This window comes from Helicoverpa zea, chromosome 2 (assembly GCF_022581195.2).
Source record: "Helicoverpa zea isolate HzStark_Cry1AcR chromosome 2, ilHelZeax1.1, whole genome shotgun sequence".
Classification (NCBI taxonomy): Eukaryota; Metazoa; Arthropoda; class Insecta; order Lepidoptera; family Noctuidae; genus Helicoverpa; species Helicoverpa zea.
Genome location: NC_061453.1, coordinates 11,715,495 through 11,778,254, shown reverse-complemented (window position 1 = coordinate 11,778,254; position 62,760 = coordinate 11,715,495). Strand labels below are relative to the sequence as shown.

At 36.9% G+C, this 62,760-nt stretch overlaps 2 protein-coding genes across 2 annotated transcripts; one reads left to right on the top strand and one right to left on the bottom strand.

Annotated features, from left to right (window-relative positions):
* Window positions 1-2,060: 2,060 nt before the first annotated feature.
* LOC124645094 lies at window positions 2,061-3,626 on the bottom strand. The gene is made up of 2 exons (XM_047184837.1): window positions 2,727-3,626; window positions 2,061-2,114 (listed from the first exon to the last, which is right to left on the bottom strand). The coding sequence occupies exons 1-2, from the start codon at window positions 3,624-3,626 to the stop codon at window positions 2,061-2,063; spliced, it is 954 nt and encodes a 317-aa protein (XP_047040793.1).
* Window positions 3,627-6,675: 3,049 nt separating this feature from the next.
* LOC124642638 (acetylcholinesterase-like) lies at window positions 6,676-49,776 on the top strand. The gene is made up of 5 exons (XM_047181177.1): window positions 6,676-6,852; window positions 34,037-34,144; window positions 45,767-47,579; window positions 47,782-47,957; window positions 49,469-49,776. The coding sequence occupies exons 3-5, from the start codon at window positions 45,799-45,801 to the stop codon at window positions 49,597-49,599; spliced, it is 2,088 nt and encodes a 695-aa protein (XP_047037133.1). The 5' UTR covers window positions 6,676-6,852; window positions 34,037-34,144; window positions 45,767-45,798; the 3' UTR covers window positions 49,600-49,776.
* Window positions 49,777-62,760: the final 12,984 nt, after the last annotated feature.

The window sequence follows — 62,760 nt, the reverse complement described above, 5'->3', positions numbered from 1 at the left end:
AGTTTTAGGAAGTATCAATTAATTTGAAAATGAAGATGTCTTGGTTTTATTCACGAGAACTGATTCGCGCACCCAGATAAAAAGTAGCCTTCATCGACAAATAGGCTATCTATTCCTGAACGCGGTCAAGCAATTAAAAAACAAACAACAACAAACTTAATACTATAAGTCATCATCCTCCGAGCCTTTTCCCAATCATGTTGGGGTCGGCTTCCAGTCTAACCGGATTCAGCTGAGTACCAGTGCTTTACAAGAAGCGACTGCCTATCTGACCTCCTCAACCCAGTTACCCGGGCAACCCGATACCCCTTGGTTAGACTGGTGTCAGACTTACTGGCTTCTGACTACCCGTAACGACTGCCAAGGATGTTCAATGACAGCCGGGACCTACAGTTTAACGTGCCATCCGAAACACAGTCCATGGTGTCTAAGATATACTTAGAAAGTACATACAAACTTAGAAAAGTTGCATTGGTACTTGCCTGACCTGGGATCGAACCCGCGCCCTCATACTTGAGAGGTTGGTTCTTTACCCACTAGGCCACCACGACTTCAAAAACTTAATACTATAAGTAAAGACAATTAAAAAATGGTGTCTTGAATATAATCACCAGCCACACTACTAACAGTACTCCTTCCGTATCTTCTGGGAAGGTACACTCGCAGCCACGAGTGTTCGCTGAAATATACATTTCCACGAACACTACTGACCGCCTTCTTTTTTATACGGCACACGATAGCAGGCTACCCGATCTGTATGTCGTGGTTCTTTCAAAGACAAAAAACACAGAAAAAATAGTTTTTTAATAGTCGAGCTTTAAACTCTTAAGTATGTAAGTAAATTGCAACCTGATATGTATGCTCGTCATTTTTAGTTGCATGTTTTAAAAAAAGAGTATTGTTTACATATTTTAGATTGATTATAGTTTTTGTCTGGAAAACTTGTATTTGAGTGTAAAGAAAATTGAGATAAAAATAAAGAAATTAGTTAATTTATTGTTTGTTTGTCGTAAACTCCAGAAACCTCGTAAACTACAGAACCGATTTGAAAAACTATTTCACTATTGGGAGGCTGCACTATCCACACATAACATAGGCTATTTCACTATTGGGAGGCTGCACTATCCACACATAACATAGGCTATTTCACTATTGGGAGGCTGCACTATCCACACATAACATAGGCTATTTCACTATTGGGAGGCTGCACTACCCACACATAACATAGGCTATTTCACTATTGGGAGGCTGCACTATCCACACATAACATAGGCTATTTCACTATTGGGAGGCTGCACTATCCACACATAACATAGGCTATTTCACTATTGGGAGGCTGCACTATCCACACATAACATAGGCTATTTGGCCCGAGCAAGAAAAGTGTTTTCCACGAGACAACCACAAGAAAGAGCTAGTAAAGGAAGTATTCTTTAGCTATTTTGTAAACAGAGATAGTTAAAACAACAAAAAAAATAATATCCACACTAAACTATTCTTCTACCCGTGAACCGAGTAACACGGTGTCCCTGCCACTAGTTCTAAGAATTATATATTTATCAGCTGGTAAATTGAGCTAACATTTCTGTTAGTAAGTACTGGATGTGCGGCCGACGCGCGGCTGTGTCCCAACTGTGGCGCACGTGTGACTTGTCGTGTGTGGATTTATTGTAATGTGCAAGTAGTGGTAGCTATTTCACCCATAGAGTAAGATTGATTATCGAAATCAGAATTAGAGTGTTTTGTTTATACATTGATATTTTGAAAATATGGCCTCAAATAATGTTTCCTTTAATGACCTCACATAACAGAGTAAGGAAGAAGAAAACATGCTGTGGCGACCCCAAATGAATTGAGATGACATGAATTCAGAATTTTCATGTTCATATATTAATAGAATTTTTTCTGGAGATTCAGGAGGCCTCATTTTGGCAGAGGAGGCATAATTATGTTTGAAAATTAGCATGAATAACGTAGTTAAGCAATTTCGTTGAAATATTAAGCGTGTATTATTCCAAAACAGTACACTTTTTAGAATGCTTAAGAAACCCTTAAACATATCAATCGACAGTGGTTTTTCTATTGATATGTTTTAGGGCTTCTAGTGAGTTTATCTATAAAAGATGTATTCTTTACTCTCATTTGTTATGACTATTCCAATACCCCTAAATAAGCAACTGAAATTCCATATGATCGTACATTAGGGGCACACATCGCCACAGTGCTAACGTGTCCGAAGCACTCACTGTGACGCGGCGCTCCCAGCGTTTGCAAATTATGCATGTGCCACAGCCTGACCGCTTCAATTGAAACATAATTGAGCTTCGTATTCAAATCAAATCAAATCAAATCATCTTTATTATCAGGCATCACAGGCCCATAGATAAATACCTTAAAGACTAACATACATATTATATTGTACAAACATTGTTAGTATATAAAAAACTTAAATCTATATTAGTAACACTTCACTACGCACTATGTCACTCCGTGCGGTTCTGTGGCACTTGCCCGCGGAAGCGACGGAACACCACGCCCTGTGGCCAGAAGTTCTCGTCCAACACGAGGTGCAGGAAGCACGTCGGCACTCGCACCACGAACGCCTTGAAGTTGGCGTTATGGCTCGACTCCAGCAGCTGCACTCTCGGGGCGTACCTTAGCTTCTGGCGCACGTACTCCGCGATGTCCTCCGCCTTAGTGGTGTAGGGTAGGCGGGAGATGTACACCGGGGTGTTCGGCTTAGCAGCACAGATTATTGTGTTCGGCTCCACAGGAGCCTTGCCACAGCGGTTCTTGTTGGCTCGCTGACGGCGCTTCCTCCTTTGCACCATCACGAACCCATCATCATCAGCCCGATCCGGTCCCTTTACGGGCATGGGCTTCATTTTTGCACCAATTGTGCTTCCGGCGACGCTGGCATACTCTCGATGAACACCATTAGGTTTCGCCGAGGCTGCAGAAACGAGCAGCTGATCGAGCGGTCGAGCGGCGGCGAGCGGAGGAGCCGCAGGGACGGGATCGGGGCAGCGGGGCGCACGAGGCGCGCACTGTGCCGACTCAGCATTCGGCGGTGACAGCGGCGATGGCGACAAAACTGCTGACGCGAAACTTGCACCCGATACATCGAGGCACGCTCCGCGCCGCGTGTTAACGTTGCACGATGCATCCACAGGTGACCTAGTTACCGTTACCGATTTACGCAACTCGTTAACTTCGCTGCGCAAACTGGCGACGGTATTTTGAGATGCATCCAGCTGCTTCTGCACATCCGCTAAGCTAGCCTTAAGAAAGACTATGTCTTTCAGCAGGCACGTAACGTCGACGTGGTCAATTGTCACGGGAGGGAGCTTGCTCAGGTCCTTCGCCACAAACGTCGGCACGTCGTCAGGGTGGGTCTCTTTAAGTAGCGTGATGATGTCTTGTATACTCTTCTTTGTCCCGTCACGCCGGCGGGACACCATCTGGTCGCTCTTGTTGAGCGACCAGTACAGCAGCTGCTTTGCAGCAGCGACGTCATCCTCGCTGAAATTCGACGCGCAGATCTGGACAGCGGACACCTCCTCCATCACGTCCAGCTTCTGCTGCAGGAACGCCAGCAGCTCATTCGCCACAAGTTGTTCACTCATGGCGACTATAATCTCTAGCAACGGCTCGCGCCGCGCTTATACCTAATACTTTTATAAAATATAAAGCTTGTGGCACATTATAGCAGCACCGCAACAGCACGGCTGCAGCACGGCGTAGCCTCGAATTAAGACTACGGCTAGCTGCCAGCGCGCCAACCACGCGCTGTCCGCTCGCCGTCGGCGCGCCGTCCGCTCGCCGTCGGCGCGCCGACCGCGCGCCGGCCGCGAGGTGTAAGCTTGCTGTCACCGCAAACTCAATATTATTTTAAGACGATTATGATTGATGTTATGATTGAACACGACGTAATGATGTTGTTTCGCTGCCGGCTCGGAGTCGGCGCGCAATTAGCACGCCGTCGGCGCGCTGTACGCATGAGGACCGCTCGCTTGCAGCACGCGGGCGGCGAGTCGAGTTGTGTGGAAGCGGCAAGCACGCTGACTGCTCGCCGTTGGCTTTTTCATATTGACATTACGAAATATATTATAATATACACGATTTAATGCTCTAAATTGAATGACAACTTAAATGCTGGTGTGGAGCCGTGCTGTTGCGGTGCCGCTATAATGTGCCATAACCTCTAGCTTTCGCCCGCGATTTCACCCGCGTCCCGTAGCCGGATGGTGACAAAAACCTCTTCCGGGTCTAAGTTACCTCTCCTCTAATTTTCAGCTAAATCTGTCAAGCCGTTTTCATGTTATGTCGTGACAACGGACAGCGGGTTTCATCCTACTTATATTATAAATCCTATCCTATCCTTCCTATATATTATAAATTTGAAAGTTTGTGAGAATGTATGGATGTATGTTTGTTATTCAATCACGCAAAAACGGCTGGACCGATTTGATTGAAATTTGGTATGTAGATAGGCGATACCCTGGATTAACACATAAGCTACTTTTTATCAACACACCACACGGGCGAAGCCGCTGGCGGAAGCTAGTTTTTATATATATAGATTAGACGCGTAAGCAACACGACTGCATCGAATCGCTGCTAGTACGAGACTGAATTATATTACCTCTTGTCTTTAATTTAAGCGTTGGTATGGGTATAATCAAGTAATGGTTGTGTTTATAGTTAATGATTGGAGTTAAGTTGTACCATATTTTGCTAGTTAGTGGTGGCGAGCTCATAGGTAAGTAAAACGTATGGGTTGATTGTTAAACAACACTTGGTGTGGTAGGTCCGTGGATAGGTGACTATCTTCTCATGATTCTTTACCACCATGGGAGCAAGGGGTATCAGGTTTCCCAGGTAACTAGGTTGAGGAGGTCAGGTAGGCAATTGTTCCTTGGTTTGCTAAGACTGGAAGCCGACCCTAATAATGTTGGAAACAATTCGGAAAATCCTAGGCAGTTGACCAAACATTTCTTACACAATCAAATTCGTACATACAACTTCAAAATATGTAGGTGAAGCAAATACACCCTTTGAAATCGAGCATCATTTGGTAACAGCTATACACGAAAAGCCAGCAAAAAAGAGCGTAGTACAAAAAAAAAGCTTTGAAAAAACCAGTCGGTTCCCTACGGACCGCTAGTGGGCGTAGTGTTATAGGAATTTATTCAAAGTAAATAAAAAAATCACTGTGTGACGTATGTATGTGCTGCAGGCTTTCCATGCATTGGAATGAATGTTTTGTGTGTGAATATAGCGATCGTGTTTTATTAATAATTTTTGAATAGTGCTATGAATATAAAGTGTTTTTTTATAAGCTTAATTTGTCTTGCGACATTAGTGCTAAAAGTAATGTTTTGAAGTGATAGATTAGCTGAAGATTTTTGTTTAAAAATACTCAATTATTCTGAAGCGTAGCTAAAAAAAATATCTTTCTTTATATATTTTTCATAGCTCAAGGGATTTTCGACTAAGTAACCAACCATATTATTATATAAACTACTAAAGCTATAACAAGTACATACAATTTTAAGCACTTATTTACGTACTTATTTGCCCTTTGGCGTGTTTTAATTAGAAAAAATCTGTCTCCGAAATCTCCCAAAATCATGAATGTATTGCCAAAACCAGAGTAACTCGGGGTCCAGTGCTAGCATCCTTCGCTTGTCTTTTTTTACCTTTCCTTAATGCCCGAATAAATATCGACCGCAGATAAGGCTACCTTTATATATTTAACTAATTTATGCGTAGCCATGTTTTCAAAATAAAATGCCCTTGGTTGTATCGGACTGATCTTATTAAAGGGTTGCTGCTTGAAAAATAGGTCAATTTTGGTTTTGTGGCAAAGGAATAAAATTAAGAAATTTTATTTATTTAATTTGTGTGGAAGCTAGCTTTTTCCTAACAATGGGTTGTAGCTAAGGCATCGTCACAGTACGTTGTAGCATTTATTTCATCATCTGCCTAGCCTTTTCCCAACTATGATGGGGGTAAGTTTCCATACTAAACAGATGCCAGTGTTTTACATAGAGCGACTGTCTATTTGCCCTACTCAACCCAATTACCCGGGCAACCCGTAAGACTGATCGTCAGACTTTCTGTAGCAATCCAATAGTTTGAGCGATAATATCAGTGTTGTAGTCGCTCTCGCTTGTACTAGTGTACCGGCTTTATCGTACAAATGCGTATCTCTACGCTGAGACACACCCTCTTTCTACAAACTTAGCTATAGTACGAGCAATTCCTTTTGCACTATCATGCATTTTAATTGATTACCGATACGAGACATATGTGGCTACCTACAGGCCAGCCCAACACAAAGCCCGCCACTGTCCACGTAAGCCCCAATAACGTGTACGTACCTATCATTGTCCCCGATCTATGCAATCATGAAACTTAAATCCAAAATCTATAACGCTAGACTTACTATCTGGGCGGAAAATTTATTTGATAACCATTATACTTCGAGCTGATAACATCGCTTAGATACGTATGTATCATACGTTGCGCGTTTGTGATGGTACAATGTGAGCTTCTGGTACACAAAGCGCGCAATGGAGAGGTGACTTGGAGGTTATCCCGCGAGAAGTTTGCATGTGTGTGTGAAGCAGGGTAGGCCCACAGATCGGGCCCACAATGCACGTTGTTTATCCGCTAGGGCGCGGGGGCGCGGCGCGGGGCGCGGGCGGCGGGGCTCCCGGCCGGGCCCAGTCAGTGAGTTGCCAGCGCTCGCAGCAGCCGCACGAGCCCGCGAGTGCATCAGTGCCCTTACACTACAAACACTGACACTCCGACCTTCAATCCGTGGGAACGAGACATCTATATCAGGTAAGGTGCTTTTTTTCAAAAAGGGATTTGTTCCGCATTTTTTTCTGATTTTTCATCGACCTGATTTGATAAAATCTAGATAAAAGTTATATAATATTAACTAATTACCGACGAGATCGTATCGACATCCCATCCGAGCTGAACCGCGGCAACCGTCGAAAAATTGTAATTAGTCGCTACGCGGCTACGTTCCCGTAGCGGCGTAGCACTGGCGTAGAAAACAATGCGTTTGGGATCCTGCGAATTTTGCTACGATGTTTAATTTCGCGGAAGTGGTATTGTTACGAGAAAAATAGGGTTTCTGCTTCGTACATCGGGGTTTGATATATTTTATTTTTCACGGTCAAGCCAAGGACTTTTGTTGGGGGGTGGCTGATGTTGTATGGGATGAACTGGGTGTCACAGTGCGCGGTTATCCCACGGCCCGGCGTTTGTGCGAGCGCTGTCGTTTTGCCATAATTGTCCTGAAAGCCTCGACCTTGTTCCGTGAGCGCACCATGAGTTCTTTGTTTCCGCAGACTGTTTTTATATTGCGTACAGTCATTTGTTTTTATTGCATACTTTAGAATGTTATACAGCGATTTATTCACTCTTATCTTCGATTTACGTATGGATCTGTATCACATAACTTTTTTTCAAATTATATTGTTCTGGAAGGTCTCAATTATATGAATATCAGCTGATTTGGAATCGTCACGGCCGCTACAGTCGTAGGGGAAGGGTTCCTGTAGTGATGGGTAACCAATCGTTTGACAAACCAGGAACACGCTGTATATTGGCCAATTATTAACCAATGATAGTTGCCAGGTGTCGTGTGATTGCTATATATTATGATCTTGGGTCTTGTGGGAACAAGGTTGATTTTCAGTATGATGCTTCTTAATGTTATTATATTTATCATTTATTTACTTTAAGACGATTTATTTATATAAAGAGAGATTTATTAACTCTATACGACAATGTACCTTAATGTTAAAAAAGAACGTAAAATAATACATTAAAAATCTCAACTTCAAGATTTCTTCACAAATCCGAATTTGTGGCCAACATCAAAAGACAATCATTCGTATTCTTCTTCATACATTCGTATTTATTTCGTTCGATACTTCATACATTCCGATGTATGGTCCATCTACATACATCAAATGCATTTTTATTGAAATAATTTATTCCCAAATTATCTATTTATCCACACTAATATTTCCAACAAAATTAATCTAATTTATTACGTTCCACGTTCCATTATACGAATGAAGTCTGGCATAATCTTCGATGGGAGGTATAAAAGAAATTAATATATATGAGTAAAGTTACCTTTCCATCACTCAGGCTGTCAGCGGCCGTGTTATTGAAATATCGGATTCTTGGGATATACGGCCTTGAGACGTACAAACAATATGCTTGATAGTACATTATTATGTGGTTTTAGCAAACTACTGGTGACTAGGCAAAGTTATCCAAGGAATATTCTCACTTATAAATGCGAGTTTTTAAGAATGTATTTCGGTATACGTTTGTTATAATTGTATGATAAAATCACTGGATAGATCTTTATGATTTTTTGCACATTTATCAAAATAACATATGGGCTACATTTCATCCATGTTCGGGATTTAGTTCCCTCGGAACGCGAGAATGAGATAGAGGTTTTTAAGATAAAAGCTAGAATCACTGTTAGTTCAAGCTCAAAAAGAACAAAACGTTCGGCCGTGTTTTGGAAAGTACGCTTAACTGGTGGGTCCCGGCTGTCACATGAACATTCTTTGACAGTCGTTACGGATATTCCAGTCTTACAAGGTGACAACCAGTCTTATCAAGGGTTTATCGGCTTGCTTGGGTTTTGAGGAAGTCAGAGAGGCAGTCACTCCATGTAAAATAACTGGTACTCAGCTACTTCCGGTTAGGCTGAAAGCCGACCCCCGACATAATTGGGAAAGATTGGGTAGACAGAAGAAGTTATATCAAGATTATTAGTAGTCTCAATTTGTAACTGGTTGCTTGTAGACATGGATGCAAGGATGCCAGTCATAAATGCTAGCAGTAATACTTCGGATGCGTGTGTTTATAACGCTTTCTAGACCAATAATAGGCAAAAAAGTACGCTAACTAGAAACCCAGACAGTATTAAATACATACAGAATAACTATGAAGTCTGGCTCTTCCCAAAAAAATCCACATAAAAATCGTTCCAGAATTTTCTGTTATTTTAACGGTAGATTTTTTTCGAAAATTCCATTTGTATTAAAAGGCTCAGAGCGCTAAGACTCCTTACGCGGGTTGCTTGTCCGGTACGTGACCGAAATACACTGGTAGCCACGAAATGAGGCACGGAATTCTTGTTTAGGATTTTCCGGCTTCATAGCTAAATAGTGTTTATTGTATTGATTGGTAGTTCTTTTGTTTTAATGGCTGTTGAACACTGCGGGTGATAAGTACTTAACTGCGGGAATTATAAGGATATTAGATGGTCCCTGTAATTCCATCTCCGTGCCGATGGAAACTACACACACTTGTTAAAAATAACCTATGTTCTTTCTCAGGCTGTAGCTAGACTATCTTTGTCTTATACATTTGAATTGGTTCATTAGTTTTAGCGTGAAAGCGCTACCGACAGGCAGAGTTATTTTCGCATTTGAGCATCTCGATACCTCTTGGTAGGTGGTCAGGCTTTAAGGCTTCCGACTACTCGTAGCGACTCTAAAAGATGTTTGAATGACCGTCGGAAAACAGCATTTTAACGTCCTACCTTAACACTCACATTAAACACCTACTTTAAACATTTTCATCCCCAATTTACTGCCATTTACATCTCATCACACGCTCCTTCACTAAAATTCCTTCACAACTCCATAGCCTAAGGTTTGACCTTGAAATACAGTACGAAAACATCATAATGATAATTTATTTAGTCCCTACGTCGGCTCATTACCGGTCGCCGTGACATTTGTTTCACTGCCAACCAAATATTTGCAAGCAACCGCTATTACCGATGTTAGTTCTCCTGACTTATGCTTTTTGCTGTTTTATCAGCAAAGACCGAGTTGTGTGGATAGGCTGGCTACTAGTTCGTGGGGTTTTGAGGTCTGTAATGAAGGTAGATAGTTATAATAATAGGAGTTTAAACACTAATAAAACCTGTGTATTCGCAATCTTAGGAAAATAATGTAGGATTAAAAACATCTTTCGTAAATGTTGTATACTAGCTTCTGACAGTTTTTTCACCCGCGCCCCGTGGTAACTTGGCGCACCGGATGAAAAGTATTTTTCAGGGTGTAATAATAATATTATAGTACCCGTTTTCCTACATCACTTTCTTCACCTGCACTATGTTCAAATATCTCTACTTTTGCATTTCCCATGCAAGATCCTCGCTATTCACACTAGATCGATACCAAAGTAACGTACATTTTATATAAAATTGCACTAACAGCATACTACATGCCACTATCTTCACAGAAATTCTCTCTTTCCCCACATTCATCCATTCCTTTATACAGCAGTCGATGTGTTTGACCTTCTTGAAGGGCGACTGCTGAGGAACTTGCACGATATACACTAGCGTAATAGAAGAACTATATTATAAAGTAAACTTACGAGATATAAGATTGATGGAGTGAACGAGTACTGTTATTGTTAAATGTATACGAATTTAAAGTTTGGCAAGAACGTAAGAACGGGCTTTTTTTACATATTGTGATTATTTTAAGATATTTAGACAGTTAAATACTTCAGTCATACTTCTAGTATCTATGACTTTTTAAATACTTATTTGTCGAATGTGGATGCACAAAATACATATATAACAAGTGGCAAAGGGCAAGCCATTTTTGTAAAATTGATCGAAAAACTGCTGATTATATTCAATGTAATTAAACACTTACGTTGGTAACAAATTTGACCAATGTTATAGTTAAATGGTGCAGAAAGGTCTTAAACTCCATTCATAACTCGCTGTTTTGGGCCCACCTTGAACAGACACACTACTGTACTATCGCAGTACTTTTTAAGTACCTCCAGAACAGAGATTCCCAGAAAGGCTTAAACTTTACAATGTATAGTGATTTCAGTATACATTTGCAAGTCAGACCTTGAACCCCGAGCCCACGCTTTGGCTTTATTTTGGTGACCACCCACGCATCGTCAGCTGATTGCTACGTGATAATAAACTTTATTATTCATTTGACCCACTTTTGTGCTGCTTTTTACTATGGCCTACGATGTTATGATAAGAAGGTTACTTGGTTGTGCCGTATTTCTTGGTGTTGCTGGTCGATTTTTTTGTCTGTGGTGAGAATCAGGAATATTATGAAAGGGAAAGTAAACTTTTTTCTCTTTGCTTTCCTGCCGAACTGATGGAGGTGTCATGGAGATAGGTGGTACTCCGGAGATGATGACAGGCTACTTTTTACCTGGGTTTGTAGATTTCTCGGGACACAGCTAAGGTGACTTGAAAAATCTTGTGAACCCTAATAAGTATATTATTTTCTTGAATTACTGTTACATGTAAAAAAAATATTAAGAGAATGATGACCATTTATTAGGTTTACAATGTTCAACAAACATATTTTTCTTATCTCCTAATTGTGAAGATATTTACAAACAATACACAATAATATAATATCATATATCTCATTATTGAGTTATCGCAGTAAATGTTATAATAGTAACAAAAACAGTATAAACAAACAATAACAAAACGAAAAAACATTTCCTTCGACACAGAGAAAATTACCCGTTGTCGTGTTACAGTTTTTTATTCCCATACGTCGTAGTCGTGCTAATTAAAACGACGTCGACCAATCACAGCGTTGCGTTTGAAACTGATACACCAATTAGCGGAGCGCTGACGGAAAACTGAGAAGAGCGTAATGAAAACGTATTTGTTTACGTTTTGTTTATTATGGATTTCGTTTAGGGATTGCTTCGGGCGATGTCTTGAGTTCGTTCTTTTAATGTAGATAATGAGCTATTGTTTTGTTTTTGTTTATTTTTTTTTGTTATAGGTAACTGCTAGCTTTTCCCCGCGGTTTTATCTGTATCTCGAGGTAACCACTTCCTACACTTGGATAAAAAGCCTCTGTTTAAGTTCTTTCGTAGGCTCTAAATAGATTATCTGTGTAACATTTAAAATTGTCCAGTAGTTTTGGCGTAAACATGACTAGAAAGACAGAGTTATTTTCGCGTTCCTATGTACCGTACCTATACAAATGTTTAGTAATAGACAGTCTAGTACATAGGCAACTTTTTATCCAGGTGAGGAAAGTAGTACTATCGAGACGTGGGTGAAACCAGGTGCAGAAGTTAGTTTGTATATAAAGAATCGTCACACTTAGCACAAATTGACCTTTAATTTCCTAGTCGTGTAAAGTATCGGTACTTAAGTCTGCGCGGTTCTGTCTGGCATTGAAGGAGTTCAACATTGTTTCCACGAAAACTCGTCTGATTGCCGCGTAACTTACACAGATATAAAGTTTATGGAAGCGGCTCCGGAGCGCCCTGCCTTGAGTAGTGTAGTGTGTGATTTGAAAAAATCTTTTGATGATCTAAACGAAAATGGACATTTAAGAGCCACCAAAAATCTAATATTTAATCTAATATTTGGTGCTATGCAGGCGCTACTATTTTTGTGCGATAGAGTTTGTGGCACGCAAACTGTCTATAAGGAGAACAAAAAGTCCCTTAAACTTCTGCTATGGAAAATCCGAAGAAAATACAGTGATTGCGTGATAATACGGTAGCTATCAATTGCCACCAATATCATAATTTTATAAAATACTGCCCCATTAATGTACGAAAGTGTACCCGTCTTCTTCCATCAATGTCTTTACCTACTCAGATTTAAAACAGCGGCCGCTTCCAGCAACAGTACATCGATGGCCACTCTTTCTTCAACTATACTTGACCTTCCGATTTCGTGATTCGCGACGATATATCATCTGTTTGTGGGTAGATAGTCCTGCCAACATTTATTACGCTTTCTTTCTTTCTTTCTTGCGATATTTGAACTGTGTCGAGGTCTGAATTCGGTTTAATGCTGTTTGGGTCTTCTAAATTCTATGGTATTTGGATTTTTTAGGGCGGTTGTAGATTTTAAATTAAGACAAGGCGAGCTTGATGTATTTTATTTATTTTGCCCATAGTTGCGCATGTTTCATAGTAAGTAACACATGATACATCCGGATTATTTCAGAAAACAAATAAAGTACAAAATATAAAATCTTTTTAGTTTTAGAAATTATCTAGATTTTGTAGACCAATCGCCAGATTTCATAAAGATATTTTCATTCACGTTTACTGAGTCATAGATTGAGTGTCCCATAGTTACGGCAGAAGACATCCTTAGCTTGGGTACTTCGCCATCGAGTCTATTCTTGAGCTCGAACTAGTTACTTCCCGGAGGAAGGAAATACTCAGTCAAAAGTTACCGTAGGACACCGCACACTCACTTACGTACTTTAACTAGTAGACCACCTTTTTTAATACAACTTTTACTCATGATGACCACGTGCTACTTACCAAAAACAAGCATAATCTTCTACTAGTGATGTAAATATTAGGCGACTAGCAGTAGACTCGCTAGGGCTGTGTCGCAGCTCCGTGTCGCAGCCCGCCGCACTGCGGTACACACGGCCCGTGTCCGGACACCACCAGCCGAACCGGAGACTACGATTATGTTTAACTTTTTAATTTTTTTTTGTGTTGATATAACAGTCTATTTTTGAAGACAAGATTGAGAATAAAAATATTTTTATGAAAGTACAATTAAAAAATTTGGGATAATTTAATCGCATCAAACAAGGTGACTTAAAATTACAAGACATAAAAAAACAAACCCCCAAAACAAGCTTTAAATTATCTAACAATCAACGGTTTCAAGCTTTAAATTGTGTTACATCTAACGGTTACAAAATAAACCAAATAGACTGATTTATTTGGTTTATTTACTAACATTTTAATGTTTATTTACTAACATAAAATTTTAACATTTTAATGTATCAAAAAGGATACATACAAAAAATCCTGCAGCGTCATCCCTCGAAAATATCGATTTAAAAAAGGTTTTATCACATTAAGGGCTATACGTTATTCCCTGACACACTGATCCAGCGACCTTGAACGAAACGGGACCGTTCCCAACACACCGAAGGGATTTATAATTTTTAATTTAGATTTAATAAGTGACGCGTTACTTTTTTGTTTTCAATTTTGCGCGCGAATTTAAATAATGGATGCCTGACGTGCCACAGCTTGGTATTTTTGAATTTCGAACAGGAATTTGAAAGTGACAGTTGTTTTTTTATTTGGCTCTGAATACTCATTGAAAGAGGTTTGATTAATAATACATAATAATTACAGTTCCGTACTCCGTAGAACGATTCTTGTTTGAATAATTTGATTAATGGTTTAGTATAAAAGGGTGGGCTTTCAATTGTCATTCATAAATGCCGATTGAATAAATGAGTTTTCATTACAAATATTCAAGTGTGTAAATCTAAATTGAATTTATATGGATATGAGTCAAAATCACATAACAGTACTTAGCCTAGATAAACTTATCAAGCGGTAGTCAGTTTCGCCATACGTAAGGGATGAATTGACAACACGACACAGTTTCTAGTGGCACTGCTATTGCCCTAATTGACACTTGCCTGAGTTTCTTACAGATTGGCTGTTTTGACCAGAGAAAAGGCAGAATTTCAATGTCGAAGAATTATTATCATCGCTAGCTAGGTATATTCATTAAAATACAGGTCCAAGCGACTTAACCCTAGGTGGTCTCTTGAACCCACTTTACCCTCTTTGGGCAAAAGACGGCTGTTTGAACGCAGTTACGAGAGTGTTAAGGGTCTATTCACTTCGCCCAATGATGCCAACAAACAGGGTGTTAATATAATGATACCTATTAAAATTGCCTATTTTCATGTTGTTTTGGTAATAGAGCTTAAGAAACGTATCAAAATTATCTCTCTCTTTAAAGATTTTAAAGAAACAAGGTTTTCAGGTTTTTTTGAGGAATGAAAATTAATCGAAAAGGATATATGTTTTATTTTGTTTTTTCCCTTTAAACGCAATACGCGTAGGCAGAAGGTAGAATTCCAATTAAGTCTTTATTACAAAACATAAACATAATAAGATGATTATGAAATTAAAGTAGAGGGTGTTATTTCGTGTATTTGAGCTTAAAGTGGTAATTAAACTTTATTGTTGTGGATCCTCACCTTGTTATAGGCTTAATTGCTTCGAATAATGTATACGCTGTATTTGAAATAGAAATATTTGAGTTTGTTCCTCATTTTCTTCCTAATTTTTTTTTGTCAAAATTCATTAAAATATTTGCGAATATAACATTTTCATAAATTGTACTAGGCAAAAAAAAACATCTTTACGTTGGAGAAGAGAAAAAAATATAGTTTCTAGATGAGTTTCAAAAGCCAAACGTCTTACTTCGGAATTACGAAGTTATGTGGCGTGAACTTTGAGTTTTCTTCAGTGATATGACAGTAGCTTAAAAGCCAACTGGAACAGAACCTTCCGCGCTGCAAGTTTCAACTCTCATTCGCTTCAGATATATGTATCTTTAAATTCGTATTAGACCTTCTAACCTTTGGCATCTTCTTTATTTGTCAACGGAAGAAAATTATTACGCTTATCACCAGCACTCGCAGAAAAACGAGGTGGTAACGAACGTGAGCCTTGCACTCACTAAAAACTCCTCCTTCTAACTCCCACTTTCACGTCATGAGGAGTCACAAGAACTGCTATGCATGACTTTCACGACCTCTCAAGCGGTGTAAACTTTTTGCAGACCAACCCGCCAACCTTTGGCCAATCTCACCGCCAGCATTTTGGCCAACACACATGACAGTGGTCAAATTGAAATACTTATCAACAATCAAAATTAAAAGCGTGTCCTATTTAAAACAAACTATTAAGTTAATTAAGTCATAAAGCTCAGTTATCATGCCGCCTAATGATCGATGTAACGATTTCTTTAGGTTTAATAACTGTTTTCCGTGTTACAACGATATTAATAATAACCTCGTTTTAGAGGAATTTTCATTACTTTTCGTATTTATTTAGGGTAGTCGTGAGTGATATTAATTTGATACCTGAGACTTTGTATTGTATTATATTATTGATAAAGAATGATATAATTGGTCTATGTTTATAAATATAACTAGGCATAGTTTCCACTCATCCTTATTTTCAACTCGCCCGATGTATATCGGTTAATCCGTTTCGTAGATTCGATGTGAAAGCTTGTTAGATAGATACTTTTATTTTTGCATTTGTAATGTTATATTTAGGAAAAAATTAGGAAGGCATTGATCCCAAAAAAGTATTTTTATTACTCCATACTTACTTGCTACTAAATGCTTGGGAGTAGGCTAGGTAGATTATGAATACTTGTTAACAGCTATGATCATATTTCAGAACATAACAAAAGTTGTTGATGTAATATAAAATCATTTGGATACTATAATGTTTTCCAAATATTTTCACCAGCTAAACATTTACGCATATTCCGTTCTTTTCTAATATAAATAATCGGAAGCGAGTTTTTTGCTTGGGCAAACAGACGGGCGCGGTCCAAGTACAGGGCCGTGTGTTTATCTATTAATGGGCCGGCCTTGGCTTTTTATTTAACTTTCACATTAAATAAACATACTGAACTTCACGCTTTTTTTCTGTGGTGGTCGTGTAGACAAGACAAAATAAGTAAAATATTGCAGTAATTATTACTAAAGACTGCTTATTTGCAAACTCTTAGCTGGCTGATAATGAAGAGCTCATATGGACACACTCAAGAGACATTTAATTTTACAAGCCGTTCCTTAGGGCAGAATTTCTATGAGATTCTATCACTAAGGAGTGACTTAAGTAATCATTAAATGTCTCTGAGTGCGGGGGACAGTCAGTAGTAGTCTAGTAGTACCAATTCAACCCATACCAAAGCCCAATTCGCGTAATATTGACTACCCTAGCTCTATGCGATCGCCAAGCTGTGGTACTCTTGAGTTCATACCCCCACCAGATCGGCGAGCCTCCTTTCGTATGCCTCCCCATCTTCAGTTTGGCAGCCCCCTGGCAGTCACCTGAGCTATGTATGTCATCGAAATAATACCAGCCAACAAAGTTGCTGCTGTCATCTAACTAAAGTGTAGGTATGTATCGATTACTGATACAAGTAAAGTCATAACTACTTTTAAAACTTTTTTATGTAGGTGGGTACTTCGTTAAAAAGGCGTTTCTTTCGTCAAAAAGTTGAAGTTTTACGTCAATAAGGTAAATAATTAAATATCAGAACTTTTTTATGGCAGTTGGTCACCAGGACTAGATAAAGGAGGTGAACTGGTACTGTAGAGTAGTTAAGACTTTTTAGTCCATAGTCAACAAAGGTTTCCGAAAGGAACATGGCGGGTTTTAGTCAGTAAGAGTCTGACACTCCCTCACGCTGCACCCACAGCGGGATCGATCATTTGATGATTTCCTACCAAATGAAAATGAGATAAATCTGAAAGTCTCATGTGTCTGTAATTACACGGCCTTAAAGTAGGACAGACCAGCATTACTTTGTAGCAGATATGAGAATGGTCCCAGATGGGTTGAGTGTGAAATTGATCTGCATCAGACAGAATTGACTATTCAGCTACAACTGTAGTGCCTACTGTGAAAGAAGGACACAAGTGTGAAAAAATATATCCTGCAAAGCCAACCATAATTTAAACTTTGTACTGAACAAAAGTTGATAAAGTACAGTTGGTGTAGGACGCACTTTTAAAGTTTCTGTCCTTAATAAAATATAGGAGGTATAGCAATCGCTTAGTCTTGATCTACCTAGGTACAGGAGACTTAATATTTACCATTTTGTAGACGTTTTTTTCAAAGTATGTTTTGGATAAATCGCGACAAAATAGCATCAAACAAAATCAGTCCACTCCACAAAATATAAAGCGCAATGAATAAAATTGTGTTCACAGTCAACAACGTGTTTTTTAAAAACTATCACTGAACAAATAACGAGATTTTCCATTTTAACTGAAAATAAAAGCATGTGAAAATGTGAGCAAAAGCAACATAGTACATACTTTTAAATGTGTGTGTAATAGTGATGTGCACTAACGATATCGATATGTGAGTGTGTGTGTGTGTGAAGTGTGAGTGTGTGAGTAAGAGTGAACAGGATTGTCAGTAAACATTCCGGAACGCAAGTTTGATTTGAAAAGTTTTGTGGGGTCGTGTATGTGTCTATGGTAGGTATGTTTGTGTGTATGTCTCTATTGGATATCGACATAGTTGCCACATATAGCTACATATATACATACATACATTATGGAATTCGCTCACTGATATTTTTATATTGCTATTCTCACGGTTTTATCCGTGTCTCGAGGGAAGTTTTTCCTGTACACGGATAAAATATAGGCTATGTCGTCTGGGGATAGTGTAGCTTCTCAAAACTGTTTTCAGTTATGTCTGTCTGTGGTTCCGACGCAAATAAAAAATATCCTATTCATAATGTTTAGATTTGCCATAGATTTTGAAGGCAACCGCGAAAACCAGAAAAAACTGGTTGAAACTGGTATCGTCACTAATTTCATGAACGATCATTATCGTCATCCTCCATTCTACTAGAACAATAATCCAACTAGAAAAAACTCCACCCCTCTAATGTAAGTCTATTTTTCTTTCATAGTATTCAGATAGAATCAACATGAAGATAAAATATTCAGCAGTATATTCCCTTCTCTCTAGTAAAATGTTCTTCGAGTCGGAATTCTTTCGGTCCGTTACACCGGTCAACGGTTTTGCGAACTTTTGTGTAAGTGTGTTATGTATGTGTGTGTGTGTGTGTAAGTGTAGTATGTCGATAGGTATTTATAATGTGCGCTTTTTGGTGAACTATTTATTTGTTTGGGATGAAGTTTTATTTTCTTTTAAGTAAATAACAAATCTGAATTAAATTAGCTATTCGACTTCGCGTGCTATTTTAAATGTTACCAAAAGTGTACTTCTTCAACGCACTTAGTCTGTATTTTTGAGGTCTCTGGTCACTTTCAACTTGCAGACTTAGAAACACTGTCATTTTTTGGTTGTAGGACCAATGATTATGTTTCAAAATGTTTTATGTGTTTGTGTGGTCTAGTGATGGGTGGGGTAGCTAAGTAGCCTGACAGATTTGACAATTTCGATGCACGCTCCCCAAAATGTAACCCAAAACTCTTTGCCCTTTTGAAAAAACTTGTAATGTCAATACTTACACACATCTGTGGTATATATATATAGCTATACATGTATAAATGTATAAAAGTGATGGATGTGTGACGTACAAGTAACTAACGAGCCCAATCTGAAAGAAGCACGTGCGCTCACGGAAACTGGCAAAATGTGACGCTCGGCACAATTATACTGTTGGATTATATGGTCATTATAAAAATGAAGTCATTGTATACATGAAGTAGAGCGTAGTGATATATTATTGTTTTATTGCAACTGAGAAATTAAATTTGCAATGGGTCGTCTTTTCTTTCAATTTAAAAACAATGGATTGCTTTGGTATTTATTCATTACAGCTGTACATTTTCTTGTAAGCTAAAATACCACCGGTTCCTCTTGTCAGTTGAAAAAGTAAGGTGCGGTTACAAAAGGCGAATCTACGCTGAAAAACATACCTACTTAAAATAAAAAGTGCGAAGTTTGCATGAAATTATTACTTAAAATATTATGCAAAGCAATCTCTCATTGTTTATCTTCTCAAAGATTCTATATAACCTTCTAAGTACCTATTCCCACATTTAGGCTACAGTCACAATAGAAAGGCACAGAAATAAGTTAAGTTCCTGTACAACCATGCACATATTACACAACCCACATCCACATTGCAATAATTCGTCAAAACCACACGGCGTTCGGTACAGTCACACTCAGCACTCAGTAATATGAACAGTCATAAAGATGTCAATTGTAAACGGATGTCAGCGTGTTGGGGCTATGATTGCGATGTCAATTCGGGAGAACACTCGTGTAACTTACAATTATGTTGTGGACTGGTTGCAGCCGGTTTTTGCCGGTTATGGTCTCTTCTGGGTTTGTGAATTCCTTATAACTTCCGTATAGGATCGCTGCTTAGCCTGTATTGGAGGATACAAAGTAGTAGTTCCGGAAATGGCTGCCTGCAATTTTCATTTTTACGGTTAGATTTTCATACAGTTAGCTCAATGGGTAAGTAGTAGGTCTAAGGACCGTGAAGTCATTGATGTTAAATAACTTAGATACTAGTTAGAGGAACAAACATCTCTTAACTTTCTCGTTTAGATTATTGTTCAGCACAAATAAAACAAAACTTCAATAAATCATTTATCATGTACCATCTTACAAATATCAATGAAATGTATGGCAACATCAGTATTCACAGTACAATAAATCTTTATTACTTAATGCTCGTACGCATCCGATCCGGTCATATTGCTTGGGAATATTTTGTATTATTGATATGAATGATCTTCATTTTACAAGACTAAGTATGCAAGTAGGTACCAAGATAGTATTGATGAAATGATGTTTTTGGAAAACAGAAAACAATATTAAAATTAATTTAAAATAAAGTAGTTTCATGATAAAAGTAAAAAAAAACGATGTAACCAGAAATTGATAATTCTTTGTATGATTATATATTATATTAATAACTTTGTTAATTTCTATGAGCGATGAATAGTATATGTTATAATATAATTATCCTACTTACAAAACGTAAATACGATAGTCGAAACCAAACAAGAAAAAACAATAATTACCTAGTAAAAAAGTGCCACCAAAGAGCTCTAAGAACCCCCACACTTCTACATTCCCACGAATATTAACACACACACACACACACATACGTAGACAATGCCCCTAGCAAACACTACTGCAGTAGATCAATTCCGTTTTATAGTTATTACGTCAAATGCAAGAAGTAATCGGGTCAGTGATTCCAGTTGGCAACAAGCCACAGCACATGCATTTTGCAAACATCTGCCAATATGTTTGCCTTCTGCAAAATAAGTCTTACAAATATTATGTACGGAACCACATTTCGTGAGCTTAGGTAAGGTTATCATGAATGCCAATAGTGGAAATATTCAGTTATTTGGCTTGTTTATTTGTAGATATTACTGTTTATATTTAATGAAATGGAAGGCAAGGAACATGTTTTTAGTATAGAAATACGTTTGGTTTTAGGTGAGCGGGCCATATTTTTCATAACAGGCGAAAGATTTATGTAATTTGCATTTTTACAGAGAAATATTTTTGACATGCGTTGTGAATAAAATGACTATGCTATGACAATAAGATTTTGAATAAAGATTTTGTCACTGTGATAAACATTACTCTTTTAATTCTTAAAGCCGTGTTAATTACAGAGCAAGTCACAAACACTCGTAATTCACTTTATGACAATCATAAAACTAATCAAATCTTACAACCCGAGAAACACAAATCCGCAGACACTGCACCGGCTTAACAATTAACACTACTTAAAATAATTTATATCTAACCTTGCCCAAAATCTATGTCTGAAAATAACCTAGTTTGCGAGGCCATACTTGAACCGTACAAGTTAAATTTTATTAGCCAGTTATAATGCAGTATACAATGAATTCGGGCTTATCTGCAGTTGCGGGTAGCGTGTGGAATTTCAAATCTAAGGTCAGAAGTCACAGTGATGCATTGGGTAGAACTTAGTATCGTGCCCGAGTTTCGAACGAAAGTTTTGTTAGACGATGCGATGTTGTTTATGAGACCTTCGCTTGTTTTTGATTGGCGAAGTTTTTGTGGGATAGGTTTGTTGTACAAATTAAGCTGTTTAGTTAGTAAATGAGTGTGTTGAAGTAGATTGAAGAAATGGTGGATAGATGGCCTGAAAGATGATCGATTTAGAAGGGAGTGAATGTTAGTACAATGGGGGCTGACATGGAATGGAAGTGGTAAGCATATCGCACCTACCCGAAATAATATTGAGAACAGGACAAGAAGATTAACAAGTGGATAAGTATAAAGAATAATATTGTTGCTGTATGCTTAATAAGTATCTTTAAAGAATTTATCAAGAAGACTATTTAAATATTCTGCACTGTTTCTCGTCTGTATATTGGGTTTGTATTTTTGCATTATAAATGCAAAGTTGTTATATTGTAGTACATACGACTGCCCAATAAAGGTCTTACTATTTTTCCATTTAAAAGTCATAATTTTCAAGGGTTTCGTAAAACGTAAAGGTGCTTGAAAGGTCTGCTGGTGATTAGTCTTTGATAACATCTTGAAGTTGATGGAAGATCTTATGTGAACTTTGACGTTTTGCAAAGACCATATCTGACGTAACTGCAACCGTTTTAGCACCATGTAACTTATACAGGTAATAGTAAAATACGACATGTACCTAATGGCCTATTTTATTAGTTTGCTATTATTGAAAAAGGGGACTGCTAATAAACGAAGAGGTTTTTAGTAGTGAGTTCTTCATTAAAAAAATATTAATTTTACATACAAACGACAGTCTCTTGTTATTCGTACCATAAAGGCTCCGAAACTATTGCACAGATTTCAAAAATTCTTTCACCGTAGGTAAGCTACACCATTTCCGAGTACACATTACCTTCCATTTATTCTTTCTTTACATTCCGAACATAGACTACATTTTATCCCGTTACGGACAGTAGTTCCACGGTAGGCGAAAACCACGTTCGGAAGCTGGTTTTTCATAATGTAGGTTGTTGTTTTCAAAACGGTTACACAACCATAACTCTTAACATTAACTTTTTCTAAAAAAGGTATCTAGATCTACATACTTAACAAGCCTACAGCCGTAATGAAAACTTCTGCCAAGGCAGTTTATCACGCAGAACATCTGTAGACGTGGCCAGACACATGTTAACAAAATGCATGTATGGCGACCTGCCAGGGAATCACTGACCCGATTACTTCTCATTGCATTTGACATAACGGCTCGTAAATGGTTTATGTTTACCGTTAGGATCGATGTCCCCCTCAAAATACATATAGAGAGTTGCTACCTAATTGCTACCAGCTACCATCAGTTGGCACCTCGTAGTTTTAGAGTCAATCAGCATCTAAAGGTGACGGCTATTCTGATATCAGGATGGCTGTCTCTTTTTCCAGTGTAAAGAAACGGCGCAAAAGTATTGAGTTCTTTTCACCTAGAGTTGCTTCCTCATTGCTACCTTCCAAATTTAAATTTTGGAACACATCAACTTCAAGGATAATAAGATAATGGCTGTTTTGTATCTAAATGACAACTTGCTTATTTATTCTTCAAGGCGCAAAGACTCAAAACATGTGTAGACTAGGCCAGACACATGTTAACAAAATACATGTATGGCGGCCTGCCAGGGAATCACTGACCCGATTACTTCTCATTGCATTTGACGTAATACCTCGTAAACGGAATTGATCTACTGCAGTGTTTGTATTGGGGCGCATAGGTATGTTAAGGTGGTGTGATTTTCATTAGTTTATTTTTATTGTCTTTATAATATTACTGGTTATGAAACAGCGCGCCATTAATGCCATAATGCACTTGTCGGGGCCCATAGATGCTCTAATCAAGTCCTATACGCTGTTGGTCTAATGCAACTTTTCCTAACAACATTGTGGACTCTACAAAAATCTCAAAAATTCAAAATTCTCGTTTGTTACAAAATCCCATCAATTTGAATAAACCCTTAAAATCTTGAATATGCGGTATTCCTAAATTTAGAGTATCTAAGCTTAACAATGAATAAAATATAAATCAAACAGATATCTAGTGCGATTCTTCTTAAAATGGATTGAATGTGGATTAAAAATTGACAAACATCAATTTACTTTTTTTATAAAAAAAAAATCTACACTGCCTCACTACACGTCTTCCCCTTCTCTCCACGCACTAAAGGTCACCCAGTTCAATAGGCTGTCTAAACCCTCATCCTAATTTACTGTTTCATTACCACGGTAGCCCAGCTTTTGCCCACAAATCATGCCCACTAAGCCCACGGTATCTGCCCAGCAATTAAGGTACAAGTCTTGCGACGCGCGGAGAATATTAATTTTAAATTGCCCAAGTTTCTCCAAAGTATAAGATGTTCGGCTATTTTGATTACTTTCGCGTTCTTTTAAAAAGTTTTCTTCTGGGATTTGGCAATGTTATGGTTTGTAGGGTGTGAGTTGAGGGTTTTATGGTGGAATGGATTTTTAAGAGACGTGTTTATTTTTCAGGTTATTTGTTACTCTCGTTGATAAATAAATACTTGATGATAAAATATTGAAATGTTTACATTTCTAATATTCAATTTTCATAATGAATAGCATTATGAAAATTGAATATTAGACGGTAGAAATCACTCAGACAGTTCCTTAAAAAACTAAACATCACGCATTCGAATAAGACACTGAAAAATCCATCGAACTATTATTTAATTAGAATTAGATTATTGGGCTTATTCTAAAAACTTCGTAAAGTGCTGAAAACTCACACTTACATGTGAGAATATAATAACAATTATTAAAAACTTTCGATGAGTAACATCAAACCAAAACAATAAACTTTGAAAACACTATTTTCCTAATACAACATTATTTCCACACTGTCTACGATGAAATCCAAATGATTTTCAACTTTACGACACGAAGAATTGGGTTTTATTTTAGTTGGCAGAATGTAGTATAAATTGGTATTACCAAATTGGTAGTTACGTCCAAATGAAAGGTCACGCAAGCCCGATAGGTGCGATTTATAAATTATGAACAATTCTTTCACGTTAATATGAGTAATTCACAGCTTTTTTATTGCCACGAAATTACTTGATAATTAATAGTTCGTATTATTAATGGCTTCTGACAGGTGTTGTTTTCTTTATTTCCGATTTAATTGCTATTTTTAAAGAAGTTTCTTGGTTCCTGAAAGTAGAGGTCGTTTCCATGACAGGTGACTATGGTCATTTTTGACGATGCAGTCTGTTAATAGCAATAGTTAGGTATCTATTCAAAAACAGTAACAAAAAAAGTCGTATGATTAGTTAGATTTTTATAACATAATCTTGAAGAGTATTTAAAGCCATTTTCTAAAAAAACGAATTCGAAATAGCTAATTTCGTTTTGTTGTTGTCGAAAACACACAGTTCGTTTTAGAAAATTATTGCACCAAAATAACACAAACTTCTGCAAACCGCGGTTAAAAATTGCATGAAAGAATTTAATTCCTAAAATAGCTGTGTTCTAAATATAAGCTGCATTGCTTTAGATTTTCCGTCCAGTCTTTAAGTTCAATGGGTCAAAAGGCGAGCCACATACGCTTTGCATCGCACTGGGTAAAACCTTTGTGGAGCCAATTTCCGTAGTCCGACAGCCCGACGTATCTATTGCAGCCAGTACTATTGTCTATTGTCTGGAACTTACTACAGTTTAAACTTCGAACGTTAACTGATGGTCTCTGTCTGATGAATTGATTGGTTGTTGCGATTGGTTTGAATTTAGAACTAGAATTTATTATAAAAAGTTGTTTTTACTGTTCGTATTTTATAAAAGCGTTCGTGATTATAAAGTCGTAAATGTAGAAACAAAACGGGCCTCCATTTTTTGACAACGATTAAAAATAAATAAGAACGATAATAATTTATAGTAATTCTTTACATCGTTATATGTACCGTATGTCTTTAAATGATTCCTCGGATATTTAAATAAAGAAAAAATATAGTACCATTGTGAAAAAAAGCAAGCCAAAAGTCGACTGGTTCCCTTTAAAGTCCATTCTTAAGAGAATTTGAACAGAGTTAGTTTCGTGCTCAATTAACTCGCCACGTGTTTTTGGGTCTGACCCACTTTAGTTTCAGGTACTAATTTGATTTTTATTTAATCACGTTGCAATATTTGGAACGGAATTCTAAATCTTATCTTAATAGCTTGGCGTTCTCACGTATAAGTTTATAGTAGTTTTCATGTTTTTTGTAAGAATTATTTGCTAATATAAATTAACTGCCTGTTTGTTCAGGCTTCTACGCCAAAACTACACAATCAATTTAAATGACATTTGGTGCTTAGATAGCCTGAGAAAGGACATGAGCTACTTTTTACCCGGATGCGGGAAGTGGTTCTGCAATGACGTAGGTGACACCGCGGAGGACCGCTTTTAATGGAAAAAGTAGGCAAACAAGTGACCCAGCCTCTCATATAATACCTAATAGAAATACCTATATATGAAAACGGGGAAGTTATTGCTCGTAAAAATATTATTACGGTATTAAAGATTTGTCACATGCGATCTATGCATCAGCAATAATCTGTATTGATTTAACTAGTTATGAAGATCAAATAAATACCTTTAGAAATCTTCGGGTTACATTTTAGAAGAATAGGTCAGTTCACTGGTTTTTGTCAGCGGTTTCATCCACGTCCCATGGGTGCTATTCCGCACACCCGGATACATAATAGTCTTCCTTGATAATCAGGTTGTCAAACACATAAATAATTTTTCAGATCTGTCCAGTAGTTCCTGAGACAAGCCTTTCAAACAAACTCTTAGCAAGTTGTTTAAAGAGTGGAAGTCTTTCTTTGCAATGAAAATCAAAGAGAAGGTGTTCCCTTCAGTGCTTTTGAAGTGACAATCTCCCTTTAATTTTCATTTTCTCATCATGACATTATCATTATAAAAAATAGAAAAATTCCTCAGCAAAAACCAGTCTTCTTGCAACAAAATAAGTTCACTACCAGCAGGCAGTTATCAGGTTAGTGTAACACTTAGTGAGAGGGTGGTGCGGCCTCACTACTCCGCCTCGGAAGCGTTCCACTACTTTATTACAAGGGAGAGACGACTACAAAAATTGATAGGAGACAACCTTTTTAAATGCAGCTTCTTTGCAAATTGCACGTGGTTTAATTTAGGAAGTGTGTGTGGTTGATTTGTAATCATTGTTTACCTAAAAATCCAAGTAAGTTGGAGTCGGCGACTTCCGAAGGTAGTAACTCAGAAGTAGGAAGTATCTTAGAGCTTGTATATCGCATGGAATGGCTGACTGCCAATCTGACCTCTTCAACCTAATTATCCGGGCAACGTGTAATGATGCATGACTTTCTGGCTTCTGACTCTTCTGACCTTGGACACTGTCGAAGATGTACTTACAAATGATTTCTAACGGCAACTGAAATGTATATTTTACATGTGAATATTTGAATTTTACATTGTCCTTTGTTGTATTACAGTTGACAATTTATATTTTGCGACTATTAGCAATAACCAGATAAGTAAACGAAAAAATCCCCAATTTTCACCATAACACTTGTGTTGCCACCAGTACTGAACCTCAGGGCGTGTTGATAAGATGTTTTTCTACGGTTGCGGCTATAAAAACTTTTCGATTGCCGCCGAGGGGTGTGGCCCACTCATTCCTCGTTCCGTTCCGCTCAACTATCTCGAATGATCTCCAACAACTTTGATTTGTAATTTCATGTTGTTTTTTCCTGTAACGCCCCATGGTTGGCGTCTGAGAAGCCCCTCTGGGCTTCCATGGGAAGAGAGAAAAGGAGGTATATATTGCAAAGATAAATATAGCATTGCTATTTTTTTTATATGAAAGATCATCATTCCCTGCCTGTATAAAATATACTTGGCATGTGTGTAACTATAAAGCTGCTTAGTTTCATTAAAGTCCTTTCTTAGCTTTTTCTTGAAAGAATATTAAAAAAACATCCATACTGCATACATTAACTTTATATACCTCCAAACTTTACCGTTTCTAATACAGTGAAATAGCATTTTATAACATTGAATTCGTCAATAATAGTGCCAAAAAAGGAGAAATAAAAAGACCCTAGCAAATCATTCCATCGAAAATGGAGCGCTCTTTCACATAGGTAGTGAAAGGACGATTCGTCCTCAGGGATTCAAATTAGATCGGACGGATCACGAACGTAACTTTTCACGATATCGTGGAACTCTATAGAGTGTTTACGAAAAAGTAAAACATGATTTATCACTATCCAGGGACTTATTGTTGAATGCAGTTTATGGAAAATACACAGGGGATTAATCGCATAACAACTTCTGTATGACTAATATGGCGCCTAAACAAAAAACAATCGCAATTCGGTCTTCTACTTATTTTCGGCCAACATTATTCGTGCAAAATAAAGATTATTAGTAACCTCGAATACAAATGTTGGGTCTACGTTTTAGCATTCCCTGTGACGGGGACAGTATATATTATTCAGTTGGTTCAGTAGCACAAACATCGAGGGTTGTACAAATATCTCTAGCCGTATTATCTGTTGTGCTGAACACTGAACATCGTCTTGGCAACGAAAATGTACTATGTATTTTTATAGATATGCTTCTACAAAACTTTCTGTGTTGAAATTTTAAGATAAAAATATAAACCATTTGTAGGTTTTCCTGTTGAGGCAAAAACAACCTGTGAGGCAAGAGTTTACCAGGACACCTTTACTACACATTATTATTTACGAAGCATGTTCAGGTTGACAAATAAACTCATTAGACGCTGATTTTTAAGAAAAGTTCCCTTTAGCGTACACTGTAGACTAAACAATCAGCTGACAGTTGACTCGATGGTTAACAAAAGTATTTTATTATAGAAAATCTTATTTTCAATCATAGTTTTCAATCAGTCTGATACCGGTTAAATACCCGATTTCTGTAACTTTTATGGTACTCTTAATCTACAAGCCTGACCTTCATATCACTTTTAAAAGATCTAGAACATTCATTCCTTATCAAATCAGTGGCGCTCATTTCCAACCGTCGCTCAGTTTACTTCGTTAGCCGTCAATAGGTCGCGTGCGGCTTAGGGTGGCGTTCCACTGAATATATTAAGGCTTTATCTTTTGTTTTTTGCCCCTGATGAAGTGTAGGTTCACGGTGACACAATAGAACTGCAGAGGTTGGTGGGCCGCGAAAATAGGTTTCTAGGTAAATTGTAGTTACCTAAGTATTGTTTGCCTGTTTGCATTTTGGAGTGAAGAATACTTTTTTGGTGGTTAACAGCAGAAAATAGATCACATGGCTTACGATGTTTAATTATAAGCTAGTCACGGATGGTCAGAAGCCACAAAGTCTGACAACCAGACTTATTAAGGGGTAGGAGGAGGTCATATGGGCAGTCGCTCCTTGTAAAAGCTGAGAACCAGCTGTATCTGATTAGACTGAAAGCCGACCGAAACGTAGTTGGGAAAAGGCTAGGCAGATGACGTTGATATAACTTTAAGCTACCACACTTTTGACACTTTTAATATACCCTCTGATTGCATAAAAATCCCTAAATTAAAACTACCATCCACTCCAGCAACGGTTCGACAGCAATTTAATACTGGCAGCATGAAAAAAAATAACAAAAAAGAAGTAAATTGAGAAAGCTCTTTGCTGCTCTTAACTGGCACAACCTCCTTCGATCAGGAAACTTAGGTAAACACCCGGCTAAGCTGCGGAGTCTAGTAAATCACTAAGAAATCGCTTAAAAGCTACGACGCCTTAATTTCCTGAGTAATAACTTGCTTTTTTATTTGGTTCCTTGTTAGTGGGGAAAAATAGTGGATTTATTAGAACCGTGCTGTTTTGTTGAGTTAGAAAATACTTGGTGCTCTTTCCATAGCTATAATGGTTTCTGGCTGTTTGCAGTCATTACAACCATCAGCTGCCTGGACTTTTTGTTGGGGTAGGCTTCCAGTCTAACAGATGCAGCTGAGTGCCAGTGTGCCACATAGAGCACCTGCCTATTTGAACTCCTCAACCCTGAGCAATAATACAATAAAAAAAAAAAACGCCTAAAATTTAACTTTCTAGTTCTAATATTTTTGCGTAACTTTTAAGAGTCTATAATTTAGTATTGTAAATACTCAGGTCGATCTAGCAATAATAGCGTATAGACTCCCAATTGTTCGTCTCATCTTATGTAAGTACATATAGTTCCTGTAAACTAGGATTGTATATAATTTATAGCTTGGATTACACTAATCCCCCTTCAAAGCAAGTCGCCATCATTAGCAACAGTACAATCATGATATAATATCAATAGTATCGATCATTAAATGGTCATCAATCACTTTGACTATAATCGCTAACTAATAATTGATGAGCTTTAGTTTTCTATAGGACAATATCACGGAGTACGGAAAATAAGCGGAGATGCCGTAATGCAGGTAGGCCAGACACCTTCATTTAGGTCAAATACGTACGATGGGTATGGCCGAAACGATCAGTTACGTGTGAATTAACTAGGAGTTCTAATTTTTTGAGACATGGTTTTTGGTATTGCGAAAATGGGCGGGTCCTAAGAAGGCGCAAAAGGGCGGAGACAGTAACGTTCCTCGTACCCCGCGCACCCGCATTTTGGCGTGCTACTTTCTATGGAGATTTTCTGTTATGGCATCTCCGCTAGTCATTTTGTTCTCCATGGAAAATATAGATTTACCTCGACTGTCATAATATGAACAGTGACAATGTGTGGAACGCTATATTAATATTAAATGAGGTATTAACGCATACAACTTTAATGGAACTTCCCATACTAAATGCTCTGTTGGTATAGTTATCGCAATAGGATTAAGGAACCGGATTATCTTAGTAATTGAAAGTATTTTATGTGAAACTTGAGCTTCCTGGATTTATGGTAGATGATACCATAATCTGCCAATTATATTAGGATGAAACAGCCGTGATAGTGTTTTGTTTTAATAAGCTAATAGGTAACCTATCAGTACAGCTTGTCTCAAAAGCAGAAACAACTAAACGTCTACTATAAAAGAATATTCCAGAAAAATCAGCACTTTCTCCCAGAATTGTGACGTCATCGCAAAGATTCGTATGCGTAGATTTCACCTGAAGGCCAAAGTCAACATCCGATGTCTTACAGTTAAGCAAAAAGTCCGTATTTGTTCGCCGGGAGGCGCGGCTGAAAATCAATAGCTCAGAACTTTATCGCTCGTGTGTTCAGGGATAAATGTCGCATTATACACTCTGATACCTTTGTGATACGTCATGTTATACAGGGTGTTAGGTTATGTTATGGGGTGTATACAGGCTGATGGTTTTGAGGTGCGAAATGTTTTTTGAAACAACGCTATACAGAGACAAAACGGAAGAAAAATTACTAGAAGAAAATGGTGTTACTGGATGACTCTTAGTTACTGAAAATGATACCTATCTTATATACAATTGTGTTAATAAGTACATATACCTCATTAGTTACGCAATTTTACCCCCTTAAAAAAAAGTAGGTTAAAATTAAAAGATATACATAGCAACAATAAAAACGAGCCGCACAAGTCTGCGTACATTGGCAGAATGCAAACATTCGCGATAGTGTGTGGTCACGAACGGGAGCGTCCTTGAGCCTAACATCCTTGAACCGGTACAAGGCCGCGAACTTCCAGCCACGGTACCTACATTCGTTGGGCGGTAGAACAATGTCTGTAGGAAAAGATTCGGTAAAAGTGATCAGATTTAAAAAAGAAATAGGTTATTGTTAATATTAATCAGGGTATAGGAATAGGTAAGTTAGTAAAAGTTTTTTTTCGCATGCATTTTTTTAAAAGTCCATCGTAAAATGGTAAACAATATTATATTTTACTTGGATTTTTAACCGACTTCCGAATAGAAAGGAGGTTTCTTAAGTGGGCAGCGAAGTTTTTAGAATTAGAAATTGAGGTCATCAATACAAATCTGTTTAATCGTACAAAATTAAATGCATGTTCCAACCAAAAAAAATACCTACATTTCCACAAAAAATTCCAGCGCCTATTTCCACAGCTGTAAAAGGCAGCGGAATATTTTCATCACCCGAGTACTTTCGAGCTAGTTAAAAAATGTTCGAGGAAAAAAAACGGAGTCAGTTGGTTTACAAAACTAGAAGTTCAGTTTAGTTTCAACGGCGAGGGTACTCGACCGGTCGGCTTGGACAAATTGCACTCCAGTGGATTAAGCCACACGGGCCTGAATTTTGAACAAAAACGCTGCGGTCATTTTGTGAAAGTAGCACAGAAAAGAACTTTAGTATGTAACGCGCATGCATTGTATCAAGTGAAAGCTAAATTTTACCATTAAAATATTTACATAAACTTAATCTATATTTACTTAAAAAAGAAAACTTAAAGTAATAAAGGGCATTGGAAAATTGGTGTGCCTACCCAGTTAAAACATTTATTTTATTTAAACAAATTAAAACTAAGTATTCAAAAAAATTGTGAAAAAACCGGGTTGATTTTTTTATATGTATTTATAAAATTGGCGGATGACTATATTCCGTGACTACAGCATAGAAGTAACACAGTATGTCCCCGTATGTTTTCACAGTAAGACCCATTTTCCGCATTCGTCCGTCTAAATTTCAAATGCTATGCTAGCTCTTCACGGGTTTAAGTGTTATATGTATTTCCCTCTTTGTAGAAAATTCACAAATATACTTTATATTTTATTTAGTCTATAATATATTTGTAGAATAATAGACGTTGTTTAGTTTTTTGAACGATAAGCAATTATGATTATATTTTTTAAACATGTGTTCCCGTCACGAGTGATTTTTTACGGTGATAAAAATATTTTCCGCTTATGTATTATGTAAGGATTTGTTACAATTCTCTCTAGATTCAAGTAGTTTTTATTTGTACTCGTAGATGTATCGTCATCGGTTGTGCATAGATAGAACAGGTTTCGTTGAGTTTTAACTAGTTTGAAGCAGTATTTTTAAATCTAGCGGAACATATTTGAAGACATTCGATAAAAAACCTGGTACGTGAGTGAAAGATGAAGCCAATACTACCATCATACTACTACTAGTAGAACGCTAGTAAGTAGTAAGTAGTAGTAGTAAGTAGTAGTAGGGTTTCTTGTTTAAAAGCTTTTCTGGCGTTTTAGAGTCAAGTGCCACTCCTCAAGAGGGCTCTTTACAATGCTTTCAACTGTTAAGTGCTGAAAGAGCATGGAATTTGTAGAATCGATGTGCCTTGAGATCTCGATTTTATGTTCCATTAAAGCTGAATAATGGATCCGTTCATGTTAATTTCGTAGCTAAACGATAGATGGCGCTGGTTCGATATTTATGTTAATGTGTCAAGTTGATTATAATTGTGATAATGTCTTATCTTTATCAACTTTTGTTTATGTAGCTAAAAGTCTGCTATGAAAATACTCATTAAGAATTAAAAACAATGATTTTGCAGAAACAAACAAAAAATACATAAAAATTTTATTTCTACGGGCAAAAACGCACATATCCAGTGTCAAATCACGACATGTCTGATTACCTAACCCTACCCTTGGGAAACGCTATACCTAGTAGCGGGTATATAATACCTCGCCCGTATTCCATAGTAACAGGTACCGCCCTCAATCTTGAAGCACTTAACTGATTGCTCGCTGGACGCGACTGTACCTGTACTGAACAAACGCTCGTTGTGTATCATTGTACTTTTGCTGTTGATTTATTTTCTTGTTCGTGGTCCGTTTTGTTTGAATGTCGGGTAGGTAGGTTTATGGCTGTGGGTTGGTGTGGATTTGATTGTGTAGGGTATTTGATTAGTGAAAATCTATAGTATTTTATTATCCTGTATTTATTTAAGCTTGCTACTTATTTAATGAACATTACTGAGAAAAGAATTTCAAAAAGTTCAGATGGGTGGATGTATACTGCATTTGTTAAACATACTCAAGTAAATCCGAACTATTGAACAGATTTATATGAAACGTAATAAAAGCTGATGTGTCACCATTTCATTAAAGTTGTTTCAAAAGAGCTTCAGCTTTTTGGCTTCGGCTCCACATTCGCCTTCCAAAAGTCTATAGTCCCGTGGTCTGGAGTATAAAAACAAATAAAGCTCGAAAGTATAGAGTAGCAAATTCTAAAGAATAGTTCGGTACTCGAGTGAAACTGCGACCAACAATATCTTAGGCAGATGATGTTACCCGCGACTTTTCCCAACTACGTTTTAATCAGCTTAGTTTTACCTTATGCAGCTTACCTGTGGGCAAAACCGCAATCTAAAATAGGCTAATACTTAATATACAGGAGGAAGACGCTGGATGCAGGTCGCCTCCAACAGGTATTTGTGGAGATCTAAGGGGGAGGCCTATGTTCAGCAGTGGACGTCCTATGGCTGAGATGATGATGATGATGATAACTTAACATACTCTATTTTGTTCCAGGTGGTGACGAATAGGATGTGAAGTGGTGTCCGGCAGGCTGCTCACGCGCCGCTGCACGCGGTCATGGCGACCCGGAGATAGTGCCAGCTGCATCAATATTTCACACAGGTTAAACTATATTTTATGGCCTGATTATTGGTCTGCGGGGCCAGGGCTAAGGCCTGCCGCGGCTGCGGGATTGTTCGAAAGAGTTACCAGGGAGGTAAAACACCGGTCTTGAAAATACCAAAAAAAAATGTGGTACCAATATACTGCAGTAACTGTAGTTCGTGTAAACTTGTATAACATATTAGGGTAACATGTATGTGTATGTAGTAGGGTAACATGATGTTTGTCGCGGGATGGGCAGAGAAGAATATAATTAAGTCGTTTGTATGTGCTGGCACGGAGGCAAGCGTGCGGGGACTTTATGGACTACAGCGCAGTGAGGGGACATAGTGTCGATAGTTCTTTTTAAGTGAAAAAATAATTTGAAATATTTAAGTTCTGCATAGATTTACTATGCTTGTCGAAGTCATTTCGGAAAAGAATTACCAACGCCAATTTCATTTGAAGTTTGTATCATCGCGATAGGTAAATTTCAAAAAAAAAAACACAGAAATCACAAAAGGAAACACTTCGATTGTAAATTCCGCAACAATAACATTTTGTTTAAAAGTACTTTTAATATTTTTGCTGTGGATAAAATTAAGCATAGATTCTCTCACTTCGACATATACATACATTATATACATATTATAAAGACCCACACTGTATAAAGGCAACCACCAATACACAGATCCGTTTTGTCATGAAATGAAAACAAATGACATGTAACTACAAGGTTCCAATAAAAAAGCGTCTTTGCATACACGCAAACTTTTTTAAAACATCGATACTTTTTCCCCAGCACTAACAATCATGCTCTTGCTCACGCTACGTTATCTCAGCTTGGCATGTCTCATGTTTAAAAAGCGCTAGCTAAGTTTTTAATAACAAGTTGGCTATGTCTCCGTATATTTTGTCACGAAACTTGGAATTAAACTACCGGGCTTGAAAAGAGTATTGTGATTTAGCATTCTTTAGGTATAAACTGTGGTTTTCTTGAAAGGAAAAGCAAACTATTAGGTCATTTTTTATTTTAGATTTTTTTTTTCTTTAGTTTTTTAGCCGCGTTTGATAGCGCTATGTAGATTTCGATGATATGCATTGATTGATGATTTTCATAAAATGAAGTAATGGACATTAATCACCGCGCTTATATTTGATGAATTTTGATAACGTGCGCAATAACTTCAGATTTCTGCACTAGCCTTTCGGCAGTCAGTCAGTAATTTCTATTTTTTAAGCTTTACTGGAAAATATGCAGATAAGTCGCACAGTTGTACTACAGAAGCAGTTGAATATTAACTCTAGCTAGGGACGGCCATGCACCATTCCAAAGTACAAACATTTCACAGCAATTTCGCGCTCAAGATGCGAAAAACTATCCAGAAACTACATTAACAATAAATGACATAAAAGATTCCATTTTACAAACACTCGGAGACCGCAAATAGTGGAAGGAGACTTTAGAATTTGAGGAATCTCAGCCATCTACCACCCTTTTGTCGTCTTACTTGCTCCCTATGCAAATTGTTTCTAAGATACACTGCAAACTTTTAGTCGGCTGATAGTTTGTTTGGGCTCATAAATCAGTATGAAGATGAATTGTAGTGCGCACATTACAAAGATCAGGTATTTATTTAGCCGGTATCAGATCGAATGAAAACTTTGATAGATATCAAGATTTTCTTAAAATAAACCGGCCAAGTGCGAGTCGGACTCGCGCACCGAGGGTTCCGTACAAATGCTGTATAGATAAAAAGTGAGTTTCGCGCCAACCGTTCAGTTTAGAACAATCATAGTTATGGTAATTTCGTGAGAGTCAAAATAGTTAATATTTTTTATTTTATAATATAACTAAAATAGTAGGCCAGTACCTTGTAAAAGTTATTTTATTGAAGTTATTTATTTACAACATTTTATAGTCATCATTCAGAAATCTGATTGAAAATAACTAATTATGTCTTAAAGGTCATGGGGCATATCTGACCCGCTTTGTAAAAAGTGGCGGACATGAATCAAAGTAGTTTTAAATCGTGGAGAATGGTATGACGTTTCTTTGAATATAAATATTTTATTAAAATTCCATGGAGACGAATGTCCAGGATCGTTTGAAAAATATAAAAGACAAGCAGTTTCAGAGGATTGTACAGGTTGCAATGCTAGTTTTTATTGGTAAAGACATTTCATAAAGAAGGAAGGTGCCAATCCGGATGACCAGGATCTGATGAGGATCTGGAAACCCAGAGAAATCGAGGGCAACTCTTGAATATTGTAGGCACGCATCGAGTCATAACCAGACATGTGAGTGTATTTTTGAGGGTACTGGTAAACTGAAGGTTTGGAGCTGATTTGATTATGGAGACTACAGAGAGTCAAGGGAACTCCCGAACGGTATGTTGCAACTACCACGTGTTTGGGCTTATTTTATTCGTATTGGCGAAGACTTTCCACAAAGATAGGTTTGACTGCCATTGTGGGATCGACAGCTAAGATCAGATATAGTTATGGGAACTCCTTTACAATTTATAACGTAACCTTGTGTTGGAGCTTATTTTATTTTAGGTGATGAGAATTCACTACTAACTTGGGTTAAAGCAGCCATTGCAGGAATGGGATCTTTTATTTTTGAGGGATTAATCACCTAAAGAGCCCCAGTTTCAGGTTTTTTTCCGCCTGGTTTCTAGAGCCTTGACAAAAGTGTAATTCTGTCCCTTTCTTTGTTTTATAAAGTCGGCATTATTTTATTTTGTAGCATTTTACAAACAAATCCAACTTCAAACATATAAAAAAGCAACAAGAAAACAAAAGCAAGAAAGAAATTAAAAAGATGTTAGGTGCATCGGTCTAGAAGTCGGTGTCTAGAGGATGCATCTATATTTATTTAACCACCGAGATATAGACCGATGCATATAAACAGTTTTCTTGTTGTTTTAGAAGTTGTTTTTTTTTGTAAAAAGTTTTTATTTTTATAACTTTTGTGAAAAGTTCTCGTCAATACGAATAATATAAGCCCAAACACGACGTAACTAAAACATACTGTTGAGGAGTTCTCTCGACTTTCTCACGTCTCCATCATCAGGTAAGCTCTAAACCTTCACTGTTTGACAGTATCACCAGACATACATCTGAGAATCAAGTTTTAATACTATGCATGCCTACAATTTCTGATAGTTGCCCTCGATTTCTCAGGATTTCCATCATCAGATCCTGACCTGATGACAATGGAAATAAACGGCGAGTATACTCTTTCACTACAAAGAAATGATTTCTCAATTCCGTCAAACTTGGTCGTTTAAATTCCCCATTGAAATGAGGAAAATATTTAATGTTTACACCTGATTTTCTCTAGATTCCCATGGTTCACATTGATGCGACTAATGCCATAGTAAATCAGAGCCTTTATCATTATACTGTGCTATATTTCGTTCGTATCCGCCGTGGGTATGGTTTTCATACTAAGGTGCCCAATGACCATTGAATGATTTAAAATTTTTCACAGTTTAGAGGCCATTATATTTAAGAAGTGTTTGATATGAATTTCACTTTTTATTCAAAACGTTAATATCTCTACGCGTTCATGTGAAAAAGGGTAGGTAGTAAGTTTATAATTATTAAAAAAATATTTTATGTCATGTAAGCAAAAATAATATTTTAATATTTTATGTAACTTCAAATTTATCATTTTCGCAATTTTTCCTTTATCTGTACTATATAACGTTGCTTCGTGCCGAATTTTAAGATTCTGAGTTCACGGGAAGTACCTTGTAGGTTTTGATTCCCTAGCGTGTGACGGAAATTCGTCTAAGGTGTCGGTAAAACTGCTGTATCTTTTGATCGCGTTAACTTAGAAGTTTGATTTTTTCATTGCTTAAAGGGACAATAGACCTAGGTATTTGGTATAAATTTAAATTTGGTACCTTTATTCGTTCGTGAGAAATAAGGTAGTAAGTTTCATTTTATTAAAATATTTTTTTTATATTATATAACAAAAAAAATGAGATTTTCGCAATTTTTCCTATATTTGCATTATATAACAATGCTTCATGCCAAATTTCAAGATTCTGAGTTTACGGGAAGTACCCTGTAGGTTTTGATTCCTTTGCGAGTGTCGAGAATTTGTTGAAAATATCGACATAATCGGTTGTATCTTTTGATTGGCTTGGCTTAGAAGCTTGATATTTTCACAGCCTAAAGGGACAATAGACCCGAGTATTTCATGTGAATTTCAGCTTGATACGTCCACGCGTTCTTAAGATAAAGGGTCTTGACAGACAGACAGACAGACAGACAGACAGACAGACAGACAGACAGACAGACAGACAGACAGACGGACAACAAAGTGATCCTATAAGGGTTCCGTTTTTTCCTTTCGAGGTACGGAACCCTAAAAACTGTCACACATGGTCAATTGTCGGCCAACTGTTTAGTCTTCAGCGTGTTGGTGCTCTAAGATGAATTCTGTCTCTTTTCCTCGAAGAGCAATTTCCACAGTTTATCCTAGATAGTCGGGGACTCGGAAATACTCTCAACCGCGGAAATGAGGAAAGAATGAAAACTCATTAGTACGGTTATTAGAGCCGGATTACACTGCGCGCCATTAACTGGAACTTTAAACTGAGTTTAACCTATTTTCTTGATATGATCGTGCCTCTGCCAACATTTTGGTAGCTTGTCAATGTATATGGATGATAGTTGATACGGTTTACTTAAATATCTTTAGAACTTGGATCAAAATAAATTAAATAGAACAGTACTTTGCGAAAATCCATGACATAAAATGTTAGGGGATATTTTTGCGGTAATTCCGCGCGACATAAACCTATTTATATGTCTTTTATTTCTCGCGAAATTAACGCTACTTATTTATTTTGAGGAAATCAGGGCTGTATTAATTTTCAGGTTAGGTAATGAAGTTAGTGGTATCATACACCTGTGTAATGCAACTTATCATGATTGATGAGAATAATACCAGAAATTACTCATAAATCACAGTTTTGAGTAAATAATACCTTATCTTATGTATTTTGAAACAAGCTATTATGTCTTTTTGTAAGTGATTAGCTGATGTAATATTTTAATCGCCAAAATTATTTGATTGGGGTTTTTTTTTTGAAGAGTAGAAAACCCAACCAACCCGGAACAAGAAATATTCAGCATGTGTTATTTTCTTCATCGAATAGGCAACATCATAGTTCACGTTAGCAATGAATAATGACTAAAGAGTTTGTTGGAAACCAAATATCCCAACGTCGGATCTCGAACAGACCCCAAATACTTCTTTAAAGTCCCGTCAACACATGACGGACAAGTAAAACATTACCATACTTTTGCAACACAAATTCCCCCATGTTAACGGCCGATTTAAAGTTCGAGTTAACCGCCGTTAAACTATGTAATCGGCAGTAAATATTCCGCGGCCACAATTCACGGGCGCGGTGAAGGTGCCATTTTATAAATTTATGAAGCCACCGACTGCCTCTCATCAGCCGGTTGTAATTTTGTCCTCGGAAAATATATCGCAGGTCCCAGCCTTAGGTTGGGAAATTCTCTACGAAGATACCTTGGACTGTAGGGTGACTATGTTTTAAGCGTATGTTGAGGACATTTTTATAAGTATGTGAATAAAAAGGTCAGAAAGTATTTCAATGGTTTTAAGATCAACATTTGGTGAACGCTTTTTGTAATAAAATTTAGATATATTTTCTGTTTTTATAAAAAAAAAACTTACTATTTTTTAAAATATTTCCGTTCAATTTTACAATTTGATATCATAAAAAATGGTTTTGAAAAATACTGAAAATCAATAAATAGATGTTAATTCTTGTTAAATGCGAATACCAGTTTTTAACAAGGTTTAAATATTTGACCTATATATTCGAAATATAACTGCAAAATAAATTCAGTTTTACTATGTTCAGCAGTGAAACCGCCTAGGAATATTTAAATCAGCCATATAAGTTATGGTGGTAGTTTCAGTGCTCCGGAAGGCCGCTTTGGTCTGCTACTAAAAAAGGTTACTGCTAGAGGTGACCTACTCCGGTATTTAAAAGAAAATAATGTTCTGTGCTAGCACTAGTTTAAAACCCTCTATCTATAAGTAATTACTTTATTGGAAACTCAAATTTATCTGAACTAATATTTTTTAGCTCAAGGGTTGTTTTCTCAAAATATATATAGTGGTCGGATTAAATAATATTGAATTGATATATACCATTTATTGAGGGAGCTATTTTTCATGCGGGTTCATGAAGTTGTTGATATATAAGCTAGTATATAAACTACAAAATATTTTCTACACAAACATTTTACTTCCGAAACATGATCGCACACAAAATCTACAATTCCAACAATATTCAAATATTAAAATGCAAAAATCAACATTTAAATTTATCCTCAGTTTGACCTATATTCATGGAGAACCCACTTCTAGAGTTCACGTTACTCTGGTCGGTCGGTCCGTAATAGGCTCCCTTGGGGTATAAAATCGCCTATAAATTTCGTTTTGAGCTCCGCAGTGTAGACGACGATCGGAGGTATAACGTGTCGAATATTCCTCTATATTCTTACAATAAACTGGCGAAATGAGAGGAGTATCGTAATCAAATTGAATATGTACTGTAAGGGTGTAGTGTAAGTTGATTTGACAGGTGATAAATAATGGGGGTACGGAATAGTGATTGATGATGCTTCCAAGTATCTCGTGGCCTACTTGGCGTACATAAAATTTGGGAATGATTTTTTTTTGTGTGGTTTTTGCTATATTTTTTTTAATATGAAGCTTTTTCATCCGAGTCCCGAGGGAACTACTACCCGCACCCGGCTAAAAAGAAGCCCATGTCCTTTCCCAGGCTGTAGACAATCTGTGCACCAATTCCTTTTTATCGGTTAAGTGGTTTTGTCCTGAAAGCGGAAGAGCCATACAGAGTTACTATCCAATTTATCATATGAGTAAAAGCACAGTCATCATCCAATCTCTTCCTAGAACCTTCTCCTTCAAAATTAAGTATTCAAAGTATAGCAACCACCACGTCTTAAAACAACGTAGAAACGAAAAAAAAAGAAAACTGGCCAAGCTCTTCAAAATTACAGCGCTACCTGCGATATCGCTCGTTCGCGTGACTGAAGGCCGTCGGTGCAGATACTGACGATTTGCAATTCAAAAGCAGACGCCAAGTGGTGGCAATGCGACAGCCATTACTATCACTCGCTTTCGTCTACGGCCTTGGAGAGCTTTAATTGGTCCCGTAATTGTGATTGGGTATCGCCTTGCCACTTCTTGGGCGATACACCGGTTTATGGTTCGTTTAAACACTTTTTTAAATCTTGTAAAGCTTCTGTTAAGGTTTTTTTACTGAAGAATAACTATTACTCCTCATATTGTCCCTTGAAATACACATAGAGACTGTTTACTAGTTGCTACCAGTTGCCATTAGTTGCTGCCAATGGTGAAATATTTTGGCTCCAAAATAAAATCGATTGCTAATAAAATTACTTCCAACAAAATTGAATTCGATTGCCGTCAATTCCTTATGAAAAAAACCAATACAATCTCGAGAAGACCTACAGTTTTGAAAATAATCAACGCTTAAAGGGGACCAGTTACTCTGACTTCAAGCAAGCCAGCCATTTTACTCAGTGCGAAGAAACTGCTAACTGGTAAGCGGATACTTTTAAAACAAAAGTGTCGGGTTCGAAAAGTTGGTTCTTTATAGAACGGAGAAATATTCAATATCTTTGTACACAAAGTGTTATCGATATTGTGGAGATGAAGTTTGAAGTTTGCGCGTTAAGGGTATTCTTTAGGAGAGTCTAGATATTTTAACCGACTTAAAAAAAAGAGGTTCTCAGTATGCATGTATGTTTGTGCGCAATTATCTCACGTTTGGCTGTACCGATTTTGATGTGCTTTCAGCATAGTGTATTCAGATTTAGGAGAAAGTTCTAGTAATATTATTGAAGTCTGTTATATTTTGAAGTAAAAAAAGTTTTTGATTCTAGACAATAATAAAGGACTGTCCATCCAAGATGAGAATTTTTCGTTCTAATATTGTATGTACCTAGTCTAATATTACGAGGAGCCATAAATAATAAATTCTGTGGCCATTTGTGAAACCCGTGCCCGTGTTGACGCGGAGACATGCCTATTTTAGTACCATGGACATGATTTTAATAGAATATATCGGTTGTGATTAGACATAATTTCAGAACAAAACACTGAAGAATACATAGGTCTATTCTTTAAAAATATCAAGGCTCTCATTCTTTTCTATGGAAAAAATCCTTTAATTTTCATGTATAAGTTATAATGGGTGCATAATAGTGTAAGTATGTAACAATTCAAGTTGATCTGTCTCCACTAAGTAGCAAGCAAAAGGAAGCTATAATAAAAGCACAATTTGCTTCAGTTGACATACAACGACAGAAGACATCCGCACTTGTCATGCGGCCGCGTATTATTGAATAGCAGTTGTGAGAATGGCACTCTTATATGGTATGTATTGTATGCGAAGCTCGATTCAAATAAAATGAAGTAGATTGGGTGTGTTATGTTAAAAGCTCAAATTAATTACGGTTGCTGGATGTAATTCATTTTTGTAGGAATAAAGTCTGAAAAAATATGCATTTAAGTGCTAAGAAACCCACTAAATAATTATAAAATTCAATAGTAAATCGTTATCGTGTCTAAGTACCAAAAAAATGCTATTTAAAATCAATTTGAAGATAAAGTATAACCAAGACAGCATAGATATGACAAATGTTAAAATCTACATTACTTGAGCCCATATTTTGCAACTACGCTGTGTGAAAGTCTTCACTGAAAAGGGGAGCGAGAGTCTATTGTTTTAAACAAAAGAACGCAGCGGAAATTGCGATGATTGATTTGAGAAATTGTGTACGATATTTTGAAGGACTTAATGTAAAGATTTTAAGTATCAAATATTTGATAAAAAGTTCTTATATAAGTATTATCTACTCCTACTAAACTTTTTGGGGGACTTATAAAATTGTGGTGCTTAAGGTGTCTTTCAAAATTTTTGAAGGTACACGAAATCCTTCAATAGATTTTGGACTCCTTAAACATGTTCCCATACTCAATGTCAATCCAGTGGTTCTTAACATCATATAAGTCCCCTGCATCCCCATACTTTCGAAACTGGACAATACACTTTCAATTGTTTGTATTGGACAAGACGGGTTTGTGTGCGCACTTGTAAATCTTCATATTTGTTCAGAACCCTTCTATAGAATTTCTGGTCCTCCCCTTCGCTTTCTTTCAAGTATGAATTCTTCGACTTTATAACATGTTAGTAAATATTTGTGAAGATACAGCAATATATGATCTACAGTATCAAGAACAAATTGGTTTAAAATCTTATCTACATGTAAAGCATCCGGCTTATTCTTTTAGACTTTTATTCTCCACTTTCTAGAGCCATGACATATAAGTGGTCTATAATATCCAAGTGACCAGATAATTATTTGATTATATACTTAGAGTTCTTTGGTAGGCATTTATAAAATCTTAACATGCTTCTAAGTCCAGCGGTTTCAACACCTTCGATCGATCAGTCTATAACTGTAAGTCAGCCAATCAATCTATCAGTCAAATTAGTCACTGAGATCTTCTAGCTTGAGATAGATACCTCTTTATATTTACACTACCTCTTCAATGATCCACTTCATCCGATGAGTTCCCACTCTCCGAGTTTCCCGGGCAGTCGATGTTCAATTGTTTGTATTGACAGACCAACACAAATACTCCCCCGTTTATTACTCTAGAGTCCACAAACAAATATTTGACGTACCCAGTTTCATGGAGCACTTTCAATACGAAGTTTTTGACGGAATTCCGTTTATGAAAACTTTTGAAAATGATTCTGATATTCCGATTTCGTTTGCTTGTCATACTAGTACATTCGATTGCATAGCTTGAGAGTTTGTTTCTTTGCTTGAACTAGCTAATGTCATATAGGATACTCTTATCTTGGTGCTTGAAGTAGAACTATTTCTTAGATACGCCTAATCAAGATATAAACAGATTTGTTTTTCAATCTATTGCTATGTGAGATATTAGATATTATAAACATGTGATCAAACTTATCTATTTTTATTAATTTGTTTATTCATGAGGCTCCCGTCTATGATAATCTTTGTGATTTAATCTAAAACGTTATGACTGTCTGTCAACAACTGATTCTAAAGGATTTTTTACTAATGACGTAATGCTTATTTTCTTCGAACTTCGGTTAATCAATTCGGTTAATGTTCCGTGAAATATGATAACTAATTAGCCAGTTGCATCAGAATTAATGGCGTAGTTTCGCCAGTTGTTCTTAGATTCTTAAATAATTACGTGTAGCTTTTGGTCTTGCACCTGATCCATCCCTAGTGGGTCCCCCTTGAGTACATGTGGAACGCATCACACCAAATCTGAGGAAGCAACACATACCAACACATAACATATACCAGTCTAATAAGGTTATTTCGCAACCTTTGTTAGATAGTCTGGACTTTAGTGATACGTATCAATTGCTGATCTTATGCTGCGTTTGCCAATCTGTGGTCTCCGCTTGAGAACCTTTTGGCCTCACCAAAACCACCACCTCACATTGACCATCGGTACTCCGTATATGGGCCAGCTACGCCATATTAATTTGACATTTGCTAACTCATCGTTTTTATCCACCGAGCTTTATGGGTGTTTTAAGGGCAGGTGTAATTCATAATTATTACACAACACCTTCACTTACGCTACATGTGTAATTATATCCTGCCTTTGAGTTATGACGGAAAAAGGTTTGGAGCACATAATTATTGCGAAGTAAACTGAAGTATTACATACTGTTTCACACGTTTTCATTCAAGTACCAAGACAATGACTCCGAAAACCGAGAGTATAAACGTGACCAAATCCGCTTGTGTAAAACCGCTCTAAAATATAATTATTTAAATCTATTCAAAACTCAATCTCAGTAAAGTATGTCGGATCTATGAATGGACTGCATGAAGTTCAGGTATTTCTAGCACGCGATATTGGTGCAGACGCAATCTAAAATAAGGGCTTCCATAAATTGATCTTACTATTTCTGTCCCTATATTTCTATTTTAATATTATATTGACAAAACGGGAAGTAGATCAGTGCTTTGCCAAATATATATTTTTCAAAGCAACCAGTGGGTTGCACATTAGGTCTATTTACAGTAGATACATCTTGACGACTCCTTCAACTAAGCTAACCGAGTTTAGGATTTAGACTACCGAAAACAGATCGAAAATCATGAGCATCAATACGTTTACAATAATTACATTACAATATATTTTATCAACAATTATTCAATGCTTGTCAATCTGTATTCATTTTACGAATAAAGGCGTTTGTTTTGTATTGGTAGGTACGAGTGCCTCCCTTTACAATTTGTTGTATGACAACTAATTTGTCATAGGTCGTCGATCCCGAAGTCCCTTGGTGCTCTCTACAATAACGTTGTTATCTTATGTAGGTATTTGCTGGTGACTGAATGATGTAAATACAATGAATTGGTTTGTGATTTGATTATTAAATAGGTTAAAAAATAGGTAGGATGATTTTTGTGTTTGTTTTTATTTTGACTTTCAGTAACATGTAGTGCTTGTGGTTACAGGTGGTGTAAGTGTGAGCGGGAGGAGCGGCGGTATGCGCGTGGTGTTGGCAGCGCTGACGGCGCTGGCGGCGCGCGCGCTGGCCGGGCCGCACGAGCACCGCGCGCGCCACCACGCGCCCGAGCACCCGCCGCACTTCCCCGCGCCGGCCCCGCCGCAGCCCTACCGCGGACACGGCGAGGCCGTCCGATACAACCCCGAACTAGACACCATTCTACCCCGACTTGAAGATCACGAGACTTCCTCCAAACGCGCCAAGTTTGAAGACGCGGAGACATCTTCCAAAAGAGCCAAGTATGACGAGAGGTTCTACTCGAACCATGAGCGAGCTGATGAGGAGCCTATGATGGCTGACGAGCCCCAGCTGGGCCCGGAGGATGAGGACCCACTAGTCGTTCGTACTAGAAAGGGAAGAGTCAGGGGCATTACGCTGACCGCCGCGACCGGCAAGAAAGTCGACGCGTGGTTCGGCATACCTTACGCTCAAAAACCTGTAGGTGACTTGAGATTTAGACACCCCAGACCAGCGGAAAGTTGGGGTGATGAAATACTGAATACTACGACACTGCCACACTCATGCGTCCAAATTATAGATACTGTGTTCGGTGATTTCCCTGGAGCGATGATGTGGAATCCCAACACAGATATGCAGGAAGACTGTCTCTTTATTAACATAGTGACGCCAAGACCACGACCCAAAAATGCAGCTGTTATGCTATGGGTCTTCGGCGGTGGATTTTACTCAGGAACGGCTACTCTAGATGTTTACGATCCCAAAATTCTTGTGTCAGAAGAGAAAGTTGTATACGTTTCAATGCAATATAGAGTAGCGTCTCTTGGTTTTCTATTCTTTGATACTCCCGACGTTCCAGGCAATGCCGGTCTTTTTGATCAGCTCATGGCATTGCAATGGGTGAAAGATAACATAGCTTACTTCGGAGGAAATCCACATAACATAACGTTATTCGGTGAGTCGGCTGGGGCAGTATCAGTATCTTTACATTTATTGTCCCCTCTGTCAAGGAACTTGTTTTCTCAAGCGATAATGCAATCAGGAGCTGCTACCGCGCCTTGGGCTATAATATCAAGAGAGGAAAGTATTTTGAGAGGAATTCGTTTAGCCGAAGCTGTTCACTGTCCGCATTCTAGAACAGACATGGGGCCGATGATCGAGTGTCTCAGGAAGAAGAGTCCTGATGAACTAGTCAACAACGAGTGGGGCACTCTCGGCATTTGTGAATTTCCTTTCGTCCCGATAATAGACGGTTCATTCTTAGACGAGTTACCAGTTAGATCCTTAGTTCACCAGAACTTTAAGAAGACCAATCTTTTGATGGGATCAAACACAGAGGAGGGTTATTACTTTATACTTTATTACTTAACTGAACTGTTTCCCAAAGAGGAGAATGTTGGAATAAGCAGGGAGCAGTACTTGCAGGCAGTCAGAGAGTTAAACCCCTATGTGAACGACGCTGGACGACAAGCTATTGTTTTCGAGTACACTGACTGGTTGAATCCCGAAGACCCTATAAAGAATCGAAATGCTCTGGATAAAATGGTGGGTGATTACCACTTTACGTGTGGAGTGAACGAATTTGCGCATCGTTACGCAGAGACTGGAAACAATGTTTTCACATATTATTACAAGCATCGTAGCAAGAACAACCCCTGGCCCTCGTGGACAGGAGTGATGCACGCTGACGAAATCAATTACGTATTTGGGGAACCCTTGAACCCAGGGAAGAATTATTCTCCCGAGGAAGTGGAATTTAGTAAGCGACTAATGAGATATTGGGCGAACTTCGCGAGAAGCGGGTAAGAAGTATTATTTATCATTGTCATTTAATCTAATGTAATTAAATATCATTGATTAGGCTTATTGTCTCCTTAGTATCTAGTCTTATTTGATCAATCACTTCGATTTGTTTTTAATCAGTAAATTGCATCTTTGTTTAATTCATCTTTTCCGGAGATTATTTGATAACATTATGTTTGACTGCACGTGCTTGATTTTCAGAAACCCATCTATAAACCCGAGTGGAGACTCAACGAAGATCCATTGGCCGGTGCACACGGCTTCCGGTCGTGAATACCTGTCCTTAGCGGTCAACTCCAGCTCCATAGGCCACGGGCTGAGGGTCAAGGAGTGCGCCTTCTGGCAGAAGTACTTGCCACAGTTGATGGCTGCCACCAGTAAGATTTTACTTGAACTCTTTATCTAGAATCTATAAACACAATGCACAGAAATATAGGGTAAAGACTGTAGACAGGAATTAAGGATGAAAAGCAGCGTAAAGTAGTAGTTGTTTTGGAACATCTTTAGCTCTAAATCTTCAGCTTAAGATTTGGAATCGCGATAACAACAATTATACCTTATTTATTATACGCAAACAAATTAAGATTCCTAATCGATCTAGAATTAGTAAGACATATCAGTAGGTGATTAAAATGATGATGATCAGGATGTAGGTAATTAAAACGTCTCATCGCATGTACCTATCGCATGCACCTATCGGTTCAATTTTCCCGTTACTTGTTTCAGTATTATCATTTATTACATAACATAATAACTATGATTGTGTATATCATCGAAAAAAAATACACGAGTAAATGGAGGTCTGCTTCCTTCAATCCTGTATTTTTGCTCATCATACTCATCATCATCATCCTTCTGGCTTTATCCCAATTTTATTTGAGGTCGGTGTAGCATGTTTTCTCCTTTCATACTCTTCTATCTGCCATCATCTCACGAGTAACATTCTTACCATATCGACTTTCACACAATCCATCCATCTTTTATTTTGTCGTTCTGTTCTACTATATCCGTCCACGTTCATTCCCAAAAAATCTTTTGGGTTAAAAGTCATGTTGCTAGTAAGGACTAGCAACATGACTCTCTATCCTCCTTATCACATGCCCATACCATGCCAGCCGATTTTCATTTTTTTTGCAATATACATCTAAATATTGTAACACTGGGCAATCAGTTTTGCTAGTACCTTCTCGTATGTGGATACATTGACATATTTTTAAAGCCTATCCTTAGGATTAGATGATAACCAAATAACTGTACGGTATGTGTAAGATAACGTAATAATTGTTAATACTCTTGTAAAAGATTGTTGTCAGCACACGCGTGTCCATCGTGGTGAGGATGGGTAAATCCCTACTAGCCTGAAAAAGGCTTTTGTCAGGCAGTGAACGTTTTTTAGCTGTGATGATCTTATAGATTTTTGTAAACTAGCAGACGGCAACCTTTTATCAGGCAAGGGCCACAAGGTGGTAAAATAAACTGAAGGCGGGCCGCACTTGTAATATGAATTTTAGATTCAACCTGATTTGAGGTTTGGGTTTGGTTTTTGGGGTAGGTCTATTTCTAGTACGTCTATCGACTGAAATGATGATGTAACAACCCAGTGCCTGTAGCAAAAGGCCCCAAGCCACTTGGCCGAATTGCTCTGGTGAGGAAAAGACCAGACCAAACTGTGAAAAGGCTCAATTTTTTCAGCAATTTCACAATTTTTGTATGAGTAGATATCTTCTACATAAGCATGCGACCAAAAAGTGCAGTTAAGCGCGAGCGGGTGCGAATTTTTTAGTAAGGTCAAGGGCTGTATAAATAAACAGTATAGAAAGTAACAAAAAGTTCACTGGCCGCGCGTTGCCGACCGCTGCTTTAAACGATTGGTCTTCTCTTTTTACAGATAAGCCAGAACCTCCAAAGAATTGCACGAACAGCGCAGCGCCCGTTAAGGTCCCATACGAAATCTTCGGCGTGGGCGTCGTGATAGCTACGGGCTTAGCCAAGACGACGTGGTTCAAGTACATCATATGAGTTCATTATGTGGTCTAAGAGCCTCTTCGATTTATTTGCTTCGTCTAAATCTTCTTTGGTATAGATAGTTCAACTCAGATTTGCGCGCGGCCCTATGTGTGCGTCGGCTTGTAAATATACAACTTTCATTCGTGTGACAGTGACGTAGTCCGAGCATGACGTGTTCTTATCGCTTTTTGTTATGGGTACAGTCGTTTACGAAAATGTCTAGTTCTTCACGGAGAAAATGTTTAAGGAGTCAGGTAGCGTTTCAAAAAATGAAACAACATTCAAAGCTTTTTATTATTACATTTTACAGTTTTTCATTATTTTCTCATAAGTTTTTTCAAATTGACGTTGACAGTATCTAAGAAATAAATGAGGTGAAATATCTAAGATGAATTAAATACTCCTTACATATTTTCTAGATCTCGGGGTACGCGGACAATAAATAAAAGTGTGGACTAAGAATGTAAAAAGACGTATAATCTAGTATAATAATGTAAACAAAATGTGTGAGGAATTTTAAAAAATAATATTGCTTCGCATAATGTCGACCAAAATAAGACGGAAATAATGAAACTCATAAATGAACGTTTAAGTCACATTGATGAAGGGATGTTGGGTAATACTTGTCGACATGTACAAAAGAATAAACCGGCCAAGTGCGAGTCGGACTCGCGCACCGAGGGTTCCGTACAAATGCTGTATAGATAAAAAGTGAGTTTCGCGCCAACCGTTCAATTTAGAACAATCATAGTTATGGTAATTTCGTGAGAGTCAAAATAGTTAATATTTTTTATTTTATAATATAACTAAAATAGTAGGCCAGTACCTTGTAAAAGTTATTTTATTGAAGTTATTTATATACAACATTTTATAGTCATCATTCAGAAATCTGATTGAAAATAACTAATTATGTCTTAAAGGTCATGGGGCATATCTGACCCGCTTTGTAAAAAGTGGCGGACATGAATCAAAGTCGTTTTAAATCGTGGAGAATGGTATGACGTTTCTTTGAATATAAATATTTTATTAAAATTCCATGGAGACGAATGTCCAGGATCGTTTGAAAAATATAAAAGACAAGCAGTTTCAGAGGATTGTACAGGTTGCAATGCTAGTTTTTATTGTTAAAGACATTTCATAAAGAAGGAAGGTGCCAATCCGGATGACCAGGATCTGATGAGGATCTGGAAACCCAGAGAAAACTCTTGAATATTGTAGGCACGCATCGAGTCATAACCAGACATGTGAGTGTATTTTTGAGGGTACTGGTAAACTGAAGGTTTGGAGCTGATTTGATTATGGAGACTACAGAGAGTCAAGGGAACTCCCGAACGGTATGTTGCAACTACCACGTGTTTGGGCTTATTTTATTCGTATTGGCGAAGACTTTCCACAAAGATAGGTTTGACTGCCATTGTGGGATCGACAGCTAAGATCAGATATAGTTATGGGAACTCCTTTACAATTTATAACGTAACCTTGTGTTGGAGCTTATTTTATTTTAGGTGATGAGAATTCACTACTAACTTGGGTTAAAGCAGCCATTGCAGGAATGGGATCTTTTATTTTTGAGGGATTAATCACCTAAAGAGCCCCAGTTTCAGGTTTTTTTCGAAACCGCCTGACGACTTGTAGCTGTCGAATTGTAACAACGACTTCTAGAGAGTAGGATTCGGGGCTGCTGGCTTTACGTTTCTAGAGCCTTGACAAAAGTGTAATTCTGTCCCTTTCTTTGTTTTATAAAGTCGGCATTATTTTATTTTGTAGCATTTGACAAACAAATCCAACTTCAAACATATAAAAAAGCAACAAGAAAACAAAAGCAAGGAAGAAATTAAAAAGATGTTAGGTGCATCGGTCTAGAAGTCGGTGTCTAGAGGATGCATCTATATTTATTTAACCACCGAGATCTAGACCGATGCATATAAACAGTTTTCTTGTTGTTTTAGAAGTTGTTTTTTTTTTGTAAAAAGTTTTTATTTTTATAACTTTTGTGAAAAGTTCTCGTCAATACGAATAATATAAGCCCAAACACGACGTAACTAAAACAAACTGTTGAGGAGTTCTCTCGACTTTCTCACGTCTCCATCATCAGGTAAGCTCTAAACCTTCACTGTTTGACAGTATCACCAGACATACATCTGAGAATCAAGTTTTAATCCTATGCATGCCTACAATTTCTGATAGTTGCCCTCGATTTCTCGGGATTTCCATCATCAGACCCTGACCTGATGACAATGGAAATAAACGGCGAGTATACTCTTTCACTACAAAGAAATGATTTCTCAATTCCGTCAAACTTGGTCGTTTAAATTCCCCATTGAAATGAGGAAAATATTTAATGTTTACACCTGATTTTCTCTAGATTCCCATGGTTCACATTGATGCGACTAATGCCATAGTAAATCAGAGCCTTTATCATTATACTGTGCTATATTTCGTTCGTATCCGCCGTGGGTATGGTTTTCATACTAAGGTGCCCAATGACCATTGAATGATTTAAAATTTTTCACAGTTTAGAGGCCATTATATTTAAGAAGTGTTTGATATGAATTTCACTTTTTATTCAAAACGTTAATATCTCTACGCGTTCATGTGAAAAAGGGTAGGTAGTAAGTTTATAATTATTAAAAAAATATTTTATGTCATGTAAGCAAAAATAATATTTTAATATTTTATGTAACTTCAAATTTATCATTTTCGCAATTTTTCCTTTATCTGTACTATATAACGTTGCTTCATGCCGAATTTTAAGATTCTGAGTTCACGGGAAGTACCTTGTAGGTTTTGATTCCCTAGCGTGTGACGGAAATTCGTCTAAGGTGTCGGTAAAACTGCTGTATCTTTTGATCGCGTTAACTTAGAAGTTTGATTTTTTCATTGCTTAAAGGGACAATAGACCTAGGTATTTGGTATAAATTTCAATTTGGTACCTTTATTCGTTCGTGAGAAATAAGGTAGTAAGTTTCATTTTATTAAAATATTTTTTTTTTATATTATATAACAAAAAAAATGAGATTTTCGCAATTTTTCCTATATTTGCATTATATAACAATGCTTCATGCCAAATTTCAAGATTCTGAGTTTACGGGAAGTACCCTGTAGGTTTTGATTCCTTTGCGAGTGTCGAGAATTTGTTGAAAATATCGACATAATCGGTTGTATCTTTTGATTGGCTTGGCTTAGAAGCTTGATATTTTCACAGCCTAAAGGGACAATAGACCCGAGTATTTCATGTGAATTTCAGCTTGATACGTCCACGCGTTCTTAAGATAAAGGGTCTTGACAGACAGACAGACAGACAGACAGACAGACAGACAGACAGACAGACAGACGGACAACAAAGTGATCCTATAAGGGTTCCGTTTTTTCCTTTCGAGGTACGGAACCCTAAAAAAGAAAAATACTATAGACATTTTGACATGGAGTCAAAATTTATAATTTACCTCGGTGAGAGTAGCGAATCCGAAAATTCATCATTTGATTTTTCAAGTAGCGATTCAGAATCATTATAAATAAATAAACATTAAATTACGTAATAACTGTTTTTCTTTAAACAGCCGTAACCCCTAAATAACTGTATTTGTACCCGACTGTACCTCTTGTCACGCACACAAAGTCACTGTGTATGTACAAGGGTTACCCACACATAAGGCCGCGCGCAAGACTGAGTTGAACTTACTATAACAAGATTTTGATTTGATACGGGATTGGCTAGATTTCACGCTGCTCAAATATTGTTGAAAATTAATTTTGCATTTAGTTTTAGCTTTAGTTTCAAATCATTTGATGGGTGATATTTGGTTATGACCGGATCTAATGTATAAAGCTGATGCAAGAGTATGTTTTTGCCGAGTAATGGCACTTCAAGGCAATCCTTCTTCTTCTAAGGCTAAAAGTAATCGATTCATGCATCAATGCAACTTGATTTGATTAATATAATTGTGATTAATTTCGCATTGTTTATTGGCTTTGTTTTATTTAAAGATTAAATATCTGTTTGCCCGACTTTATCAATGATACAATTTAAGATTGAAAATAAAGATAGTTGGCTCAAATTTCTAATAATGAGACTATTGATTGATGCGATATCGAAGTTGTGAAATAATGAAAAATTTAAATAACATGACAATACAAATAGTTTGGATTATTCATCAAAATCTTGTTATATAACAAAGAAGCAATTAATTCGTGTATAATGTTATATGTTGCCGCCAAAGAATCTCTGGAATATTTTCTTATCAAGTTATTTTTATAATGTAGAATATTTTAGTTGTAAGCCACCTCGAGTGTTGAATTGCTGAGTCCATTAATATTCGTCTAGATATCTGTTAAGTTCAATAGTTAAACGTAAGCGATGTAACGTATTGTTTAAATTTTAATGTTATATTTTAAAGGGAGTGATTTCTCCAACTACATATCACTTGTTAATAACAAATTATAGATTACTGGTAGTCGTAATTTCGTCATAGTATAAGTACCTATCTACATATCTTCTGTAGGTTAAAGAACTTCTGCCATGTGGTGAGACGTCAACGTGAGTGTCAACTTTGTCTTGTAACGCTAAGAGGCAAGTTATTTGAGTGCGGGGTGTTTCAGAGTTCTAAGAAGGCGTAGATATGACAAAAATGATTAAAAATGTTAGCTTTAAATCGCCTCTAACGCAATACATATCACGCAAGGCATAGAAAAATTTAAGTTCATTATAGCCTTAGATAGTAAGTTTAATATAAGCTAGATCATTTCACAACTCTGTAGCGGACCAATATTAGAAAGTTGTGCGTGTTATTATGGTTCGATGTAATCAGTCGGTGGGAATATAGTGGATCGTCAAATTCAGTAAAATTATATAAACAAGAAAACAATCATGATATTTATGAATACAAACGCAAAGAAACTATAGATACAAAATTGAATAAGACTAAAATTCATAGTAATGTTACAATATACTAAAGTAATGGAAGCCACAGTATCAGCCATGAGACGACATCCAAAGGAAAGGAAGATGTACAGAAAGTAGTATACTGAATGTATTAGAGAATACAAAACTTAGTATATTACGTTTAGGGTCGATACATCTAGTTTAGAGAACGTAGTGCCAGCGGTTCAGCTTTCAAATATTGGTGGACGATAGGTGAATCTTTACAATTCGAGATTTAAGATAAAATATTACTAGTAAAATACTGTAAGTTTTCTCGCGACAGCCGACTAGACAATCGAATACTTCATTGATGTAAATAAATGAATGTTAGTATTATGTAGGGACTCGTGACGCCCTTAGTACTTTTTTAAAGGGCAGGTCAGACGGGTGCCTATATCGTATTTATCGAAAAAATATTAACCTGTTGTGAAGGACGATACCTATGAGATATAGAAGCTAAATGTAATTTTTACGTAGTATTTTGAGCTTCTGTTGTATTATTTACATATAGGCTACGTGATCGTACTTGGATGGAAGGTGTCTTTATTCGCTACGTTAGTTAATGTATAGTAACAATTCATGTTCTAGTTCCACGTTCGATGTTTCACTGATTACGCTTATTTTAGATCTGCGTATATAAACCTATAGAGTGCCTCTTATTCACTTTTATATATATTGATACATAGGTGATACTGGTAGTTGTAGTTCGCGTTATTTCTCAATGCACTGTATATTTGTTTTTATATTTCTTGTTCAGACAGACGCGTAGTGCCAAATGAGAATGAGGAATCTGAAAAGGGTATATAGAATTGAATTTCGCGACACAGATATTTTAAATGTGCTTCATAAGAAATGTATTTTCAAATATTCGAAAAGAAAGATAAATTATAAAATAACATGATTTGTTCAAAATAAATGCTTTTCAAATTGGCAAGGGTTATTTTGAGGTTTTATTTTGAGAATAACTTAATGATCGTGTTTCAAGTCTCTGTCACGCCGTGCAAATATGATATTACGAATATGGTAGGTAACTATTGCGAATGTTGAGAAAAAAATATACTTATTCAAAATACAACCTCAAAATACCGCAATACTTTTGAAACACTACACAATATTGCTATGACAATAAAATATTTAACGCAAATTATTTTTAACTATAAAATTTTTAATATTCCAATCCTCTTACTGAGCTTAGATTATCCTAAATGTGTGGAGTGAATTTTACAAAATACATGCAAACTTTAACAAAAAAAAAAACTTTTTTTAAACTTATTTGTGTGTCTATTTTTTTATTACAAATTATTATGTTTCTTCAAAAATTAAAACAATCTTATCCTTAAGTTAAGTAAGCTTACTTTTTATCTTTAGCTTGTGTTTTGTAAAATTCAAAAAAATAATCGTAAAAATTCCGTTGCTCCCAACACCGATACTTCGCTTGGCTATAATGTTATGTAAATGTAAAATAAAATATAAATCAATGTATTAAGAATGGCCTAAAACCGAAGGTACGACTATAAGGCCTACGAGATATTTCTGTACTATTATTTTACATTCAAAATTTATCTTTTTTCGATTCTAATAGCGATTCCAGTAAGTTAAATAATATTAGTGCTATGATTGCATAATTGAATGTTTGCAAAGTTTGTGTTTCATTATAAAAATAAATGCTTGTATATAAAGTTTCGTTTTTATTTCTCCTCTGTTCCAATACTTTGAGAAATTACTTCGATTGGTTATTAAAGGATACAACTATAAAAGTTTTTAAATTGTCATTAAGATTTAAATTTGTTTTTCTAATCGGTCCACTACTTCCTGAGATTAGCGCGTTGAAATAAACGAAACAAATATAAATATTACATTAGGACAGATAAAAGAAGAATGCAGGTAATTAAAAACAATCAAATATAATTATGGAACAATATTTCATACACTTGCGTTAAACATACCTAGTATTAATCTATTTATCTACAATATTTCATACACTTGCGTTAAACATACCTAGTATTAATCTATTTATCTACAATATTTTGTTAATAATTTAGTATAGATAGCATAATATATATATCTAAGAAGATATCACAGTCTAGCCAGATGTTCTGTTAAGATATCCATCAGAATGATCTCCAGAAGTTCGTTAATTTCAGCCTGAAACAGAATAAACAATTTTAAATTCAGCCTGAAACAGAATAAACAATTTTAAAGTGAGAAATTCAGAAAACTATCTTCTTGTATACATATTATTGGTATACTTTAACAGCGCTTTCACACTAACGCCTCGCGACTAAAAAACCAGTCGAGCAGTTTCAGGTGGCGCTTGTATCAGTTTTCAATTGTTTGTTATGAAACGGGTGTATCCGCGAGGTACAACAGAGCGGGAAATACGCTAGTGTGAAAAGCTCTTGCCAGTTAAATAGATGTTATGTGTATAAATAACATGTAGGTACGTAATAGAAAATCGTTCTACGAGAAGGGTGAGAAGGGGAAGAAGGGGGAGTAAGATTTTTAAACTATAATTCTAAGTTATAACTTACGTTAAAAGCTTTGATGGTGTTTGGTATCGTTGATTCTATATATCTGTTCACTTTGCAAGAGTAATTTTTGCCTTGAACGACTAACTTCACGTTTGACTGCAAGAGAATATATAAAAGACATTAGAATTCGATATTAGTTTTATGATACGTAGACAGGGGCAATATCAATTAATAGTAAAAATACAAGTATATGAGTCTTCGCATAATGCAAACTTAACTGTCGGCAGATATACATTTAGTTGCCCAATGATTGATTAAAAGTTTATTTCAAAGATAAACTTCGAAAAACTAAGAATCTTTTAAATAAGATTTCGTGAATTTAATCCGACTTAGTTGGTTTGATACCAGCCGGACACCTGATCGTTGTAATTTCCACATTGCTATCATCTTCAAACTGATTTATGAATCCGATTAAACTATCGGTCTACAAAATCTTAATCTTAAGGAAATACGTTATTATATAATTTTTAAGAAGAAGGAGTTTAACTTACGTGAATGCCGCCTAAACTGAATTTAACTCTCACTCGGCGAACAGTTATTCCTGAGAAAATACCGATGTTAAATCGGACTTGTCCTGCGATGCGGACATTTTTTATCTGAACCCTGGAGAAATAATATAGAGAAATAAATTAAAGTTATTTTTTTTAAAAATATTTATGTTATAAATGTTATCTATGGCTCCGCGACACTGGGGAAATAATTCCTGGACCCGAATTAAATGTAGCCTTTGTTTTTAATACAACTTTAAACCCATCTGCGTACCAAAGTTCATTTAAATCGGTTCAGTAGCTTTGGATAGAAATATATAGGTAGGTGCGACATAAAAAAATATTATCAGTAGCTATTCTAAACTTTGGCAATTATGTATGTTGTGAATCAATTTAGTCAATAAAGATTTATTTTGTTTTGTATTTGTTACTAGTAAAGATCATAAAGTTACGATTGATAAGATTCCTTACTTTCCCGAAGCTTTGACGTCTAGTGTTGTTCCAAATACAGTGGTTTCAATCGATGCGGCACCTGAAATAATACGGTTAATGTTTCCCTGTCTTAATAGAGAATTTACAGAATGTATACTAACAGTCAGTTTCTTCATCAAAAGTAAAAGCCAAAGTAATGTCATAGAGTAAAAGTAACGGTCAAATTAGTTTTTCAAGGCTAGAGTGACAGCAAAACTAATAGATAAAACGAATTTGACCGTTACTTTAACTTTATGACATTACTTTGGTTTTTACTTTTGATGAAGACATTGGCTGTTATATGATAAAGCCGAAGAGTACGTATGTTTCATTTTTCAAGTAGCAGAAGTAAAGTGCTAAGCAGTTCTTACCAACAGAGGCGACAACGTAAGGTACTTCAATATCAAAGTAGAGCCGAGAGGTGAGGAGGCTGAAGCTTATCTTGTGCACCACGATGTCACTGAGGCCGGTGATTAATACTTCTTGTACGAACGCTTCGCCGTTGAAGATTCTAGTAAAAAAATGTTTGTTAAAAGCTCGGAATAATATAGCATTAATAGAGGTGGTTCAGTACAGCTTTTTGGCAAGTAATAATTCCTTATTTATTCTTTTATTTCAGGCAACTCGGACCCATATATAGGGCAGATATAAAATGTACTGCACATAGACTTTTCCGACTACTCAGAATATGTTACAGTACCTAATTCACACTAGCAGATTTTCAGCACAAAACTCGGATTCGGAAAGTTCCGGCGTACGAAGCAAGTAGTTGAGTAAAGAAAACAAGAAGAAAATCCGCTAGTGTCAAAGGATTATTTTTTTAATGGCTATCAAAACCGACTGGAAAGAAATCAGACGCAAATAAACTTACACTGGAACAGGCAACGCCGTAGAGACTCGTCTCTCGTCGATATAGAATGGATCAAGTCCAGCATCCCTGATTGCCAAGCTAACTTCTTCAATCGCTTGCTCAAGAGAATTGCTGAGAGATCGCTCGTCAGTTGTGTCGACTGCAAAACATAAAGACAAAAGAAATAAATGTGAAAAATTGGATCAAAAGAAAAATCTATCTATACATATAATAAATCTGTAGAAAAGTAATTTTTGTACATTGAAGAAATTGACAAAAAAAATAGCCAGCATTTTAAAGGATAACTAACAGAACCCATTTCCATCATTTTTGTCATTTTTGTCTGTTTGTCTGTTTGTCTGTTTGTCTGTTTATCTGTTTGTTTGTTCGGGATTCACGTAAAATCTACGAATTAAATGCCGACAATGCTTATATACAAAAATTCTACGTAACTTGGGGTATTACTTAGTTTTTGTTTCATCGAAATCGATTCACTCTATCAAAAGATATGATTAATTTTGTGAATTCAAGATGTATAATATTACGACACGCAATCTATTTGTCAAAACTGTACATTTGAATATTGTACTTATATTAGTTGATCGGCCTATTATTAATCTTTACACAAAAAATCACACCTTTATAAGTAACTTCGGAAGAAAAAAAAATATGAAAATTTTGTTTAGCCAAGGTTAAAGTACCTCCATCTGAGGTAAATAAAATACATCATCAATTTGTCAAAGGAGCGAGGTGGAATGACAATATTACCATACATTCTTTATAGAGGATTATTATTTCAACAGATGGAGTTGTGTATTTTCCGTAATTCACCATATTTTAACACTTAGTGTAATTATTCGATAGACATTTCAATAGTGTTTGTCAGTTTGCCGTGCCACATCAAAATCCAACTATAATTATTACCTTGATGAAAAGAAAATTAATAGTTCTCAGCAAAATTTAAAACGGTGCCATCTAAATTATTTTTTGAACATTATGTCAAAAATGATGACTTTAGTGGAACAATTAATTATCATTTAAAGTTACAGATGGAGTTCATATCAGGATTTTTTCATAAAAATAGTTTAGCTTATCTTCCACTAATGTGGTGGCCTTAAAACAAATTACTTTGAGTGAGTAGTATTAAGTAGACCTTAATTATTTTTTCTGATGCAAAATATGTAAACTTAATCCTAGAAGAAATGAGGATCTATCTCTCGCAAGCGCTGCTAAGCGTGAGGAAGGTAATGTAGGATTTTGTAGCTTTAAAAACAAGCCCAGATACAAAGTGCAGATAAGAAATGGGAGCTCTCTCTATTTAAGGCGAGGAATTGGTCAACAATAATTCCATAACCGGCACGCGCATCTAAGGCGCCAAAAGGGGTCGGAGCGTCTGAGCGGGGCGAGGATAACAATACGCGCTCTAGCTTATAACTAAAAGTCGTAAGCGACAAAATGGTTTTGTAATTTTATTATTTAGAAATGATAATTTGATAAAAAATCCTTCTACAATTTTAAAGAGTATGTACATACTCAACTACGAAAAAAGTTAAGAGGCTTAAATCGGTCCCGTATGCCCATAATATGTGAATCTCTTTTTAAAAAGAGGTATGTTTGATATATTTTTCTCTGTTATAAAAGTTGCCTAATCATGTTTCTACGTCTAACAAAATAAGGTTTATATCATGAACTTTCAGGTAACCAAGTTGTATTTTGATCCCTTTTGTATTTACTGAGAAAAATTGAAATCCTTGGCGCCAAAAATTCCAATTCGTCCTCTTAATACCATACACACGTAAAATGCTTTATGCGTCTGAAAACGTACAAATTACGTGCCGCATACCAGAGACATGCTTACTTTCAACTTCTGATCGCAAATACACTGTTCACGATTACGAACAGTCTCAGTAAGACCCGAGCCAAGTCTAAAAACCCTAAAAAACACCTTTTATATAAAACTACGTTTGATGTCATTTAATCACAAAGACAGAATTGTTCTCTGTTGCAAATCCTATCCACCTATATCCTATCCTAATCCAGAATGCATTGCAGGTGTGCATTGCACAAAAACCAATGGTATCCTATTCGAGAAGTCAAAAGAGTTGACCTGCCAACGTCAGCTTCTGCGCTAAGCAAGTGTTCTTAATAGTACCATCAGAATAACAACGTTGAATGAGGTGAATAAATTTTCAGAAATCACAATAACAGTAGGAGCCAAAGCGTATTATCGCTTCATAGAGCTCTGATTGGCCCCAGGTGACCAAGTCAGGTCTGATTTGTTCGTTCATCAGATCTTTGAAAGTGTTTCGATGGATACTTACTGTCGTCCTGTTTACGTGTGACACAAAATATGGTATATAAACGTACTCCGCAAGAGCGAAATTTTCCCGGTGTGCGATAGTGACGCACAGTATACAACACTTATGTTTCTTTTGATTTGCTGGCTCCACCAAGAAATGACAAATTGCGAGCGTACATTCTGAAAATCTTGACAAAACTACAGGTTTCAAGTACGAACACATGAAGTGGACTCTCACAGATACGTACATTTTGCCTATTAGTGAACTAATGCAAACATTTCGGTGGAGTCCCGGCTTAGGCCTCCCCCACATTAGGCGTGCGCGATCCTCGGGCGTGTGAGTAGCGCGGGCGCCGCGCGTGCGTCGCGAGCGCGTTGCGTGAGCGTCGCGTTTTGCTGCCCTGCGGCATTTGCAGCGCGCTCGCGGCGCACACGCGCCGCTCTCCTTGACGTTTAAATGCTAAGGCGTTTAGCGGGCGGCGGGGATAGCAGGCGAAGGGGTAAGAACGCAACTCGAGCGCAGCGTGCTCGCCGCGAGCGCGTCGCTTGCACTCTTCACACATGCCGCAGGGCAGCAAAACGCGACGTTCACGCAGCGCGCTCGCGACGCCCGCGCTACTCACACGCCCGAGGATCGCGCACGCCTAATGTGGGGTCAGCCTTACCATGAGTAAGTGAAACTATCCTACCCTATGCGCCTGCTGATGATGATGACTCATTTTATCATCCATCCAGCTATTCCCCAACTATGTTGGTGTTGGCTTCCAGTCACCGAATCTGTTTGAGTACCAATATTTTGCTTGGAGCGACTACCTATCTACAATCCAGTTAACTACACAAGACGATATCCATATTATGGTAAGACTGACAGACTTTCTGGCTTCTGATTAGTCGCAGCAGCTGCAGAAAATGTACAAATGACAGCTTTGTCAGACTCAAAGCATGTAGACATAGATTATAGTTGTTTCCTGTGAAAATTACTTACGCACCATACGTAATCATTTTCCAAATTGGCTGAACAACGTCACAAACTTTACTTCTTTTGTTTAGATAAATGATCACATCCACAACACAACCTTGATCAATGAATCTATGCGACTGCTAAGTGCTAATCCTAATTATACTGTCACGTGAAAGAATGCACCTACGGGATAAGTAGTATTTTGACGATTCTATATTGCCCACGCAGACGAAGTTGCGGGCAACAGCTAGTTACAAAATAATTATAGGTTAATTTTAGGACTTATTTTTGGACTTACTTGTGTTTACGATGTTTTCAGGAATCAAGAGAGCACTAACGTCGGCTACAAGAAAACCGAAAAATATTAAAGTATTCATTTTGAGTAATTTTAATTTTATTATTTAAATATTTCTAATATTATATCTCTTTGTTTAATAATTTTTTTACAAACTATTTTTTGCTAATTTATTGGGACTTGTCACTTAATTAATTTGCAGAAATGCAATAATGTAAATAAAATGCATTTGGCAGCTATTTATATGAAATAGAAGTTTGTTTGTCTTGCCCTTACGCCATTGCATTGATTATAAAAGATAAATTAGTCCCGTTTTGATGTTTTTTGTTTGTTGTTTACAAATTCAAGTTTAAAAGA

Excerpts from the sequence above, each read along its gene's own strand:
- LOC124642638 (XM_047181177.1), top strand. The coding sequence starts at position 45,799 with ATGCGCGTGGTGTTGGCAGCGCTGACGGCGCTGGCGGCGCGCGCGCTG. Across the intron at positions 47,580-47,781 it reads GCGAACTTCGCGAGAAGCGG|AAACCCATCTATAAACCCGA; the intron begins GTAAGAAGTATT and ends CTTGATTTTCAG. Across the intron at positions 47,958-49,468 it reads ACAGTTGATGGCTGCCACCA|ATAAGCCAGAACCTCCAAAG; the intron begins GTAAGATTTTAC and ends CTCTTTTTACAG.
- LOC124645094 (XM_047184837.1), bottom strand. The coding sequence starts at position 3,626 with ATGAGTGAACAACTTGTGGCGAATGAGCTGCTGGCGTTCCTGCAGCAG. Across the intron at positions 2,115-2,726 it reads CTGCTAAGCCGAACACCCCG|ATAAACTCACTAGAAGCCCT; the intron begins GTGTACATCTCC and ends CATCTTTTATAG.